Raw genomic sequence first — 70,547 nt, 5'->3', positions numbered from 1 at the left:
ATCTCCTTGGCCTGTCCTGCCTTTCTGGTTTTTAGACATTTTCCGGATGGCTCTTTTCCCCGGGGGGGCGGGGGGGAGTGAGATTTCTTTGTAGTGCCGATTTGCTCTCCCCGGGTGCTTGGTTGGCCAAAAAGGGCGTATGCGTTTTTTCCTGAATATATTCAGGAAAAAACGCATACGCCCTTTTTGGCCAACTGCATCATTGTCCACGTTCTGCCGCTTTTCCTGTGCTGGGAAGGCCATTCCCATCTACCTCCTGAACTCCGTTTCGTGCAATTCTGCCTTGCGTTCAAATCCCCTTCGTGGCCTTACCTCAGTATGTTTTTGGACGAGTGTTATCATTTAGAGCTCGGCAGGTTTGTGAAGTGCAGTGCCCCAGAGCTCCGTTTGGCAGCTCGCTTTGGTGTGAGCTGGCCGCAATAGCGCCAGATTGCTTCAGGCCCTGTTGTGCTTGCGGCGAGGCAGGCCGAGCCTTTGGTGAATTCCTCTTCGTGATGGGAAATTAGAGTGACGTGGGCCTGTCCGAACACCGCCAGCTGGTCTCTGATTGGTTCCCCCTCTGCCAGGTCATCCTTCGGACCACTTGCAGAGACTACGAAAGAGGAGTGTCAAGACGCTGATCCTGCAAGTGGGGGAATTGTTAGTCAAGCGGCTGGAATGGCGGACGCTAGCACCCGGAGGTGAAAAATGAGGTGCGCTTTCGAAAGCTTTCCCGATCACACGGTGTATCATCCCCTGGGATTCCCATGAGTGGTTTGGCTGTAGGAAAGTTGCCTTGAACCTGGAGAGGTGGGACCCATGGAATGGGTAGCACGCAGGATAACTCTAGAGGCTCTGCCTTTGCTCCTCCAACCTCAGCAATCCTCTCAGCCTGAGGAGTATCCAGCCTTATGTCTTCTGCCGCTGTGGGTGTCGATGAGGTCAATCCTGGTTGCATCACAGCCCCTGCACGCTTTTTGGCAGAATTTCCCTCCCTCTCGCCGTGCTTCTTTCTTCTGTGTTTTGGAAATGTATTTTTAGAATGGGCTTTAGCTGATTTTCAGTGCTGTGTTGATGCCGCTTGACACACTTGATTCACTTACAGAGAGATATCAATACTTAGGTTTTCAGATGCTTACGAGTCTGATATATTCTTCTGTGATGAATAGGAGCTGTTGAGTCCTGTTCACTGAACAAGGAGTAGGTGGTGTCTATTATATATTTGCTTTTCCGACCGGTATCTGTGCTCATTTCCAAGTCGTGTTTTATGCATCACGCCACCTCACCTTTCCGCTTAAGCAGGCCTAAGTGTGTTTTCGAAAAGCGTGAGTCTGTTCTCTTTTGTCATTCGGGTCGTGGGTAGCGATTTGTACATTCCCTCTCTAAGTGATATCCCAAGTTTCTTTTTCTGTGGGACAGATTTCACTTAGCATCATCGTACCTCAATCCACTCATTATGCTGGAACCAGCCTTATGACATGGATTCCATGGCTGAGGGATATTCCCTGGTACCTAAGTAGCACAAATTCTTGGTCCATTTCTCTCTTCCCCGGCAGATGAAGGGTGTCCCGAAGTCGAGGTTGTTGTAAAGAGAGAAGCCCTAAACTTTGGGGTGCTTGCGTCTGGTTGATTTTTAGTTTTCCCAAGATATAGGCCCACGTGTGGAGGTGCCCTATGCTCTGTGGTTCTGTTCTGTACGTGTTTTAGGAACGAGCATACGCTTCTCCAGAGTGGCTGTTGGCATTTTGCGTCCCTCCCGGCAACTGAACAAGGCTCCCTTATCTCCTTGGGCTGTCCTGCCTTTCTGGTTTTTAGACATTTTCCGGATGGCTCTTTTGCCCGGGGGGGGAGTGAGATTTCTTTGTAGTGCCGATTTGCTCTCCCCGGGTGCTTGGTTGGCCAAAAAGGGCGTATGCGTTTTTTCCTGAATATATTCAGGAAAAAACGCATACGCCCTTTTTGGCCAACTGCATCATTGTCCACGTTCTGCCGCTTTTCCTGTGCTGGGAAGGCCATTCCCATCTACCTCCTGAACTCCGTTTCGTGCAATTCTGCCTTGCGTTCAAATCCCCTTCGTGGCCTTACCTCAGTATGTTTTTGGACGAGTGTTATCATTTAGAGCTCGGCAGGTTTGTGAAGTGCAGTGCCCCAGAGCTCCGTTTGGCAGCTCGCTTTGGTGTGAGCTGGCCGCAATAGCGCCAGATTGCTTCAGGCCCTGTTGTGCTTGCGGCGAGGCAGGCCGAGCCTTTGGTGAATTCCTCTTCGTGATGGGAAATTAGAGTGACGTGGGCCTGTCCGAACACCGCCAGCTGGTCTCTGATTGGTTCCCCCTCTGCCAGGTCATCCTTCGGACCACTTGCAGAGACTACGAAAGAGGAGTGTCAAGACGCTGATCCTGCAAGTGGGGGAATTGTTAGTCAAGCGGCTGGAATGGCGGACGCTAGCACCCGGAGGTGAAAAATGAGGTGCGCTTTCGAAAGCTTTCCCGATCACACGGTGTACCATCCCCTGGGATTCCCATGAGTGGTTTGGCTGTAGGAAAGTTGCCTTGAACCTGGAGAGGTGGGACCCATGGAATGGGTAGCACGCAGGATAACTCTAGAGGCTCTGCCTTTGCTCCTCCAACCTCAGCAATCCTCTCAGCCTGAGGAGTATCCAGCCTTATGTCTTCTGCCGCTGTGGGTGTAGATGTGGTCAATCCTGGTTGCATCACAGCCCCTGAACGCTTTTTGGCAGAATTTCCCTCCCTCTCGCCGTGCTTCTTTCTTCTGTGTTTTGGAAATGTATTTTTAGAATGGGCTTTAGCTGATTTTCAGTGCTGTGTTGATGCCGCTTGACACACACTTGATTCACTTACAGAGAGATATCAATACTTAGGTTTTCAGATGCTTACGAGTCTGATATATTCTTCTGTGATGAATAGGATCTGTTGAGTCCTGTTCACTGAGCAAGGAGTAGGTGGTGTCTATTATATATTTGCTTTTCCGACCGGTATCTGTGCTCATTTCCAAGTCGTGTTTTATGCATCACGCCACCTCACCTTTCCGCTTAAGCAGGCCTAAGTGTGTTTTCGAAAAGCGTGAGTCTGTTCTCTTTTGTCATTCGGGTCGTGGGTAGCGATTTGTACATTCCCTCTCTAAGTGATATCCCAAGTTTCTTTTTCTGTGGGACAGATTTCACTTAGCATCATCGTACCTCAATCCAGTCATTATGCTGGAACCAGCCTTATGACATAGATTCCATGGCTGAGGGATATTCCCTCGTACCTAAGTAGCACAAATTCTTGGTCCATTTCTCTCTTCTCCGGCATATGAAGGGTGTCCCGAAGTCGAGGTTGTTGTAAAGAGAGAAGCCCTAAACTTTGGGGTGCCTGCGTCTGGTTGATTTTTAGTTTTCCCAAGATATAGGCCCACGTGTGGAGGTGCCCTATGCTCTGTGTTTCTCTTCTGTACGTGTTTTAGGAACGAGCATACGCTTCTCCAGAGTGGCTGTTGGCATTTTGCGTCCCTCCCGGCAACTGAACAAGGCTCCCTTATCTCCTTGGGCTGTCCTGCCTTTCTGGTTTTTAGACATTTTCCGGATGGCTCTTTTGCCCGGGGGGGGAGTGAGATTTCTTTGTAGTGCCGATTTGCTCTCCCCGGGTGCTTGGTTGGCCAAAAAGGGCGTATGCGTTTTTTCCTGAATATATTCAGGAAAAAACGCATACGCCCTTTTTGGCCAACTGCATCATTGTCCACGTTCTGCCGCTTTTCCTGTGCTGGGAAGGCCATTCCCATCTACCTCCTGAACTCCGTTTCGTGCAATTCTGCCTTGCGTTCAAATCCCCTTCGTGGCCTTACCTCAGTATGTTTTTGGACGAGTGTTATCATTTAGAGCTCGGCAGGTTTGTGAAGTGCAGTGCCCCAGAGCTCCGTTTGGCAGCTCGCTTTGGTGTGAGCTGGCCGCAATAGCGCCAGATTGCTTCAGGCCCCGTTGTGCTTGCGGCGAGGCAGGCCGAGCCTTTGGTGAATTCCTCTTCGTGATGGGAAATTAGAGTGACGTGGGCCTGTCCGAACACCGCCAGCTGGTCTCTCATTGGTTCCCCGTCTTCCAGGTCATCCTTCGGACCACTTGCAGAGACTACGAAAGAGGAGTGTCAAGACGCTGATCCTGCAAGTGGGGGAATTGTTAGTCAAGCGGCTGGAATGGCGGACGCTAGCACCCGGAGGTGAAAAATGAGGTGCGCTTTCGAAAGCTTTCCCGATCACACGGTGTACCATCCCCTGGGATTCCCATGAGTGGTTTGGCTGTAGGAAAGTTGCCTTGAACCTGGAGAGGTGGGACCCATGGAATGGGTAGCACGCAGGATAACTCTAGAGGCTCTGCCTTTGCTCCTCCAACCTCAGCAATCCTCTCAGCCTGAGGAGTATCCAGCCTTATGTCTTCTGCCGCTGTGGGTGTAGATGTGGTCAATCCTGGTTCCATCACAGCCCCTGCACGCTTTTTGGCAGAATTTCCCTCCCTCTCGCCGTGCTTCTTTCTTCTGTGTTTTGGAAATGTATTTTTAGAATGGGCTTTAGCTGATTTTCAGTGCTGTGTTGATGCCGCTTGACACACACTTGATTCACTTACAGAGAGATATCAATACTTAGGTTTTCAGATGCTTACGAGTCTGATATATTCTTCTGTGATGAATAGGAGCTGTTGAGTCCTGTTCACTGAGCAAGGAGTAGGTGGTGTCTATGATATATTTGCTTTTCCGACCGGTATCTGTGCTCATTTCCAAGTCGTGTTGTATGCATCACGCCACCTCACCTTTCCGCTTAAGCAACCCTAAGTGTGTTTTCGAAAAGCGTGAGTCTGTTCTCTTTTGTCATTCGGGTCGTGGGTAGCGATTTGTACATTCCCTCTCTAAGTGATATCCCAAGTTTCTTTTTCTGTGGGACAGATTTCACTTAGCATCATCGTACCTCAATCCACTCATTATGCTGGAACCAGCCTTATGACATGGATTCCATGGCTGAGGGATATTCCCTCGTACCTAAGTAGCAGAAATTCTTGGTCCATTTCTCTCTTCTCCGGCATATGAAGGGTGTCCCGAAGTCGAGGTTGTTGTAAAGAGAGAAGCCCTAAACTTTGGGGTGCCTGCGTCTGGTTGATTTTTAGTTTTCCCAAGATATAGGCCCACGTGTGGAGGTGCCCTATGCTCTGTGGTTCTGTTCTGTACGTGTTTTAGGAACGAGCATACGCTTCTCCAGAGTGGCTGTTGGCATTTTGCGTCCCTCCCGGCAACTGAACAAGGCTCCCTTATCTCCTTGGCCTGTCCTGCCTTTCTGGTTTTTAGACATTTTCCGGATGGCTCTTTTGCCCGGGGGGGGGAGTGAGATTTCTTTGTAGTGCCGATTTGCTCTCCCCGGGTGCTTGGTTGGCCAAAAAGGGCGTATGCGTTTTTTCCTGAATATATTCAGGAAAAAACGCATACGCCCTTTTTGGCCAACTGCATCATTGTCCACGTTCTGCCGCTTTTCCTGTGCTGGGAAGGCCATTCCCATCTACCTCCTGAACTCCGTTTCGTGCAATTCTGCCTTGCGTTCAAATCCCCTTCGTGGCCTTACCTCAGTATGTTTTTGGACGAGTGTTATCATTTAGAGCTCGGCAGGTTTGTGAAGTGCAGTGCCCCAGAGCTCCGTTTGGCAGCTCGCTTTGGTGTGAGCTGGCCGCAATAGCGCCAGATTGCTTCAGGCCCTGTTGTGCTTGCGGCGAGGCAGGCCGAGCCTTTGGTGAATTCCTCTTCGTGATGGGAAATTAGAGTGACGTGGGCCTGTCCGAACACCGCCAGCTGGTCTCTGATTGGTTCCCCCTCTGCCAGGTCATCCTTCGGACCACTTGCAGAGACTACGAAAGAGGAGTGTCAAGACGCTGATCCTGCAAGTGGGGGAATTGTTAGTCAAGCGGCTGGAATGGCGGACGCTAGCACCCGGAGGTGAAAAATGAGGTGCGCTTTCGAAAGCTTTCCCGATCACACGGTGTATCATCCCCTGGGATTCCCATGAGTGGTTTGGCTGTAGGAAAGTTGCCTTGAACCTGGAGAGGTGGGACCCATGGAATGGGTAGCACGCAGGATAACTCTAGAGGCTCTGCCTTTGCTCCTCCAACCTCAGCAATCCTCTCAGCCTGAGGAGTATCCAGCCTTATGTCTTCTGCCGCTGTGGGTGTCGATGAGGTCAATCCTGGTTGCATCACAGCCCCTGCACGCTTTTTGGCAGAATTTCCCTCCCTCTCGCCGTGCTTCTTTCTTCTGTGTTTTGGAAATGTATTTTTAGAATGGGCTTTAGCTGATTTTCAGTGCTGTGTTGATGCCGCTTGACACACTTGATTCACTTACAGAGAGATATCAATACTTAGGTTTTCAGATGCTTACGAGTCTGATATATTCTTCTGTGATGAATAGGAGCTGTTGAGTCCTGTTCACTGAACAAGGAGTAGGTGGTGTCTATTATATATTTGCTTTTCCGACCGGTATCTGTGCTCATTTCCAAGTCGTGTTTTATGCATCACGCCACCTCACCTTTCCGCTTAAGCAGGCCTAAGTGTGTTTTCGAAAAGCGTGAGTCTGTTCTCTTTTGTCATTCGGGTCGTGGGTAGCGATTTGTACATTCCCTCTCTAAGTGATATCCCAAGTTTCTTTTTCTGTGGGACAGATTTCACTTAGCATCATCGTACCTCAATCCACTCATTATGCTGGAACCAGCCTTATGACATGGATTCCATGGCTGAGGGATATTCCCTGGTACCTAAGTAGCACAAATTCTTGGTCCATTTCTCTCTTCCCCGGCAGATGAAGGGTGTCCCGAAGTCGAGGTTGTTGTAAAGAGAGAAGCCCTAAACTTTGGGGTGCTTGCGTCTGGTTGATTTTTAGTTTTCCCAAGATATAGGCCCACGTGTGGAGGTGCCCTATGCTCTGTGGTTCTGTTCTGTACGTGTTTTAGGAACGAGCATACGCTTCTCCAGAGTGGCTGTTGGCATTTTGCGTCCCTCCCGGCAACTGAACAAGGCTCCCTTATCTCCTTGGGCTGTCCTGCCTTTCTGGTTTTTAGACATTTTCCGGATGGCTCTTTTGCCCGGGGGGGGAGTGAGATTTCTTTGTAGTGCCGATTTGCTCTCCCCGGGTGCTTGGTTGGCCAAAAAGGGCGTATGCGTTTTTTCCTGAATATATTCAGGAAAAAACGCATACGCCCTTTTTGGCCAACTGCATCATTGTCCACGTTCTGCCGCTTTTCCTGTGCTGGGAAGGCCATTCCCATCTACCTCCTGAACTCCGTTTCGTGCAATTCTGCCTTGCGTTCAAATCCCCTTCGTGGCCTTACCTCAGTATGTTTTTGGACGAGTGTTATCATTTAGAGCTCGGCAGGTTTGTGAAGTGCAGTGCCCCAGAGCTCCGTTTGGCAGCTCGCTTTGGTGTGAGCTGGCCGCAATAGCGCCAGATTGCTTCAGGCCCCGTTGTGCTTGCGGCGAGGCAGGCCGAGCCTTTGGTGAATTCCTCTTCGTGATGGGAAATTAGAGTGACGTGGGCCTGTCCGAACACCGCCAGCTGGTCTCTCATTGGTTCCCCGTCTTCCAGGTCATCCTTCGGACCACTTGCAGAGACTACGAAAGAGGAGTGTCAAGACGCTGATCCTGCAAGTGGGCGAATTGTTAGTCAAGCGGCTGGAATGGCGGACGCTAGCACCCGGAGGTGAAAAATGAGGTGCGCTTTCGAAAGCTTTCCCGATCACACGGTGTACCATCCCCTGGGATTCCCATGAGTGGTTTGGCTGTAGGAAAGTTGCCTTGAACCTGGAGAGGTGGGACCCATGGAATGGGTAGCACGCAGGATAACTCTAGAGGCTCTGCCTTTGCTCCTCCAACCTCATCAATCCTCTCAGCCTGAGGAGTATCCAGCCTTATGTCTTCTGCCGCTGTGGGTGTAGATGTGGTCAATCCTGGTTCCATCACAGCCCCTGCACGCTTTTTGGCAGAATTTCCCTCCCTCTCGCCGTGCTTCTTTCTTCTGTGTTTTGGAAATGTATTTTTAGAATGGGCTTTAGCTGATTTTCAGTGCTGTGTTGATGCCGCTTGACACACACTTGATTCACTTACAGAGAGATATCAATACTTAGGTTTTCAGATGCTTACGAGTCTGATATATTCTTCTGTGATGAATAGGAGCTGTTGAGTCCTGTTCACTGAGCAAGGAGTAGGTGGTGTCTATTATATATTTGCTTTTCCGACCGGTATCTGTGCTCATTTCCAAGTCGTGTTGTATGCATCACGCCACCTCACCTTTCCGCTTAAGCAGGCCTAAGTGTGTTTTCGAAAAGCGTGAGTCTGTTCTCTTTTGTCATTCCGGTCGTGGGTAGCGATTTGTACATTCCCTCTCTAAGTGATATCCCAAGTTTCTTTTTCTGTGGGACAGATTTCACTTAGCATCATCGTACCTCAATCCACTCATTATGCTGGAACCAGCCTTATGACATGGATTCCATGGCTGAGGGATATTCCCTCGTACCTAAGTAGCACAAATTCTTGGTCCATTTCTCTCTTCCCCGGCAGATGAAGGGTGTCCCGAAGTCGAGGTTGTTGTAAAGAGAGAAGCCCTAAACTTTGGGGTGCCTGCGTCTGGTTGATTTTTAGTTTTCCCAAGATATAGGCCCACGTGTGGAGGTGCCCTATGCTCTGTGGTTCTGTTCTGTACGTGTTTTAGGAACGAGCATACGCTTCTCCAGAGTGGCTGTTGGCATTTTGCGTCCCTCCCGGCAACTGAACAAGGCTCCCTTATCTCCTTGGCCTGTCCTGCCTTTCTGGTTTTTAGACATTTTCCGGATGGCTCTTTTGCCCGGGGGGGGGGGAGTGAGATTTCTTTGTAGTGCCGATTTGCTCTCCCCGGGTGCTTGGTTGGCCAAAAAGGGCGTATGCGTTTTTTCCTGAATATATTCAGGAAAAAACGCATACGCCCTTTTTGGCCAACTGCATCATTGTCCACGTTCTGCCGCTTTTCCTGTGCTGGGAAGGCCATTCCCATCTACCTCCTGAACTCCGTTTCGTGCAATTCTGCCTTGCGTTCAAATCCCCTTCGTGGCCTTACCTCAGTATGTTTTTGGACGAGTGTTATCATTTAGAGCTCGGCAGGTTTGTGAAGTGCAGTGCCCCAGAGCTCCGTTTGGCAGCTCGCTTTGGTGTGAGCTGGCCGCAATAGCGCCAGATTGCTTCAGGCCCTGTTGTGCTTGCGGCGAGGCAGGCCGAGCCTTTGGTGAATTCCTCTTCGTGATGGGAAATTAGAGTGACGTGGGCCTGTCCGAACACCGCCAGCTGGTCTCTCATTAGTTGCCCCTCATGCAGTTCATCCTTCGGACCACTTGCAGCGACTACGAAAGAGGAGTGTCAAGACGCTGATCCTGCAAGTGGGGGAATTGTTAGTCAAGCGGCTGGAATGGCGGACGCTAGCACCCGGAGGTGAAAAATGAGGTGCGCTTTCGAAAGCTTTCCCGATCACACGGTGTACCATCCCCTGGGATTCCCATGAGTGGTTTGGCTGTAGGAAAGTTGCCTTGAACCTGGAGAGGTGGGACCCATGGAATGGGTAGCACGCAGTATAACTCTAGAGGCTCTACCTTTGCTCCTCCAACCTCAGCAATCCTCTCAGCCTGAGGAGTATCCAGCCTTATGTCTTCTGCCGCTGTGGGTGTCGATGTGGTCAATCCTGGTTGCATCACAGCCCCTGAACGCATTTTGGCCGAATTTCCCTCCCTCTCGCCGTGCTTCTTTCTTCTGTGTTTTGGAAATGTATTTTTAGAATGGGCTTTAGCTGATTTTCAGTGCTGTGTTGATGCCGCTTGACACACACTTGATTCACTTACAGAGAGATATCAATACTTAGGTTTTCAGATGCTTACGAGTCTGATATATTCTTCTGTGATGAATAGGAGCTGTTGAGTCCTGTTCACTGAGCAAGGAGTAGGTGGTGTCTATTATATATTTGCTTTTCCGACCGGTATCTGTGCTCATTTCCAAGTCGTGTTTTATGCATCACGCCACCTCACCTTTCCGCTTAAGCAGGCCTAAGAGTGTTTTCGAAAAGCGTGAGTCTGTTCTCTTTTGTCATTCGGGTCGTGGGTAGCGATTTGTACATTCCCTCTCTAAGTGATATCCCAAGTTTCTTTTTCTGTGGGACAGATTTCACTTAGCATCATCGTACCTCAATCCAGTCATTATGCTGGAACCAGCCTTATGACATGGATTCCATGGCTGAGGGATATTCCCTGGTACCTAAGTAGCACAAATTCTTGGTCCATTTCTCTCTTCCCCGGCAGATGAAGGGTGTCCCGAAGTCGAGGTTGTTGTAAAGAGAGAAGCCCTAAACTTTGGGGTGCCTGCGTCTGGTTGATTTTTAGTTTTCCCAAGATATAGGCCCACGTGTGGAGGTGCCCTATGCTCTGTGGTTCTGTTCTGTACGTGTTTTAGGAAGGAGCATACGCTTCTCCAGAGTGGCTGTTGGCATTTTGCGTCCCTCCCGGCAACTGAACAAGGCTCCCTTATCTCCTTGGGCTGTCCTGCCTTTCTGGTTTTTAGACATTTTCCGGATGGCTCTTTTGCCCGGGGGGGGAGTGAGATTTCTTTGTAGTGCCGATTTGCTCTCCCCGGGTGCTTGGTTGGCCAAAAAGGGCGTATGCGTTTTTTCCTGAATATATTCAGGAAAAAACGCATACGCCCTTTTTGGCCAACTGCATCATTGTCCACGTTCTGCCGCTTTTCCTGTGCTGGGAAGGCCATTCCCATCTACCTCCTGAACTCCGTTTCGTGCAATTCTGCCTTGCGTTCAAATCCCCTTCGTGGCCTTACCTCAGTATGTTTTTGGACGAGTGTTATCATTTAGAGCTCGGCAGGTTTGTGAAGTGCAGTGCCCCACAGCTCCGTTTGGCAGCTCGCTTTGGTGTGAGCTGGCCGCAATAGCGCCAGATTGCTTCAGGCCCTGTTGTGCTTGCGGCGAGGCAGGCCGAGCCTTTGGTGAATTCCTCTTCGTGATGGGAAATTAGAGTGACGTGGGCCTGTCCGAACACCGCCAGCTGGTCTCTCATTGGTTCCCCGTCTTCCAGGTCATCCTTCGGACCACTTGCAGAGACTACGAAAGAGGAGTGTCAAGACGCTGATCCTGCAAGTGGGGGAATTGTTAGTCAAGCGGCTGGAATGGCGGACGCTAGCAACCGGAGGTGAAAAATGAGGTGCGCTTTCGAAAGCTTTCCCGATCACACGGTGTACCATCCCCTGGGATTCCCATGAGTGGTTTGGCTGTAGGAAAGTTGCCTTGAACCTGGAGAGGTGGGACCCATGGAATGGGTAGCACGCAGTATAACTCTAGAGGCTCTACCTTTGCTCCTCCACCCTCAGCAATCCTCTCAGCCTGAGGAGTATCCAGCCTTATGTCTTCTGCCGCTGTGGGTGTCGATGTGGTCAATCCTGGTTGCATCACAGCCCCTGAACGCATTTTGGCCGAATTTCCCTCCCTCTCGCCGTGCTTCTTTCTTCTGTGTTTTGGAAATGTATTTTTAGAATGGGCTTTAGCTGATTTTCAGTGCTGTGTTGATGCCGCTTGACACACACTTGATTCACTTACAGAGAGATATCAATACTTAGGTTTTCAGATGCTTACGAGTCTGATATATTCTTCTGTGATGAATAGGAGCTGTTGAGTCCTGTTCACTGAGCAAGGAGTAGGTGGTTTCTATTATATATTTGCTTTTCCGACCGGTATCTGTGCTCATTTCCAAGTCGTGTTTTATGCATCACGCCACCTCACCTTTCCGCTTAAGGAGGCCTAAGTGTGTTTTCGAAAAGCGTGAGTCTGTTCTCTTTTGTCATTCGGGTCGTGGGTAGCGATTTGTACATTCCCTCTCTAAGTGATATCCCAAGTTTCTTTTTCTGTGGGACAGATTTCACTTAGCATCATCGTACCTCAATCCAGTCATTATGCTGGAACCAGCCTTATGACATGGATTCCATGGCTGAGGGATATTCCCTGGTACCTAAGTAGCACAAATTCTTGGTCCATTTCTCTCTTCCCCGGCAGATGAAGGGTGTCCCGAAGTCGAGGTTGTTGTAAAGAGAGAAGCCCTAAACTTTGGGGTGCCTGCGTCTGGTTGATTTTTAGTTTTCCCAAGATATAGGCCCACGTGTGGAGGTGCCCTATGCTCTGTGGTTCTGTTCTGTACGTGTTTTAGGAAGGAGCATACGCTTCTCCAGAGTGGCTGTTGGCATTTTGCGTCCCTCCCGGCAACTGAACAAGGCTCCCTTATCTCCTTGGGCTGTCCTGCCTTTCTGGTTTTTAGACATTTTCCGGATGGCTCTTTTGCCCGGGGGGGGGGAGTGAGATTTCTTTGTAGTGCCGATTTGCTCTCCCCGGGTGCTTGGTTGGCCAAAAAGGGCGTATGCGTTTTTTCCTGAATATATTCAGGAAAAAACGCATACGCCCTTTTTGGCCAACTGCATCATTGTCCACGTTCTGCCGCTTTTCCTGTGCTGGGAAGGCCATTCCCATCTACCTCCTGAACTCCGTTTCGTGCAATTCTGCCTTGCGTTCAAATCCCCTTCGTGGCCTTACCTCAGTATGTTTTTGGACGAGTGTTATCATTTAGAGCTCGGCAGGTTTGTGAAGTGCAGTGCCCCAGAGCTCCGTTTGGCAGCTCGCTTTGGTGTGAGCTGGCCGCAATAGCGCCAGATTGCTTCAGGCCCCGTTGTGCTTGCGGCGAGGCAGGCCGAGCCTTTGGTGAATTCCTCTTCGTGATGGGAAATTAGAGTGACGTGGGCCTGTCCGAACACCACCAGCTGGTCTCTCATTGGTTCCCCGTCTTCCAGGTCATCCTTCGGACCACTTGCAGAGACTACGAAAGAGGAGTGTCAAGACGCTGATCCTGCAAGTGGGGGAATTGTTAGTCAAGCGGCTGGAATGGCGGACGCTAGCAACCGGAGGTGAAAAATGAGGTGCGCTTTCGAAAGCTTTCCCGATCACACGGTGTACCATCCCCTGGGATTCCCATGAGTGGTTTGGCTGTAGGAAAGTTGCCTTGAACCTGGAGAGGTGGGACCCATGGAATGGGTAGCACGCAGTATAACTCTAGAGGCTCTACCTTTGCTCCTCCAACCTCAGCAATCCTCTCAGCCTGAGGAGTATCCAGCTTTATGTCTTCTGCCGCTGTGGGTGTCGATGTGGTCAATCCTGGTTGCATCACAGCCCCTGAACGCATTTTGCCCGAATTTCCCTCCCTCTCGCCGTGCTTCTTTCTTCTGTGTTTTGGAAATGTATTTTTAGAATGGGCTTTAGCTGATTTTCAGTGCTGTGTTGATGCCGCTTGACACACACTTGATTCACTTACAGAGAGATATCAATACTTAGGTTTTCAGATGCTTACGAGTCTGATATATTCTTCTGTGATGAATAGGAGCTGTTGAGTCCTGTTCACTGAGCAAGGAGTAGGTGGTGTCTATTATATATTTGCTTTTCCGACCGGTATCTGTGCTCATTTCCAAGTCGTGTTGTATGCATCACGCCACCTCACCTTTCCGCTTAAGCAGGCCTAAGTGTGTTTTCGAAAAGCGTGAGTCTGTTCTCTTTTGTCATTCGGGTCGTGGGTAGCGATTTGTACATTCCCTCTCTAAGTGATATCCCAAGTTTCTTTTTCTGTGGGACAGATTTCACTTAGCATCATCGTACCTCAATCCACTCATTATGCTGGAACCAGCCTTATGACATGGATTCCATGGCTGAGGGATATTCCCTCGTACCTAAGTAGCACAAATTCTTGGTCCATTTCTCTCTTCCCCGGCAGATGAAGGGTGTCCCGAAGTCGAGGTTGTTGTAAAGAGAGAAGCCCTAAACTTTGGGGTGCCTGCGTCTGGTTGATTTTTAGTTTTCCCAAGATATAGGCCCACGTGTGGAGGTGCCCTATGCTCTGTGGTTCTGTTCTGTACGTGTTTTAGGAACGAGCATACGCTTCTCCAGAGTGGCTGTTGGCATTTTGCGTCCCTCCCGGCAACTGAACAAGGCTCCCTTATCTCCTTGGCCTGTCCTGCCTTTCTGGTTTTTAGACATTTTCCGGATGGCTCTTTTGCCCGGGGGGGGGGGAGTGAGATTTCTTTGTAGTGCCGATTTGCTCTCCCCGGGTGCTTGGTTGGCCAAAAAGGGCGTATGCGTTTTTTCCTGAATATATTCAGGAAAAAACGCATACGCCCTTTTTGGCCAACTGCATCATTGTCCACGTTCTGCCGCTTTTCCTGTGCTGGGAAGGCCATTCCCATCTACCTCCTGAACTCCGTTTCGTGCAATTCTGCCTTGCGTTCAAATCCCCTTCGTGGCCTTACCTCAGTATGTTTTTGGACGAGTGTTATCATTTAGAGCTCGGCAGGTTTGTGAAGTGCAGTGCCCCAGAGCTCCGTTTGGCAGCTCGCTTTGGTGTGAGCTGGCCGCAATAGCGCCAGATTGCTTCAGGCCCTGTTGTGCTTGCGGCGAGGCAGGCCGAGCCTTTGGTGAATTCCTCTTCGTGATGGGAAATTAGAGTGACGTGGGCCTGTCCGAACACCGCCAGCTGGTCTCTCATTAGTTGCCCCTCATGCAGTTCATCCTTCGGACCACTTGCAGCGACTACGAAAGAGGAGTGTCAAGACGCTGATCCTGCAAGTGGGGGAATTGTTAGTCAAGCGGCTGGAATGGCGGACGCTAGCACCCGGAGGTGAAAAATGAGGTGCGCTTTCGAAAGCTTTCCCGATCACACGGTGTACCATCCCCTGGGATTCCCATGAGTGGTTTGGCTGTAGGAAAGTTGCCTTGAACCTGGAGAGGTGGGACCCATGGAATGGGTAGCACGCAGTATAACTCTAGAGGCTCTACCTTTGCTCCTCCAACCTCAGCAATCCTCTCAGCCTGAGGAGTATCCAGCCTTATGTCTTCTGCCGCTGTGGGTGTCGATGTGGTCAATCCTGGTTGCATCACAGCCCCTGAACGCATTTTGGCCGAATTTCCCTCCCTCTCGCCGTGCTTCTTTCTTCTGTGTTTTGGAAATGTATTTTTAGAATGGGCTTTAGCTGATTTTCAGTGCTGTGTTGATGCCGCTTGACACACACTTGATTCACTTACAGAGAGATATCAATACTTAGGTTTTCAGATGCTTACGAGTCTGATATATTCTTCTGTGATGAATAGGAGCTGTTGAGTCCTGTTCACTGAGCAAGGAGTAGGTGGTGTCTATTATATATTTGCTTTTCCGACCGGTATCTGTGCTCATTTCCAAGTCGTGTTTTATGCATCACGCCACCTCACCTTTCCGCTTAAGCAGGCCTAAGAGTGTTTTCGAAAAGCGTGAGTCTGTTCTCTTTTGTCATTCGGGTCGTGGGTAGCGATTTGTACATTCCCTCTCTAAGTGATATCCCAAGTTTCTTTTTCTGTGGGACAGATTTCACTTAGCATCATCGTACCTCAATCCAGTCATTATGCTGGAACCAGCCTTATGACATGGATTCCATGGCTGAGGGATATTCCCTGGTACCTAAGTAGCACAAATTCTTGGTCCATTTCTCTCTTCCCCGGCAGATGAAGGGTGTCCCGAAGTCGAGGTTGTTGTAAAGAGAGAAGCCCTAAACTTTGGGGTGCCTGCGTCTGGTTGATTTTTAGTTTTCCCAAGATATAGGCCCACGTGTGGAGGTGCCCTATGCTCTGTGGTTCTGTTCTGTACGTGTTTTAGGAAGGAGCATACGCTTCTCCAGAGTGGCTGTTGGCATTTTGCGTCCCTCCCGGCAACTGAACAAGGCTCCCTTATCTCCTTGGGCTGTCCTGCCTTTCTGGTTTTTAGACATTTTCCGGATGGCTCTTTTGCCCGGGGGGGGAGTGAGATTTCTTTGTAGTGCCGATTTGCTCTCCCCGGGTGCTTGGTTGGCCAAAAAGGGCGTATGCGTTTTTTCCTGAATATATTCAGGAAAAAACGCATACGCCCTTTTTGGCCAACTGCATCATTGTCCACGTTCTGCCGCTTTTCCTGTGCTGGGAAGGCCATTCCCATCTACCTCCTGAACTCCGTTTCGTGCAATTCTGCCTTGCGTTCAAATCCCCTTCGTGGCCTTACCTCAGTATGTTTTTGGACGAGTGTTATCATTTAGAGCTCGGCAGGTTTGTGAAGTGCAGTGCCCCAGAGCTCCGTTTGGCAGCTCGCTTTGGTGTGAGCTGGCCGCAATAGCGCCAGATTGCTTCAGGCCCTGTTGTGCTTGCGGCGAGGCAGGCCGAGCCTTTGGTGAATTCCTCTTCGTGATGGGAAATTAGAGTGACGTGGGCCTGTCCGAACACCGCCAGCTGGTCTCTCATTAGTTGCCCCTCATGCAGTTCATCCTTCGGACCACTTGCAGCGACTACGAAAGAGGAGTGTCAAGACGCTGATCCTGCAAGTGGGGGAATTGTTAGTCACGCGGCTGGAATGGCGGACGCTAGCACCCGGAGGTGAAAAATGAGGTGCGCTTTCGAAAGCTTTCCCGATCACACGGTGTACCATCCCCTGGGATTCCCATGAGTGGTTTGGCTGTAGGAAAGTTGCCTTGAACCTGGAGAGGTGGGACCCATGGAATGGGTAGCACGCAGTATAACTCTAGAGGCTCTACCTTTGCTCCTCCAACCTCAGCAATCCTCTCAGCCTGAGGAGTATCCAGCCTTATGTCTTCTGCCGCTGTGGGTGTCGATGTGGTCAATCCTGGTTGCATCACAGCCCCTGAACGCATTTTGGCCGAATTTCCCTCCCTCTCGCCGTGCTTCTTTCTTCTGTGTTTTGGAAATGTATTTTTAGAATGGGCTTTAGCTGATTTTCAGTGCTGTGTTGATGCCGCTTGACACACACTTGATTCACTTACAGAGAGATATCAATACTTAGGTTTTCAGATGCTTACGAGTCTGATATATTCTTCTGTGATGAATAGGAGCTGTTGAGTCCTGTTCACTGAGCAAGGAGTAGGTGGTGTCTATTATATATTTGCTTTTCCGACCGGTATCTGTGCTCATTTCCAAGTCGTGTTTTATGCATCACGCCACCTCACCTTTCCGCTTAAGCAGGCCTAAGAGTGTTTTCGAAAAGCGTGAGTCTGTTCTCTTTTGTCATTCGGGTCGTGGGTAGCGATTTGTACATTCCCTCTCTAAGTGATATCCCAAGTTTCTTTTTCTGTGGGACAGATTTCACTTAGCATCATCGTACCTCAATCCAGTCATTATGCTGGAACCAGCCTTATGACATGGATTCCATGGCTGAGGGATATTCCCTGGTACCTAAGTAGCACAAATTCTTGGTCCATTTCTCTCTTCCCCGGCAGATGAAGGGTGTCCCGAAGTCGAGGTTGTTGTAAAGAGAGAAGCCCTAAACTTTGGGGTGCCTGCGTCTGGTTGATTTTTAGTTTTCCCAAGATATAGGCCCACGTGTGGAGGTGCCCTATGCTCTGTGGTTCTGTTCTGTACGTGTTTTAGGAAGGAGCATACGCTTCTCCAGAGTGGCTGTTGGCATTTTGCGTCCCTCCCGGCAACTGAACAAGGCTCCCTTATCTCCTTGGCCTGTCCTGCCTTTCTGGTTTTTAGACATTTTCCGGATGGCTCTTTTGCCCGGGGTGGGGGGGGAGTGAGATTTCTTTGTAGTGCCGATTTGCTCTCCCCGGGTGCTTGGTTGGCCAAAAAGGGCGTATGCGTTTTTTCCTGAATATATTCAGGAAAAAACGCATACGCCCTTTTTGGCCAACTGCATCATTGTCCACGTTCTGCCGCTTTTCCTGTGCTGGGAAGGCCATTCCCATCTACCTCCTGAACTCCGTTTCGTGCAATTCTGCCTTGCGTTCAAATCCCCTTCGTGGCCTTACCTCAGTATGTTTTTGGACGAGTGTTATCATTTAGAGCTCGGCAGGTTTGTGAAGTGCAGTGCCCCACAGCTCCGTTTGGCAGCTCGCTTTGGTGTGAGCTGGCCGCAATAGCGCCAGATTGCTTCAGGCCCTGTTGTGCTTGCGGCGAGGCAGGCCGAGCCTTTGGTGAATTCCTCTTCGTGATGGGAAATTAGAGTGACGTGGGCCTGTCCGAACACCGCCAGCTGGTCTCTCATTGGTTCCCCGTCTTCCAGGTCATCCTTCGGACCACTTGCAGAGACTACGAAAGAGGAGTGTCAAGACGCTGATCCTGCAAGTGGGGGAATTGTTAGTCAAGCGGCTGGAATGGCGGACGCTAGCAACCGGAGGTGAAAAATGAGGTGCGCTTTCGAAAGCTTTCCCGATCACACGGTGTACCATCCCCTGGGATTCCCATGAGTGGTTTGGCTGTAGGAAAGTTGCCTTGAACCTGGAGAGGTGGGACCCATGGAATGGGTAGCACGCAGTATAACTCTAGAGGCTCTACCTTTGCTCCTCCAACCTCAGCAATCCTCTCAGCCTGAGGAGTATCCAGCCTTATGTCTTATGCCGCTGTGGGTGTCGATGTGGTCAATCCTGGTTGCATCACAGCCCCTGAACGCATTTTGGCCGAATTTCCCTCCCTCTCGCCGTGCTTCTTTCTTCTGTGTTTTGGAAATGTATTTTTAGAATGGGCTTTAGCTGATTTTCAGTGCTGTGTTGATGCCGCTTGACACACACTTGATTCACTTACAGAGAGATATCAATACTTAGGTTTTCAGATGCTTACGAGTCTGATATATTCTTCTGTGATGAATAGGAGCTGTTGAGTCCTGTTCACTGAGCAAGGAGTAGGTGGTTTCTATTATATATTTGCTTTTCCGACCGGTATCTGTGCTCATTTCCAAGTCGTGTTTTATGCATCACGCCACCTCACCTTTCCGCTTAAGGAGGCCTAAGTGTGTTTTCGAAAAGCGTGAGTCTGTTCTCTTTTGTCATTCGGGTCGTGGGTAGCGATTTGTACATTCCCTCTCTAAGTGATATCCCAAGTTTCTTTTTCTGTGGGACAGATTTCACTTAGCATCATCGTACCTCAATCCAGTCATTATGCTGGAACCAGCCTTATGACATGGATTCCATGGCTGAGGGATATTCCCTCGTACCTAAGTAGCACAAATTCTTGGTCCATTTCTCTCTTCCCCGGCAGATGAAGGGTGTCCCGAAGTCGAGGTTGTTGTAAAGAGAGAAGCCCTAAACTTTGGGGTGCCTGCGTCTGGTTGATTTTTAGTTTTCCCAAGATATAGGCCCACGTGTGGAGGTGCCCTATGCTCTGTGGTTCTGTTCTGTACGTGTTTTAGGAACGAGCATACGCTTCTCCAGAGTGGCTGTTGGCATTTTGCGTCCCTCCCGGCAACTGAACAAGGCTCCCTTATCTCCTTGGCCTGTCCTGCCTTTCTGGTTTTTAGACATTTTCCGGATGGCTCTTTTGCCCGGGGTGGGGGGGGAGTGAGATTTCTTTGTAGTGCCGATTTGCTCTCCCCGGGTGCTTGGTTGGCCAAAAAGGGCGTATGCGTTTTTTCCTGAATATATTCAGGAAAAAACGCATACGCCCTTTTTGGCCAACTGCATCATTGTCCACGTTCTGCCGCTTTTCCTGTGCTGGGAAGGCCATTCCCATCTACCTCCTGAACTCCGTTTCGTGCAATTCTGCCTTGCGTTCAAATCCCCTTTGTGGCCTTACCTCAGTATGTTTTTGGACGAGGGTTATCATTTAGAGCTCGGCAGGTTTGTGAAGTGCAGTGCCCCAGAGCTCCGTTTGGCAGCTCGCTTTGGTGTGAGCTGGCCGCAATAGCGCAAGATTGCTTCAGGCCCTGTTGTGCTTGCGGCGAGGCAGGCCGAGCCTTTGGTGAATTCCTCTTCGTGATGGGAAATTAGAGTGACGTGGGCCTGTCCGAACACCGCCAGCTGGTCTCTCATTAGTTGCCCCTCATCCAGTTCATCCTTCGGACCACTTGCAGCGACTACGAAAGAGGAGTGTCAAGACGCTGATCCTGCAAGTGGGGGAATTGTTAGTCAAGTGGCTGGAATGGCGGACGCTAGCACCCGGAGGTGAAAAATGAGGTGCGCTTTCGAAAGCTTTCCCGATCACACGGTGTACCATCCCCTGGGATTCCCATGAGTGGTTTGGCTGTAGGAAAGTTGCCTTGAACCTGGAGAGGTGGGACCCATGGAATGGGTAGCACGCAGTATAACTCTAGAGGCTCTACCTTTGCTCCTCCAACCTCAGCAATCCTGTCAGCCTGAGGAGTATCCAGCCTTATGTCTTCTGCCGCTGTGGGTGTAGATGTGGTCAATCCTGTTTGCATCACAGCCCCTGAACACATTTTGGCAGAATTTCCCTCCCTCTCGCCGTGCTTCTTTCTTCTGTGTTTTGGAAATGTATTTTTAGAATGGGCTTTAGCTGATTTTCAGTGCTGTGTTGATGCCGCTTGACACACACTTGATTCACTTACAGAGAGATATCAATACTTAGGTTTTCAGATGCTTACGAGTCTGATATATTCTTCTGTGATGAATAGGAGCTGTTGAGTCCTGTTCACTGAGCAAGGAGTAGGTGGTGTCTATTATATATTTGCTTTTCCGACCGGTATCTGTGCTCATTTCCAAGTCGTGTTTTATGCATCACGCCACCTCACCTTTCCGCTTAAGCAGGCCTAAGAGTGTTTTCGAAAAGCGTGAGTCTGTTCTCTTTTGTCATTCGGGTCGTGGGTAGCGATTTGTACATTCCCTCTCTAAGTGATATCCCAAGTTTCTTTTTCTGTGGGACAGATTTCACTTAGCATCATCGTACCTCAATCCAGTCATTATGCTGGAACCAGCCTTATGACATGGATTCCATGGCTGAGGGATATTCCCTGGTACCTAAGTAGCACAAATTCTTGGTCCATTTCTCTCTTCCCCGGCAGATGAAGGGTGTCCCGAAGTCGAGGTTGTTGTAAAGAGAGAAGCCCTAAAGTTTGGGGTGCCTGCGTCTGGTTGATTTTTAGTTTTCCCAAGATATAGGCCCACGTGTGGAGGTGCCCTATGCTCTGTGGTTCTGTTCTGTACGTGTTTTAGGAAGGAGCATACGCTTCTCCAGAGTGGCTGTTGGCATTTTGCGTCCCTCCCGGCAACTGAACAAGGCTCCCTTATCTCCTTGGCCTGTCCTGCCTTTCTGGTTTTTAGACATTTTCCGGATGGCTCTTTTGCCCGGGGTGGGGGGGGAGTGAGATTTCTTTGTAGTGCCGATTTGCTCTCCCCGGGTGCTTGGTTGGCCAAAAAGGGCGTATGCGTTTTTTCCTGAATATATTCAGGAAAAAACGCATACGCCCTTTTTGGCCAACTGCATCATTGTCCACGTTCTGCCGCTTTTCCTGTGCTGGGAAGGCCATTCCCATCTACCTCCTGAACTCCGTTTCGTGCAATTCTGCCTTGCGTTCAAATCCCCTTCGTGGCCTTACCTCAGTATGTTTTTGGACGAGTGTTATCATTTAGAGCTCGGCAGGTTTGTGAAGTGCAGTGCCCCACAGCTCCGTTTGGCAGCTCGCTTTGGTGTGAGCTGGCCGCAATAGCGCCAGATTGCTTCAGGCCCTGTTGTGCTTGCGGCGAGGCAGGCCGAGCCTTTGGTGAATTCCTCTTCGTGATGGGAAATTAGAGTGACGTGGGCCTGTCCGAACACCGCCAGCTGGTCTCTCATTGGTTCCCCGTCTTCCAGGTCATCCTTCGGACCACTTGCAGAGACTACGAAAGAGGAGTGTCAAGACGCTGATCCTGCAAGTGGGGGAATTGTTAGTCAAGCGGCTGGAATGGCGGACGCTAGCAACCGGAGGTGAAAAATGAGGTGCGCTTTCGAAAGCTTTCCCGATCACACGGTGTACCATCCCCTGGGATTCCCATGAGTGGTTTGGCTGTAGGAAAGTTGCCTTGAACCTGGAGAGGTGGGACCCATGGAATGGGTAGCACGCAGTATAACTCTAGAGGCTCTACCTTTGCTCCTCCAACCTCAGCAATCCTCTCAGCCTGAGGAGTATCCAGCCTTATGTCTTATGCCGCTGTGGGTGTCGATGTGGTCAATCCTGGTTGCATCACAGCCCCTGAACGCATTTTGGCCGAATTTCCCTCCCTCTCGCCGTGCTTCTTTCTTCTGTGTTTTGGAAATGTATTTTTAGAATGGGCTTTAGCTGATTTTCAGTGCTGTGTTGATGCCGCTTGACACACACTTGATTCACTTACAGAGAGATATCAATACTTAGGTTTTCAGATGCTTACGAGTCTGATATATTCTTCTGTGATGAATAGGAGCTGTTGAGTCCTGTTCACTGAGCAAGGAGTAGGTGGTTTCTATTATATATTTGCTTTTCCGACCGGTATCTGTGCTCATTTCCAAGTCGTGTTTTATGCATCACGCCACCTCACCTTTCCGCTTAAGGAGGCCTAAGTGTGTTTTCGAAAAGCGTGAGTCTGTTCTCTTTTGTCATTCGGGTCGTGGGTAGCGATTTGTACATTCCCTCTCTAAGTGATATCCCAAGTTTCTTTTTCTGTGGGACAGATTTCACTTAGCATCATCGTACCTCAATCCAGTCATTATGCTGGAACCAGCCTTATGACATGGATTCCATGGCTGAGGGATATTCCCTCGTACCTAAGTAGCACAAATTCTTGGTCCATTTCTCTCTTCCCCGGCAGATGAAGGGTGTCCCGAAGTCGAGGTTGTTGTAAAGAGAGAAGCCCTAAACTTTGGGGTGCCTGCGTCTGGTTGATTTTTAGTTTTCCCAAGATATAGGCCCACGTGTGGAGGTGCCCTATGCTCTGTGGTTCTGTTCTGTACGTGTTTTAGGAACGAGCATACGCTTCTCCAGAGTGGCTGTTGGCATTTTGCGTCCCTCCCGGCAACTGAACAAGGCTCCCTTATCTCCTTGGCCTGTCCTGCCTTTCTGGTTTTTAGACATTTTCCGGATGGCTCTTTTGCCCGGGGTGGGGGGGGAGTGAGATTTCTTTGTAGTGCCGATTTGCTCTCCCCGGGTGCTTGGTTGGCCAAAAAGGGCGTATGCGTTTTTTCCTGAATATATTCAGGAAAAAACGCATACGCCCTTTTTGGCCAACTGCATCATTGTCCACGTTCTGCCGCTTTTCCTGTGCTGGGAAGGCCATTCCCATCTACCTCCTGAACTCCGTTTCGTGCAATTCTGCCTTGCGTTCAAATCCCCTTTGTGGCCTTACCTCAGTATGTTTTTGGACGAGGGTTATCATTTAGAGCTCGGCAGGTTTGTGAAGTGCAGTGCCCCAGAGCTCCGTTTGGCAGCTCGCTTTGGTGTGAGCTGGCCGCAATAGCGCAAGATTGCTTCAGGCCCTGTTGTGCTTGCGGCGAGGCAGGCCGAGCCTTTGGTGAATTCCTCTTCGTGATGGGAAATTAGAGTGACGTGGGCCTGTCCGAACACCGCCAGCTGGTCTCTCATTAGTTGCCCCTCATCCAGTTCATCCTTCGGACCACTTGCAGCGACTACGAAAGAGGAGTGTCAAGACGCTGATCCTGCAAGTGGGGGAATTGTTAGTCAAGTGGCTGGAATGGCGGACGCTAGCACCCGGAGGTGAAAAATGAGGTGCGCTTTCGAAAGCTTTCCCGATCACACGGTGTACCATCCCCTGGGATTCCCATGAGTGGTTTGGCTGTAGGAAAGTTGCCTTGAACCTGGAGAGGTGGGACCCATGGAATGGGTAGCACGCAGTATAACTCTAGAGGCTCTACCTTTGCTCCTCCAACCTCAGCAATCCGGTCAGCCTGAGGAGTATCCAGCCTTATGTCTTCTGCCGCTGTGGGTGTAGATGTGGTCAATCCTGTTTGCATCACAGCCCCTGAACACATTTTGGCAGAATTTCCCTCCCTCTCGCCGTGCTTCTTTCTTCTGTGTTTTGGAAATGTATTTTTAGAATGGGCTTTAGCTGATTTTCAGTGCTGTGTTGATGCCGCTTGACACACACTTGATTCACTTACAGAGAGATATCAATACTTAGGTTTTCAGATGCTTACGAGTCTGATATATTCTTCTGTGATGAATAGGAGCTGTTGAGTCCTGTTCACTGAGCAAGGAGTAGGTGGTTTCTATTATATATTTGCTTTTCCGACCGGTATCTGTGCTCATTTCCAAGTCGTGTTTTATGCATCACGCCACCTCACCTTTCCGCTTAAGGAGGCCTAAGTGTGTTTTCGAAAAGCGTGAGTCTGTTCTCTTTTGTCATTCGGGTGGTGGGTAGCGATTTGTACATTCCCTCTCTAAGTGATATCCCAAGTTTCTTTTTCTGTGGGACAGATTTCACTTAGCATCATCGTACCTCAATCCAGTCATTATGCTGGAACCAGCCTTATAACATGGATTCCATGGCTGAGGGATATTCCCTGGTACCTAAGTAGCACAAATTCTTGGTCCATTTCTCTCTTCCCCGGCAGATGAAGGGTGTCCCGAAGTCGAGGTTGTTGTAAAGAGAGAAGCCCTAAACTTTGGGGTGCCTGCGTCTGGTTGATTTTTAGTTTTCCCAAGATATAGGCCCACGTGTGGAGGTGCCCTATGCTCTGTGGTTCTGTTCTGTACGTGTTTTAGGAACGAGCATACGCTTCTCCAGAGTGGCTGTTGGCATTTTGCGTCCCTCCCGGCAACTGAACAAGGCTCCCTTATCTCCTTGGCCTGTCCTGCCTTTCTGGTTTTTAGACATTTTCCGGATGGCTCTTTTGCCCGGGGGGGGGAGTGAGATTTCTTTGTAGTGCCGATTTGCTCTCCCCGGGTGCTTGGTTGGCCAAAAAGGGCGTATGCGTTTTTTCCTGAATATATTCAGGAAAAAACGCATACGCCCTTTTTGGCCAACTGCATCATTGTCCACGTTCTGCCGCTTTTCCTGTGCTGGGAAGGCCATTCCCATCTACCTCCTGAACTCCGTTTCGTGCAATTCTGCCTTGCGTTCAAATCCCCTTCGTGGCCTTACCTCAGTATGTTTTTGGACGAGGGTTATCATTTAGAGCTCGGCAGGTTTGTGAAGTGCAGTGCCCCAGAGCTCCGTTTGGCAGCTCGCTTTGGTGTGAGCTGGCCGCAATAGCGCCAGATTGCTTCAGGCCCTGTTGTGCTTGCGGCGAGGCAGGCCGAGCCTTTGGTGAATTCCTCTTCGTGATGGGAAATTAGAGTGACGTGGGCCTGTCCGAACACCGCCAGCTGGTCTCTCATTAGTTGCCCCTCATCCAGTTCATCCTTCGGACCACTTGCAGCGACTACGAAAGAGGAGTGTCAAGACGCTGATCCTGCAAGTGGGGGAATTGTTAGTCAAGCGGCTGGAATGGCGGACGCTAGCACCCGGAGGTGAAAAATGAGGTGCGCTTTCGAAAGCTTTCCCGATCACACGGTGTACCATCCCCTGGGATTCCCATGAGTGGTTTGGCTGTAGGAAAGTTGCCTTGAACCTGGAGAGGTGGGACCCATGGAATGGGTAGCACGCAGTATAACTCTAGAGGCTCTACCTTTGCTCCTCCAACCTCAGCAATCCTCTCAGCCTGAGGAGTATCCAGCCTTATGTCTTCTGCCGCTGTGGGTGTCGATGTGGTCAATCCTGGTTGCATCACAGCCCCTGAACGCATTTTGGCCGAATTTCCCTCCCTCTCGCCGTGCTTCTTTCTTCTGTGTTTTGGAAATGTATTTTTAGAATGGGCTTTAGCTGATTTTCAGTGCTGTGTTGATGCCGCTTGACACACAGTTGATTCACTTACAGAGAGATATCAATACTTAGGTTTTCAGATGCTTACGAGTCTGATATATTCTTCTGTGATGAATAGGAGCTGTTGAGTCCTGTTCACTGAGCAAGGAGTAGGTGGTGTCTATTATATATTTGCTTTTCCGACCGGTATCTGTGCTCATTTCCAAGTCGTGTTTTATGCATCACGCCACCTCACCTTTCCGCTTAAGCAGGCCTAAGAGTGTTTTCGAAAAGCGTGAGTCTGTTCTCTTTTGTCATTCGGGTCGTGGGTAGCGATTTGTACATTCCCTCTCTAAGTGATATCCCAAGTTTCTTTTTCTGTGGGACAGATTTCACTTAGCATCATCGTACCTCAATCCAGTCATTATGCTGGAACCAGCCTTATGACATGGATTCCATGGCTGAGGGATATTCCCTGGTACCTAAGTAGCACAAATTCTTGGTCCATTTCTCTCTTCCCCGGCAGATGAAGGGTGTCCCGAAGTCGAGGTTGTTGTAAAGAGAGAAGCCCTAAACTTTGGGGTGCCTGCGTCTGGTTGATTTTTAGTTTTCCCAAGATATAGGCCCACGTGTGGAGGTGCCCTATGCTCTGTGGTTCTGTTCTGTACGTGTTTTAGGAAGGAGCATACGCTTCTCCAGAGTGGCTGTTGGCATTTTGCGTCCCTCCCGGCAACTGAACAAGGCTCCCTTATCTCCTTGGGCTGTCCTGCCTTTCTGGTTTTTAGACATTTTCCGGATGGCTCTTTTGCCCGGGGGGGGAGTGAGATTTCTTTGTAGTGCCGATTTGCTCTCCCCGGGTGCTTGGTTGGCCAAAAAGGGCGTATGCGTTTTTTCCTGAATATATTCAGGAAAAAACGCATACGCCCTTTTTGGCCAACTGCATCATTGTCCACGTTCTGCCGCTTTTCCTGTGCTGGGAAGGCCATTCCCATCTACCTCCTGAACTCCGTTTCGTGCAATTCTGCCTTGCGTTCAAATCCCCTTCGTGGCCTTACCTCAGTATGTTTTTGGACGAGTGTTATCATTTAGAGCTCGGCAGGTTTGTGAAGTGCAGTGCCCCAGAGCTCCGTTTGGCAGCTCGCTTTGGTGTGAGCTGGCCGCAATAGCGCCAGATTGCTTCAGGCCCTGTTGTGCTTGCGGCGAGGCAGGCCGAGCCTTTGGTGAATTCCTCTTCGTGATGGGAAATTAGAGTGACGTGGGCCTGTCCGAACACCGCCAGCTGGTCTCTCATTGGTTCCCCGTCTTCCAGGTCATCCTTCGGACCACTTGCAGAGACTACGAAAGAGGAGTGTCAAGACGCTGATCCTGCAAGTGGGGGAATTGTTAGTCAAGCGGCTGGAATGGCGGACGCTAGCAACCGGAGGTGAAAAATGAGGTGCGCTTTCGAAAGCTTTCCCGATCACACGGTGTACCATCCCCTGGGATTCCCATGAGTGGTTTGGCTGTAGGAAAGTTGCCTTGAACCTGGAGAGGTGGGACCCATGGAATGGGTAGCACGCAGTATAACTCTAGAGGCTCTACCTTTGCTCCTCCAACCTCAGCAATCCTCTCAGCCTGAGGAGTATCCAGCCTTATGTCTTATGCCGCTGTGGGTGTCGATGTGGTCAATCCTGGTTGCATCACAGCCCCTGAACGCATTTTGGCCGAATTTCCCTCCCTCTCGCCGTGCTTCTTTCTTCTGTGTTTTGGAAATGTATTTTTAGAATGGGCTTTAGCTGATTTTCAGTGCTGTGTTGATGCCGCTTGACACACACTTGATTCACTTACAGAGAGATATCAATACTTAGGTTTTCAGATGCTTACGAGTCTGATATATTCTTCTGTGATGAATAGGAGCTGTTGAGTCCTGTTCACTGAGCAAGGAGTAGGTGGTTTCTATTATATATTTGCTTTTCCGACCGGTATCTGTGCTCATTTCCAAGTCGTGTTTTATGCATCACGCCACCTCACCTTTCCGCTTAAGGAGGCCTAAGTGTGTTTTCGAAAAGCGTGAGTCTGTTCTCTTTTGTCATTCGGGTGGTGGGTAGCGATTTGTACATTCCCTCTCTAAGTGATATCCCAAGTTTCTTTTTCTGTGGGACAGATTTCACTTAGCATCATCGTACCTCAATCCAGTCATTATGCTGGAACCAGCCTTATGACATGGATTCCATGGCTGAGGGATATTCCCTCGTACCTAAGTAGCACAAATTCTTGGTCCATTTCTCTCTTCCCCGGCAGATGAAGGGTGTCCCGAAGTCGAGGTTGTTGTAAAGAGAGAAGCCCTAAACTTTGGGGTGCCTGCGTCTGGTTGATTTTTACTTTTCCCAAGATATAGGCCCACGTGTGGAGGTGCCCTATGCTCTGTGGTTCTGTTCTGTACGTGTTTTAGGAACGAGCATACGCTTCTCCAGAGTGGCTGTTGGCATTTTGCGTCCCTCCCGGCAACTGAACAAGGCTCCCTTATCTCCTTGGCCTGTCCTGCCTTTCTGGTTTTTAGACATTTTCCGGATGGCTCTTTTGCCCGGGGTGGGGGGGGAGTGAGATTTCTTTGTAGTGCCGATTTGCTCTCCCCGGGTGCTTGGTTGGCCAAAAAGGGCGTATGCGTTTTTTCCTGAATATATTCAGGAAAAAACGCATACGCCCTTTTTGGCCAACTGCATCATTGTCCACGTTCTGCCGCTTTTCCTGTGCTGGGAAGGCCATTCCCATCTACCTCCTGAACTCCGTTTCGTGCAATTCTGCCTTGCGTTCAAATCCCCTTTGTGGCCTTACCTCAGTATGTTTTTGGACGAGGGTTATCATTTAGAGCTCGGCAGGTTTGTGAAGTGCAGTGCCCCAGAGCTCCGTTTGGCAGCTCGCTTTGGTGTGAGCTGGCCGCAATAGCGCAAGATTGCTTCAGGCCCTGTTGTGCTTGCGGCGAGGCAGGCCGAGCCTTTGGTGAATTCCTCTTCGTGATGGGAAATTAGAGTGACGTGGGCCTGTCCGAACACCGCCAGCTGGTCTCTCATTAGTTGCCCCTCATCCAGTTCATCCTTCGGACCACTTGCAGCGACTACGAAAGAGGAGTGTCAAGACGCTGATCCTGCAAGTGGGGGAATTGTTAGTCAAGTGGCTGGAATGGCGGACGCTAGCACCCGGAGGTGAAAAATGAGGTGCGCTTTCGAAAGCTTTCCCGATCACACGGTGTACCATCCCCTGGGATTCCCATGAGTGGTTTGGCTGTAGGAAAGTTGCCTTGAACCTGGAGAGGTGGGACCCATGGAATGGGTAGCACGCAGTATAACTCTAGAGGCTCTACCTTTGCTCCTCCAACCTCAGCAATCCTGTCAGCCTGAGGAGTATCCAGCCTTATGTCTTCTGCCGCTGTGGGTGTAGATGTGGTCAATCCTGTTTGCATCACAGCCCCTGAACGCATTTTGGCAGAATTTCCCTCCCTCTCGCCGTGCTTCTTTCTTCTGTGTTTTGGAAATGTATTTTTAGAATGGGCTTTAGCTGATTTTCAGTGCTGTGTTGATGCCGCTTGACACACACTTGATTCACTTACAGAGAGATATCAATACTTAGGTTTTCAGATGCTTACGAGTCTGATATATTCTTCTGTGATGAATAGGAGCTGTTGAGTCCTGTTCACTGAGCAAGGAGTAGGTGGTTTCTATTATATATTTGCTTTTCCGACCGGTATCTGTGCTCATTTCCAAGTCGTGTTTTATGCATCACGCCACCTCACCTTTCCGCTTAAGGAGGCCTAAGTGTGTTTTCGAAAAGCGTGAGTCTGTTCTCTTTTGTCATTCGGGTGGTGGGTAGCGATTTGTACATTCCCTCTCTAAGTGATATCCCAAGTTTCTTTTTCTGTGGGACAGATTTCACTTAGCATCATCGTACCTCAATCCAGTCATTATGCTGGAACCAGCCTTATAACATGGATTCCATGGCTGAGGGATATTCCCTGGTACCTAAGTAGCACAAATTCTTGGTCCATTTCTCTCTTCCCCGGCAGATGAAGGGTGTCCCGAAGTCGAGGTTGTTGTAAAGAGAGAAGCCCTAAACTTTGGGGTGCCTGCGTCTGGTTGATTTTTAGTTTTCCCAAGATATAGGCCCACGTGTGGAGGTGGCCTATGCTCTGTGGTTCTGTTCTGTACGTGTTTTAGGAACGAGCATACGCTTCTCCAGAGTGGCTGTTGGCATTTTGCGTCCCTCCCGGCAACTGAACAAGGCTCCCTTATCTCCTTGGCCTGTCCTGCCTTTCTGGTTTTTAGACATTTTCCGGATGGCTCTTTTGCCCGGGGGGGGGAGTGAGATTTCTTTGTAGTGCCGATTTGCTCTCCCCGGGTGCTTGGTTGGCCAAAAAGGGCGTATGCGTTTTTTCCTGAATATATTCAGGAAAAAACGCATACGCCCTTTTTGGCCAACTGCATCATTGTCCACGTTCTGCCGCTTTTCCTGTGCTGGGAAGGCCATTCCCATCTACCTCCTGAACTCCGTTTCGTGCAATTCTGCCTTGCGTTCAAATCCCCTTTGTGGCCTTACCTCAGTATGTTTTTGGACGAGGGTTATCATTTAGAGCTCGGCAGGTTTGTGAAGTGCAGTGCCCCAGAGCTCCGTTTGGCAGCTCGCTTTGGTGTGAGCTGGCCGCAATAGCGCAAGATTGCTTCAGGCCCTGTTGTGCTTGCGGCGAGGCAGGCCGAGCCTTTGGTGAATTCCTCTTCGTGATGGGAAATTAGAGTGACGTGGGCCTGTCCGAACACCGCCAGCTGGTCTCTCATTAGTTGCCCCTCATCCAGTTCATCCTTCGGACCACTTGCAGCGACTACGAAAGAGGAGTGTCAAGACGCTGATCCTGCAAGTGGGGGAATTGTTAGTCAAGCGGCTGGAATGGCGGACGCTAGCACCCGGAGGTGAAAAATGAGGTGCGCTTTCGAAAGCTTTCCCGATCACACGGTGTACCATCCCCTGGGATTCCCATGAGTGGTTTGGCTGTAGGAAAGTTGCCTTGAACCTGGAGAGGTGGGACCCATGGAATGGGTAGCACGCAGTATAACTCTAGAGGCTCTACCTTTGCTCCTCCAACGTCAGCAATCCTGTCAGCCTGAGGAGTATCCAGCCTTATGTCTTCTGCCGCTGTGGGTGTAGATGTGGTCAATCCTGTTTGCATCACAGCCCCTGAACGCATTTTGGCAGAATTTCCCTCCCTCTCGCCGTGCTTCTTTCTTCTGTGTTTTGGAAATGTATTTTTAGAATGGGCTTTAGCTGATTTTCAGTGCTGTGTTGATGCCGCTTGACACACACTTGATTCACTTACAGAGAGATATCAATACTTAGGTTTTCAGATGCTTACGAGTCTGATATATTCTTCTGTGATGAATAGGAGCTGTTGAGTCCTGTTCACTGAGCAAGGAGTAGGTGGTGTCTATTATATATTTGCTTTTCCAACCGGTATCTGTGCTCATTTCCAAGTCGTGATTTATGCATCACGCCACCTCACCTTTCTGCTTAAGCAGGCCTAAGTGTGTTTTCGAAAAGCGTGAGTCTGTTCTCCTTTGTCATTCGGGTCGTGGGTAGCGATTTGTACATTCCCTCTCTAAGTGATATCCCAAGTTTCTTTTTCTGTGGGACAGATTTCACTTAGCATCATCGTACCTCAATCCAGTCATTATGCTGGAACCAGCCTTATGACATGGATTCCATGGCTGAGGGATATTCCCTGGTACCTAAGTAGCACAAATTCTTGGTCCATTTCTCTCTTCCCCGGCAGATGAAGGGTGTCCCGAAGTCGAGGTTGTTGTAAAGAGAGAAGCCCTAAACTTTGGGGTGCCTGCGTCTGGTTGATTTTTAGTTTTCCCAAGATATAGGCCCACGTGTGGAGGTGCCCTATGCTCTGTGTTTCTCTTCTGTACGTGTTTTAGGAACGAGCATACGCTTCTCCAGAGTGGCTTTTGGCATTTTGCGTCCCTCCCGGCAACTGAACAAGGCTCCCTTATCTCCTTGGGCTGTCCTGCCTTTCTGGTTTTTAGACATTTTCCGGATGGCTCTTTTGCCCGGGGGGGGAGTGAGATTTCTTTGTAGTGCCGATTTGCTCTCCCCGGGTGCTTGGTTGGCCAAAAAGGGCGTATGCGTTTTTTGCTGAATATATTCAGGAAAAAACGCATACGCCCTTTTTGGCCAACTGCATCATTGTCCACGTTCTGCCGCTTTTCCTGTGCTGGGAAGGCCATTCCCATCTACCTCCTGAACTCCGTTTCGTGCAATTCTGCCTTGCGTTCAAATCCCCTTCGTGGCCTTACCTCAGTATGTTTTTGGACGAGTGTTATCATTTAGAGCTCGGCAGGTTTGTGAAGTGCAGTGCCCCAGAGCTCCGTTTGGCAGCTCGCTTTGGTGTGAGCTGGCCGCAATAGCGCCAGATTGCTTCAGGCCCCGTTGTGCTTGCGGCGAGGCAGGCCGAGCCTTTGGTGAATTCCTCTTCGTGATGGGAAATTAGAGTGACGTGGGCCTGTCCGAACACCGCCAGCTGGTCTCTCATTGGTTCCCCGTCTTCCAGGTCATCCTTCGGACCACTTGCAGAGACTACGAAAGAGGAGTGTCAAGACGCTGATCCTGCAAGTGGGGGAATTGTTAGTCAAGCGGCTGGAATGGCGGACGCTAGCACCCGGAGGTGAAAAATGAGGTGCGCTTTCGAAAGCTTTCCCGATCACACGGTGTACCATCCCCTGGGATTCCCATGAGTGGTTTGGCTGTAGGAAAGTTGCCTTGAACCTGGAGAGGTGGGACCCATGGAATGGGTAGCACGCAGGATAACTCTAGAGGCTCTGCCTTTGCTCCTCCAACCTCAGCAATCCTCTCAGCCTGAGGAGTATCCAGCCTTATGTCTTCTGCCGCTGTGGGTGTAGATGTGGTCAATCCTGTTTGCATCACAGCCCCTGAACACATTTTGGCAGAATTTCCCTCCCTCTCGCCGTGCTTCTTTCTTCTGTGTTTTGGAAATGTATTTTTAGAATGGGCTTTAGCTGATTTTCAGTGCTGTGTTGATGCCGCTTGACACACACTTGATTCACTTACAGAGAGATATCAATACTTAGGTTTTCAGATGCTTACGAGTCTGATATATTCTTCTGTGATGAATAGGAGCTGTTGAGTCCTGTTCACTGAGCAAGGAGTAGGTGGTTTCTATTATATATTTGCTTTTCCGACCGGTATCTGTGCTCATTTCCAAGTCGTGTTTTATGCATCACGCCACCTCACCTTTCCGCTTAAGGAGGCCTAAGTGTGTTTTCGAAAAGCGTGAGTCTGTTCTCTTTTGTCATTCGGGTGGTGGGTAGCGATTTGTACATTCCCTCTCTAAGTGATATCCCAAGTTTCTTTTTCTGTGGGACAGATTTCACTTAGCATCATCGTACCTCAATCCAGTCATTATGCTGGAACCAGCCTTATAACATGGATTCCATGGCTGAGGGATATTCCCTGGTACCTAAGTAGCACAAATTCTTGGTCCATTTCTCTCTTCCCCGGCAGATGAAGGGTGTCCCGAAGTCGAGGTTGTTGTAAAGAGAGAAGCCCTAAACTTTGGGGTGCCTGCGTCTGGTTGATTTTTAGTTTTCCCAAGATATAGGCCCACGTGTGGAGGTGCCCTATGCTCTGTGGTTCTGTTCTGTACGTGTTTTAGGAACGAGCATACGCTTCTCCAGAGTGGCTGTTGGCATTTTGCGTCCCTCCCGGCAACTGAACAAGGCTCCCTTATCTCCTTGGCCTGTCCTGCCTTTCTGGTTTTTAGACATTTTCCGGATGGCTCTTTTGCCCGGGGGGGGGAGTGAGATTTCTTTGTAGTGCCGATTTGCTCTCCCCGGGTGCTTGGTTGGCCAAAAAGGGCGTATGCGTTTTTTCCTGAATATATTCAGGAAAAAACGCATACGCCCTTTTTGGCCAACTGCATCATTGTCCACGTTCTGCCGCTTTTCCTGTGCTGGGAAGGCCATTCCCATCTACCTCCTGAACTCCGTTTCGTGCAATTCTGCCTTGCGTTCAAATCCCCTTCGTGGCCTTACCTCAGTATGTTTTTGGACGAGGGTTATCATTTAGAGCTCGGCAGGTTTGTGAAGTGCAGTGCCCCAGAGCTCCGTTTGGCAGCTCGCTTTGGTGTGAGCTGGCCGCAATAGCGCCAGATTGCTTCAGGCCCTGTTGTGCTTGCGGCGAGGCAGGCCGAGCCTTTGGTGAATTCCTCTTCGTGATGGGAAATTAGAGTGACGTGGGCCTGTCCGAACACCGCCAGCTGGTCTCTCATTAGTTGCCCCTCATCCAGTTCATCCTTCGGACCACTTGCAGCGACTACGAAAGAGGAGTGTCAAGACGCTGATCCTGCAAGTGGGGGAATTGTTAGTCAAGCGGCTGGAATGGCGGACGCTAGCACCCGGAGGTGAAAAATGAGGTGCGCTTTCGAAAGCTTTCCCGATCACACGGTGTACCATCCCCTGGGATTCCCATGAGTGGTTTGGCTGTAGGAAAGTTGCCTTGAACCTGGAGAGGTGGGACCCATGGAATGGGTAGCACGCAGTATAACTCTAGAGGCTCTACCTTTGCTCCTCCAACCTCAGCAATCCTCTCAGCCTGAGGAGTATCCAGCCTTATGTCTTCTGCCGCTGTGGGTGTCGATGTGGTCAATCCTGGTTGCATCACAGCCCCTGAACGCATTTTGGCCGAATTTCCCTCCCTCTCGCCGTGCTTCTTTCTTCTGTGTTTTGGAAATGTATTTTTAGAATGGGCTTTAGCTGATTTTCAGTGCTGTGTTGATGCCGCTTGACACACACTTGATTCACTTACAGAGAGATATCAATACTTAGGTTTTCAGATGCTTACGAGTCTGATATATTCTTCTGTGATGAATAGGAGCTGTTGAGTCCTGTTCACTGAGCAAGGAGTAGGTGGTGTCTATTATATATTTGCTTTTCCGACCGGTATCTGTGCTCATTTCCAAGTCGTGTTTTATGCATCACGCCACCTCACCTTTCCGCTTAAGCAGGCCTAAGAGTGTTTTCGAAAAGCGTGAGTCTGTTCTCTTTTGTCATTCGGGTCGTGGGTAGCGATTTGTACATTCCCTCTCTAAGTGATATCCCAAGTTTCTTTTTCTGTGGGACAGATTTCACTTAGCATCATCGTACCTCAATCCAGTCATTATGCTGGAACCAGCCTTATGACATGGATTCCATGGCTGAGGGATATTCCCTCGTACCTAAGTAGCACAAATTCTTGGTCCATTTCTCTCTTCCCCGGCAGATGAAGGGTGTCCCGAAGTCGAGGTTGTTGTAAAGAGAGAAGCCCTAAACTTTGGGGTGCCTGCGTCTGGTTGATTTTTAGTTTTCCCAAGATATAGGCCCACGTGTGGAGGTGCCCTATGCTCTGTGGTTCTGTTCTGTACGTGTTTTAGGAAGGAGCATACGCTTCTCCAGAGTGGCTGTTGGCATTTTGCGTCCCTCCCGGCAACTGAACAAGGCTCCCTTATCTCCTTGGGCTGTCCTGCCTTTCTGGTTTTTAGACATTTTCCGGATGGCTCTTTTGCCCGGGGGGGGAGTGAGATTTCTTTGTAGTGCCGATTTGCTCTCCCCGGGTGCTTGGTTGGCCAAAAAGGGCGTATGCGTTTTTTCCTGAATATATTCAGGAAAAAACGCATACGCCCTTTTTGGCCAACTGCATCATTGTCCACGTTCTGCCGCTTTTCCTGTGCTGGGAAGGCCATTCCCATCTACCTCCTGAACTCCGTTTCGTGCAATTCTGCCTTGCGTTCAAATCCCCTTCGTGGCCTTACCTCAGTATGTTTTTGGACGAGTGTTATCATTTAGAGCTCGGCAGGTTTGTGAAGTGCAGTGCCCCACAGCTCCGTTTGGCAGCTCGCTTTGGTGTGAGCTGGCCGCAATAGCGCCAGATTGCTTCAGGCCCTGTTGTGCTTGCGGCGAGGCAGGCCGAGCCTTTGGTGAATTCCTCTTCGTGATGGGAAATTAGAGTGACGTGGGCCTGTCCGAACACCGCCAGCTGGTCTCTCATTGGTTCCCCGTCTTCCAGGTCATCCTTCGGACCACTTGCAGAGACTACGAAAGAGGAGTGTCAAGACGCTGATCCTGCAAGTGGGGGAATTGTTAGTCAAGCGGCTGGAATGGCGGACGCTAGCAACCGGAGGTGAAAAATGAGGTGCGCTTTCGAAAGCTTTCCCGATCACACGGTGTACCATCCCCTGGGATTCCCATGAGTGGTTTGGCTGTAGGAAAGTTGCCTTGAACCTGGAGAGGTGGGACCCATGGAATGGGTAGCACGCAGTATAACTCTAGAGGCTCTACCTTTGCTCCTCCAACCTCAGCAATCCTCTCAGCCTGAGGAGTATCCAGCCTTATGTCTTCTGCCGCTGTGGGTGTAGATGTGGTCAATCCTGTTTGCATCACAGCCCCTGAACGCATTTTGGCAGAATTTCCCTCCCTCTCGCCGTGCTTCTTTCTTCTGTGTTTTGGAAATGTATTTTTAGAATGGGCTTTAGCTGATTTTCAGTGCTGTGTTGATGCCGCTTGACACACACTTGATTCACTTACAGAGAGATATCAATACTTAGGTTTTCAGATGCTTACAAGTCTGATATATTCTTCTGTGATGAATAGGAGCTGTTGAGTCCTGTTCACTGAGCAAGGAGTAGGTGGTTTCTATTATATATTTGCTTTTCCGACCGGTATCTGTGCTCATTTCCAAGTCGTGTTTTATGCATCACGCCACCTCACCTTTCCGCTTAAGGAGGCCTAAGTGTGTTTTCGAAAAGCGTGAGTCTGTTCTCTTTTGTCATTCGGGTGGTGGGTAGCGATTTGTACATTCCCTCTCTAAGTGATATCCCAAGTTTCTTTTTCTGTGGGACAGATTTCACTTAGCATCATCGTACCTCAATCCAGTCATTATGCTGGAACCAGCCTTATGACATGGATTCCATGGCTGAGGGATATTCCCTCGTACCTAAGTAGCACAAATTCTTGGTCCATTTCTCTCTTCCCCGGCAGATGAAGGGTGTCCCGAAGTCGAGGTTGTTGTAAAGAGAGAAGCCCTAAACTTTGGGGTGCCTGCGTCTGGTTGATTTTTAGTTTTTCCAAGATATAGGCCCACGTGTGGAGGTGCCCTATGCTCTGTGGTTCTGTTCTGTACGTGTTTTAGGAACGAGCATACGCTTCTCCAGAGTGGCTGTTGGCATTTTGCGTCCCTCCCGGCAACTGAACAAGGCTCCCTTATCTCCTTGGCCTGTCCTGCCTTTCTGGTTTTTAGACATTTTCCGGATGGCTCTTTTGCCCGGGGGGGGGGAGTGAGATTTCTTTGTAGTGCCGATTTGCTCTCCCCGGGTGCTTGGTTGGCCAAAAAGGGCGTATGCGTTTTTTCCTGAATATATTCAGGAAAAAACGCATACGCCCTTTTTGGCCAACTGCATCATTGTCCACGTTCTGCCGCTTTTCCTGTGCTGGGAAGGCCATTCCCATCTACCTCCTGAACTCCGTTTCGTGCAATTCTGCCTTGCGTTCAAATCCCCTTTGAGGCCTTACCTCAGTATGTTTTTGGACGAGGGTTATCATTTAGAGCTCGGCAGGTTTGTGAAGTGCAGTGCCCCAGAGCTCCGTTTGGCAGCTCGCTTTGGTGTGAGCTGGCCGCAATAGCGCAAGATTGCTTCAGGCCCTGTTGTGCTTGCGGCGAGGCAGGCCGAGCCTTTGGTGAATTCCTCTTCGTGATGGGAAATTAGAGTGACGTGGGCCTGTCCGAACACCGCCAGCTGGTCTCTCATTAGTTGCCCCTCATCCAGTTCATCCTTCGGACCACTTGCAGCGACTACGAAAGAGGAGTGTCAAGACGCTGATCCTGCAAGTGGGGGAATTGTTAGTCAAGCGGCTGGAATGGCGGACGCTAGCACCCGGAGGTGAAAAATGAGGTGCGCTTTCGAAAGCTTTCCCGATCACACGGTGTACCATCCCCTGGGATTCCCATGAGTGGTTTGGCTGTAGGAAAGTTGCCTTGAACCTGGAGAGGTGGGACCCATGGAATGGGTAGCACGCAGTATAACTCTAGAGGCTCTACCTTTGCTCCTCCAACGTCAGCAATCCTGTCAGCCTGAGGAGTATCCAGCCTTATGTCTTCTGCCGCTGTGGGTGTAGATGTGGTCAATCCTGTTTGCATCACAGCCCCTGAACGCATTTTGGCAGAATTTCCCTCCCTCTCGCCGTGCTTCTTTCTTCTGTGTTTTGGAAATGTATTTTTAGAATGGGCTTTAGCTGATTTTCAGTGCTGTGTTGATGCCGCTTGACACACACTTGATTCACTTACAGAGAGATATCAATACTTAGGTTTTCAGATGCTTACGAGTCTGATATATTCTTCTGTGATGAATAGGAGCTGTTGAGTCCTGTTCACTGAGCAAGGAGTAGGTGGTGTCTATTATATATTTGCTTTTCCAACCGGTATCTGTGCTCATTTCCAAGTCGTGATTTATGCATCACGCCACCTCACCTTTCTGCTTAAGCAGGCCTAAGTGTGTTTTCGAAAAGCGTGAGTCTGTTCTCCTTTGTCATTCGGGTCGTGGGTAGCGATTTGTACATTCCCTCTCTAAGTGATATCCCAAGTTTCTTTTTCTGTGGGACAGATTTCACTTAGCATCATCGTACCTCAATCCAGTCATTATGCTGGAACCAGCCTTATGACATGGATTCCATGGCTGAGGGATATTCCCTGGTACCTAAGTAGCACAAATTCTTGGTCCATTTCTCTCTTCCCCGGCAGATGAAGGGTGTCCCGAAGTCGAGGTTGTTGTAAAGAGAGAAGCCCTAAACTTTGGGGTGCCTGCGTCTGGTTGATTTTTAGTTTTCCCAAGATATAGGCCCACGTGTGGAGGTGCCCTATGCTCTGTGTTTCTCTTCTGTACGTGTTTTAGGAACGAGCATTCGCTTCTCCAGAGTGGCTTTTGGCATTTTGCGTCCCTCCCGGCAACTGAACAAGGCTCCCTTATCTCCTTGGGCTGTCCTGCCTTTCTGGTTTTTAGACATTTTCCGGATGGCTCTTTTGCCCGGGGGGGGAGTGAGATTTCTTTGTAGTGCCGATTTGCTCTCCCCGGGTGCTTGGTTGGCCAAAAAGGGCGTATGCGTTTTTTGCTGAATATATTCAGGAAAAAACGCATACGCCCTTTTTGGCCAACTGCATCATTGTCCACGTTCTGCCGCTTTTCCTGTGCTGGGAAGGCCATTCCCATCTACCTCCTGAACTCCGTTTCGTGCAATTCTGCCTTGCGTTCAAATCCCCTTCGTGGCCTTACCTCAGTATGTTTTTGGACGAGTGTTATCATTTAGAGCTCGGCAGGTTTGTGAAGTGCAGTGCCCCAGAGCTCCGTTTGGCAGCTCGCTTTGGTGTGAGCTGGCCGCAATAGCGCCAGATTGCTTCAGGCCCCGTTGTGCTTGCGGCGAGGCAGGCCGAGCCTTTGGTGAATTCCTCTTCGTGATGGGAAATTAGAGTGACGTGGGCCTGTCCGAACACCGCCAGCTGGTCTCTCATTGGTTCCCCGTCTTCCAGGTCATCCTTCGGACCACTTGCAGAGACTACGAAAGAGGAGTGTCAAGACGCTGATCCTGCAAGTGGGGGAATTGTTAGTCAAGCGGCTGGAATGGCGGACGCTAGCACCCGGAGGTGAAAAATGAGGTGCGCTTTCGAAAGCTTTCCCGATCACACGGTGTACCATCCCCTGGGATTCCCATGAGTGGTTTGGCTGTAGGAAAGTTGCCTTGAACCTGGAGAGGTGGGACCCATGGAATGGGTAGCACGCAGGATAACTCTAGAGGCTCTGCCTTTGCTCCTCCAACCTCAGCAATCCTCTCAGCCTGAGGAGTATCCAGCCTTATGTCTTCTGCCGCTGTGGGTGTAGATGTGGTCAATCCTGGTTGCATCACAGCCCCTGCACGCTTTTTGGCAGAATTTCCCTCCCTCTCGCCGTGCTTCTTTCTTCTGTGTTTTGGAAATGTATTTTTAGAATGGGCTTTAGCTGATTTTCAGTGCTGTGTTGATGCCGCTTGACACACACTTGATTCACTTACAGAGAGATATCAATACTTAGGTTTTCAGATGCTTACGAGTCTGATATATTCTTCTGTGATGAATAGGAGCTGTTGAGTCCTGTTCACTGAGCAAGGAGTAGGTGGTGTCTATGATATATTTGCTTTTCCGACCGGTATCTGTGCTCATTTCCAAGTCGTGTTGTATGCATCACGCCACCTCACCTTTCCGCTTAAGCAGGCCTAAGTGTGTTTTCGAAAAGCGTGAGTCTGTTCTCTTTTGTCATTCGGGTCGTGGGTAGCGATTTGTACATTCCCTCTCTAAGTGATATCCCAAGTTTCTTTTTCTGTGGGACAGATTTCACTTAGCATCATCGTACCTCAATCCAGTCATTATGCTGGAACCAGCCTTATGACATGGATTCCATGGCTGAGGGATATTCCCTCGTACCTAAGTAGCACAAATTCTTGGTCCATTTCTCTCTTCCCCGGAAGATGAAGGGTGCCCCGAAGTCGAGGTTGTTGTAAAGAGAGAAGCCCTAAACTTTGGGGTGCCTGCGTCTGGTTGATTTTTAGTTTTCCCAAGATATAGGCCCACGTGTGGAGGTGCCCTATGCTCTGTGGTTCTGTTCTATACGTGTTTTAGGAACGAGCATACGCTTCTCCAGAGTGGCTGTTGGCATTTTGCGTCCCTCCCGGCAACTGAACAAGGCTCCCTTATCTCCTTGGGCTGTCCTGCCTTTCTGGCTTTTAGACATTTTCCGGATGGCTCTTTTGCCCGGGGGGGGGGAGTGAGATTTCTTTGTAGTGCCGATTTGCTCTCCCCGGGTGCTTGGTTGGCCAAAAAGGGCGTATGCGTTTTTTCCTGAATATATTCAGGAAAAAACGCATACGCCCTTTTTGGCCAACTGCATCATTGTCCACGTTCTGCCGCTTTTCCTGTGCTGGGAAGGCCATTCCCATCTACCTCCTGAACTCCGTTTCGTGCAATTCTGCCTTGCGTTCAAATCCCCTTCGTGGCCTTACCTCAGTATGTTTTTGGACGAGTGTTATCATTTAGAGCTCGGCAGGTTTGTGAAGTGCAGTGCCCCAGAGCTCCGTTTGGCAGCTCGCTTTGGTGTGAGCTGGCCGCAATAGCGCCAGATTGCTTCAGGCCCTGTTGTGCTTGCGGCGAGGCAGGCCGAGCCTTTGGTGAATTCCTCTTCGTGATGGGAAATTAGAGTGACGTGGGCCTGTCGGAACACCGCCAGCTGGTCTCTCATTGGTTCCCCGTCTTCCAGGTCATCCTTCGGACCACTTGCAGAGACTACGAAAGAGGAGTGTCAAGACGCTGATCCTGCAAGTGGGGGAATTGTTAGTCAAGCGGCTGGAATGGCGGACGCTAGCACCCGGAGGTGAAAAATGAGGTGCGCTTTCGAAAGCTTTCCCGATCACACGGTGTACCATCCCCTGGGATTCCCATGAGTGGTTTGGCTGTAGGAACGTTGCCTTGAACCTGGAGATGTGGGACCCATGGAATGGGTAGCACGCAGTATAACTCTAGAGGCTCTGCCTTTGCTCCTCCAACCTCAGCAATCCTCTCAGCCTGAGGGGTATCCAGCCTTATGTCTTCTGCCGCTGTGGGTGTCGATGTGGTCAATCCTGGTTGCATCACAGCCCCTGCACGCTTTTTGGCAGAATTTCCCTCCCTCTCGCCGTGCTTCTTTCTTCTGTGTTTTGGAAATGTATTTTTAGAATGGGCTTTAGCTGATTTTCAGTGCTGTGTTGATGCCGCTTGACACACACTTGATTCACTTACAGAGAGATTTCAATACTTAGGTTTTCAGATGCTTACGAGTCTGATATATTCTTCTGTGATGAATAGGAGCTGTTGAGTCCTGTTCACTGAGCAAGGAGTAGGTGGTGTCTATTATATATTTGCTTTTCCGACCGGTATCTGTGCTCATTTCCAAGTCGTGTTGTATGCATCACGCCACCTCACCTTTCCGCTTAAGCAGGCCTAAGTGTGTTTTCGAAAAGCGTGAGTCTGTTCTCTTTTGTCATTCGGGTCGTGGGTAGCGATTTGTACATTCCCTCTCTAAGTGATATCCCAAGTTTCTTTTTCTGTGGGACAGATTTCACTTAGCATCATCGTACCTCAATCCAGTCATTATGCTGGAACCAGCCTTATGACATGGATTCCATGGCTGAGGGATATTCCCTCGTACCTAAGTAGCACAAATTCTTGGTCCATTTCTCTCTTCCCCGGCAGATGAAGGGTGTCCCGAAGTCGAGGTTGTTGTAAAGAGAGAAGCCCTAAACTTTGGGGTGCCTGCGTCTGGTTGATTTTTAGTTTTCCCAAGATATAGGCCCACGTGTGGAGGTGCCCTATGCTCTGTGGGTCTGTTCTGTACGTGTTTTAGGAACGAGCATACGCTTCTCCAGAGTGGCTGTTGGCATTTTGCGTCCCTCCCGGCAACTGATCAAGGCTCCCTTATCTCCTTGGCCTGTCCTGCCTTTCTGGTTTTTAGACATTTTCCGGATGGCTCTTTTGCCCGGGGGGGGAGTGAGATTTCTTTGTAGTGCCGATTTGCTCTCCCCGGGTGCTTGGTTGGCCAAAAAGGGCGTATGCGTTTTTTCCTGAATATATTCAGCAAAAAACGCATACGCCCTTTTTAGCCAACTGCATCATTGTCCACGTTCTGCCGCTTTTCCTGTGCTGGGAAGGCCATTCCCATCTACCTCCTGAACTCCGTTTCGTGCAATTCTGCCTTGCGTTCAAATCCCCTTCGTGGCCTTACCTCAGTATGTTTTTGGACGAGTGTTATCATTTAGAGCTCGGCAGGTTTGTGAAGTGCAGTGCCCCAGAGCTCCGTTTGGCAGCTCGCTTTGGTGTGAGCTGGCCGCAATAGCGCCAGATTGCTTCAGGCCCTGTTGTGCTTGCGGCGAGGCAGGCCGAGCCTTTGGTGAATTCCTCTTCGTGATGGGAAATTAGAGTGACGTGGGCCTGTCCGAACACCGCCAGCTGGTCTCTCATTGGTTCCCCCTCTGCCAGGTCATCCTTCGGACCACTTGCAGAGACTACGAAAGAGGAGTGTCAAGACGCTGATCCTGCAAGTGGGCGAATTGTTACTCAAGCGGCTGGAATGGCGGACGCTAGCACCCGGAGGTGAAAAATGAGGTGCGCTTTCGAAAGCTTTCCCGATCACACGGTGTACCATCCCCTGGGATTCCCATGAGTGGTTTGGCTGTAGGAAAGTTGCCTTGAACCTGGAGAGGTGGGACCCATGGAATGGGTAGCACGCAGGATAACTCTAGATGCTGTGCCTTTGCTCCTCCAACCTCAGCAATCCTCTCAGCCTGAGGAGTATCCAGCCTTATGTCTTCTGCCGCTGTGGGTGTAGATGTGGTCAATCCTGGTTGCATCACAGCCCCTGAACGCTTTTTGGCAGAATTTCCCTCCCTCTCGCCGTGCTTCTTTCTTCTGTGTTTTGGAAATGTATTTTTAGAATGGGCTTTAGCTGATTTTCAGTGCTGTGTTGATGCCGCTTGACACACACTTGATTCACTTACAGAGAGATATCAATACTTAGGTTTTCAGATGCTTACGAGTCTGATATGTTCTTCTGTGATGAATAGGAGCTGTTGAGTCCTGTTCACTGAGCAAGGAGTAGGTGGTGTCTATTATATATTTGCTTTTCCGACCGGTATCTGTGCTCATTTCCAAGTCGTGTTTTATGCATCACGCCACCTCACCTTTCCGCTTAAGCAGGCCTAAGTGTGTTTTCGAAAAGCGTGAGTCTGTTCTCTTTTGTCATTCGGGTCGTGGGTAGCGATTTGTACATTCCCTCTCTAAGTGATATCCCAAGTTTCTTTTTCTGTGGGACAGATTTCACTTAGCATCATCGTACCTCAATCCAGTCATTATGCTGGAACCAGCCTTATGACATGGATTGCATGGCTGAGGGATATTCCCTCGTACCTAAGTAGCACAAATTCTTGGTCCATTTCTCTCTTCCCCGGCAGATGAAGGGTGTCCCGAAGTCGAGGTTGTTGTAAAGAGAGAAGCCCTAAACTTTGGGGTGCCTGCGTCTGGTTGATTTTTAGTTTTCCCAAGATATAGGCCCACGTGTGGAGGTGCCCTATGCTCTGTGGGTCTGTTCTGTACGTGTTTTAGGAACGAGCATACGCTTCTCCAGAGTGGCTGTTGGCATTTTGCGTCCCTCCCGGCAACTGAACAAGGCTCCCTTATCTCCTTGGCCTGTCCTGCCTTTCTGGTTTTTAGACATTTTCCGGATGGCTCTTTTGCCCGGGGGGGGGGGGGGAGTGAGATTTCTTTGTAGTGCCGATTTGCTCTCCCCGGGTGCTTGGTTGGCCAAAAAGGGCGTATGCGTTTTTTCCTGAATATATTCAGGAAAAAACGCATACGCCCTTTTTGGCCAACTGCATCATTGTCCACGTTCTGCCGCTTTTCCTGTGCTGGGAAGGCCATTCCCATCTACCTCCTGAACTCCGTTTCGTGCAATTCTGCCTTGCGTTGAAATCCCCTTCGTGGCCTTACCTCAGTATGTTTTTGGACGAGTGTTATCATTTAGAGCTCGGCAGGTTTGTGAAGTGCAGTGCCCCAGAGCTCCATTTGGCAGCTCGCTTTGGTGTGAGCTGGCCGCAATAGCGCCAGATTGCTTCAGGCCCTGTTGTGCTTGCGGCGAGGCAGGCCGAGCCTTTGGTGAATTCCTCTTCGTGATGGGAAATTAGAGTGACGTGGGCCTGTCCGAACACCGCCAGCTGGTCTCCCATTGGTTGCCCGTCTTCCAGGTCATCCTTCGGACCACTTGCAGAGACTACGAAAGAGGAGTGTCAAGACGCTGATCCTGCAAGTGGGGGAATTGTTAGTCAAGCGGCTGGAATGGCGGACGCTAGCACCCGGAGGTGAAAAATGAGGTGCGCTTTCGAAAGCTTTCCCGATCACACGGTGTACCATCCCCTGGGATTCCCATGCGTGGTTTGGCTGTAGGAAAGTTGCCTTGAACCTGGAGAGGTGGGACCCATGGAATGGGTAGCACGCAGTATAACTCTAGAGGCTCTACCTTTGCTCCTCCAACCTCAGCAATCCTCTCAGCCTGAGGAGTATCCAGCCTTATGTCTTATGCCGCTGTGGGTGTCGATGTGGTCAATCCTGGTTGCATCACAGCCCCTGAACGCATTTTGGCCGAATTTCCCTCCCTCTCGCCGTGCTTCTTTCTTCTGTGTTTTGGAAATGTATTTTTAGAATGGGCTTTAGCTGATTTTCAGTGCTGTGTTGATGCCGCTTGACACACACTTGATTCACTTACAGAGAGATATCAATACTTAGGTTTTCAGATGCTTACGAGTCTGATATATTCTTCTGTGATGAATAGGAGCTGTTGAGTCCTGTTCACTGAGCAAGGAGTAGGTGGTGTCTATTATATATTTGCTTTTCCGACCGGTATCTGTGCTCATTTCCAAGTCGTGTTTTATGCATCACGCCACCTCACCTTTCCGCTTAAGGAGGCCTAAGTGTGTTTTCGAAAAGCGTGAGTCTGTTCTCTTTTGTCATTCGGGTCGTGGGTAGCGATTTGTACATTCCCTCTCTAAGTGATATCCCAAGTTTCTTTTTCTGTGGGACAGATTTCACTTAGCATCATCGTACCTCAATCCACTCATTATGCTGGAACCAGCCTTATGACATGGATTCCATGGCTGAGGGATATTCCCTCGTACCTAAGTAGCACAAATTCTTGGTCCATTTCTCTCTTCCCCGGCAGATGAAGGGTGTCCCGAAGTCGAGGTTGTTGTAAAGAGAGAAGCCCTAAACTTTGGGGTGCCTGCGTCTGGTTGATTTTTACTTTTCCCAAGATATAGGCCCACGTGTGGAGGTGCCCTATGCTCTGTGGTTCTGTTCTGTACGTGTTTTAGGAACGAGCATACGCTTCTCCAGAGTGGCTGTTGGCATTTTGCGTCCCTCCCGGCAACTGAACAAGGCTCCCTTATCTCCTTGGCCTGTCCTGCCTTTCTGGTTTTTAGACATTTTCCGGATGGCTCTTTTGCCCGGGGGGGGAGTGAGATTTCTTTGTAGTGCCGATTTGCTCTCCCCGGGTGCTTGGTTGGCCAAAAAGGGCGTATGCGTTTTTTCCTGAATATATTCAGGAAAAAACGCATACGCCCTTTTTGGCCAACTGCATCATTGTCCACGTTCTGCCGCTTTTCCTGTGCTGGGAAGGCCATTCCCATCTACCTCCTGAACTCCGTTTCGTGCAATTCTGCCTTGCGTTCAAATCCCCTTCGTGGCCTTACCTCAGTATGTTTTTGGACGAGTGTTATCATTTAGAGCTCGGCAGGTTTGTGAAGTGCAGTGCCCCAGAGCTCCGTTTGGCAGCTCGCTTTGGTGTGAGCTGGCCGCAATAGCGCCAGATTGCTTCAGGCCCTGTTGTGCTTGCGGCGAGGCAGGCCGAGCCTTTGGTGAATTCCTCTTCGTGATGGGAAATTAGAGTGACGTGGGCCTGTCCGAACACCGCCAGCTGGTCTCTGATTGGTTCCCCCTCTGCCAGGTCATCCTTCGGACCACTTGCAGAGACTACGAAAGAGGAGTGTCAAGACGCTGATCCTGCAAGTGGGGGAATTGTTAGTCAAGCGGCTGGAATGGCGGACGCTAGCACCCGGAGGTGAAAAATGAGGTGCGCTTTCGAAAGCTTTCCCGATCACACGGTGTACCATCCCCTGGGATTCCCATGAGTGGTTTGGCTGTAGGAAAGTTGCCTTGAACCTGGAGAGGTGGGACCCATGGAATGGGTAGCACGCAGGATAACTCTAGAGGCTCTGCCTTTGCTCCTCCAACCTCAGCAATCCTCTCAGCCTGAGGAGTATCCAGCCTTATGTGTCATGCCGCTGTGGGTGTCGATGTGGTCAATCCTGGTTGCATCACAGCCCCTGAACGCTTTTTGGCAGAATTTCCCTCCCTCTCGCCGTGCTTCTTTCTTCTGTGTTTTGGAAATGTATTTTTAGAATGGGATTTAGCTGATTTTCAGTGCTGTGTTGATGCCGCTTGACACACACTTGATTCACTTACAGAGAGATATCAATACTTAGGTTTTCAGATGCTTACGAGTCTGATATATTCTTCTGTGATGAATAGGAGCTGTTGAGTCCTGTTCACTGAGCAAGGAGTAGGTGGTGTCTATTATATATTTGCTTTTCCGACCGGTATCTGTGCTCATTTCCAAGTCGTGTTGTATGCATCACGCCACCTCACCTTTCCGCTTAAGCAGGCCTAAGTGTGTTTTCGAAAAGCGTGAGTCTGTTCTCTTTTGTCATTCGGGTCGTGGGTAGCGATTTGTACATTCCCTCTCTAAGTGATATCCCAAGTTTCTTTTTCTGTGGGACAGATTTCACTTAGCATCATCGTACCTCAATCCACTCATTATGCTGGAACCAGCCTTATGACATGGATTCCATGGCTGAGGGATATTCCCTCGTACCTAAGTAGCACAAATTCTTGGTCCATTTCTCTCTTCCCCGGCAGATGAAGGGTGTCCCGAAGTCGAGGTTGTTGTAAAGAGAGAAGCCCTAAACTTTGGGGTGCCTGCGTCTGGTTGATTTTTAGTTTTCCCAAGATATAGGCCCACGTGTGGAGGTGCCCTATGCTCTGTGGTTCTGTTCTGTCAGTGTTTTAGGAACGAGCATACGCTTCTCCAGAGTGGCTCTTGGCATTTTGCGTCCCTCCCGGCAACTGAACAAGGCTCCCTTATCTCCTTGGGCTGTCCTGCCTTTCTGGTTTTTAGACATTTTCCGGATGGCTCTTTTGCCCGGGGGGGGAGTGAGATTTCTTTGTAGTGCCGATTTGCTCTCCCCGGGTGCTTGGTTGGCCAAAAAGGGCGTATGCGTTTTTTGCTGAATATATTCAGGAAAAAACGCATACGCCCTTTTTGGCCAACTGCATCATTGTCCACGTTCTGCCGCTTTTCCTGTGCTGGGAAGGCCATTCCCATCTACCTCCTGAACTCCGTTTCGTGCAATTCTGCCTTGCGTTCAAATCCCCTTCGTGGCCTTACCTCAGTATGTTTTTGGACGAGTGTTATCATTTAGAGCTCGGCAGGTTTGTGAAGTGCAGTGCCCCAGAGCTCCGTTTGGCAGCTCGCTTTGGTGTGAGCTGGCCGCAATAGCGCCAGATTGCTTCAGGCCCCGTTGTGCTTGCGGCGAGGCAGGCCGAGCCTTTGGTGAATTCCTCTTCGTGATGGGAAATTAGAGTGACGTGGGCCTGTCCGAACACCGCCAGCTGGTCTCTCATTGGTTCCCCGTCTTCCAGGTCATCCTTCGGACCACTTGCAGAGACTACGAAAGAGGAGTGTCAAGACGCTGATCCTGCAAGTGGGGGAATTGTTAGTCAAGCGGCTGGAATGGCGGACGCTAGCACCCGGAGGTGAAAAATGAGGTGCGCTTTCGAAAGCTTTCCCGATCACACGGTGTACCATCCCCTGGGATTCCCATGAGTGGTTTGGCTGTAGGAAAGTTGCCTTGAACCTGGAGAGGTGGGACCCATGGAATGGGTAGCACGCAGGATAACTCTAGAGGCTCTGCCTTTGCTCCTCCAACCTCAGCAATCCTCTCAGCCTGAGGAGTATCCAGCCTTATGTCTTCTGCCGCTGTGGGTGTAGATGTGGTCAATCCTGGTTCCATCACAGCCCCTGCACGCTTTTTGGCAGAATTTCCCTCCCTCTCGCCGTGCTTCTTTCTTCTGTGTTTTGGAAATGTATTTTTAGAATGGGCTTTAGCTGATTTTCAGTGCTGTGTTGATGCCGCTTGACACACACTTGATTCACTTACAGAGAGATATCAATACTTAGGTTTTCAGATGCTTACGAGTCTGATATATTCTTCTGTGATGAATAGGAGCTGTTGAGTCCTGTTCACTGAGCAAGGAGTAGGTGGTGTCTATTATATATTTGCTTTTCCAACCGGTATCTGTGCTCATTTCCAAGTCGTGATTTATGCATCACGCCACCTCACCTTTCTGCTTAAGCAGGCCTAAGTGTGTTTTCGAAAAGCGTGAGTCTGTTCTCCTTTGTCATTCGGGTCGTGGGTAGCGATTTGTACATTCCCTCTCTAAGTGATATCCCAAGTTTCTTTTTCTGTGGGACAGATTTCACTTAGCATCATCGTACCTCAATCCAGTCATTATGCTGGAACCAGCCTTATGACATGGATTCCATGGCTGAGGGATATTCCCTGGTACCTAAGTAGCACAAATTCTTGGTCCATTTCTCTCTTCCCCGGCAGATGAAGGGTGTCCCGAAGTCGAGGTTGTTGTAAAGAGAGAAGCCCTAAACTTTGGGGTGCCTGCGTCTGGTTGATTTTTAGTTTTCCCAAGATATAGGCCCACGTGTGGAGGTGCCCTATGCTCTGTGTTTCTCTTCTGTACGTGTTTTAGGAACGAGCATTCGCTTCTCCAGAGTGGCTTTTGGCATTTTGCGTCCCTCCCGGCAACTGAACAAGGCTCCCTTATCTCCTTGGGCTGTCCTGCCTTTCTGGTTTTTAGACATTTTCCGGATGGCTCTTTTGCCCGGGGGGGGAGTGAGATTTCTTTGTAGTGCCGATTTGCTCTCCCCGGGTGCTTGGTTGGCCAAAAAGGGCGTATGCGTTTTTTGCTGAATATATTCAGGAAAAAACGCATACGCCCTTTTTGGCCAACTGCATCATTGTCCACGTTCTGCCGCTTTTCCTGTGCTGGGAAGGCCATTCCCATCTACCTCCTGAACTCCGTTTCGTGCAATTCTGCCTTGCGTTCAAATCCCCTTCGTGGCCTTACCTCAGTATGTTTTTGGACGAGTGTTATCATTTAGAGCTCGGCAGGTTTGTGAAGTGCAGTGCCCCAGAGCTCCGTTTGGCAGCTCGCTTTGGTGTGAGCTGGCCGCAATAGCGCCAGATTGCTTCAGGCCCCGTTGTGCTTGCGGCGAGGCAGGCCGAGCCTTTGGTGAATTCCTCTTCGTGATGGGAAATTAGAGTGACGTGGGCCTGTCCGAACACCGCCAGCTGGTCTCTCATTGGTTCCCCGTCTTCCAGGTCATCCTTCGGACCACTTGCAGAGACTACGAAAGAGGAGTGTCAAGACGCTGATCCTGCAAGTGGGGGAATTGTTAGTCAAGCGGCTGGAATGGCGGACGCTAGCACCCGGAGGTGAAAAATGAGGTGCGCTTTCGAAAGCTTTCCCGATCACACGGTGTACCATCCCCTGGGATTCCCATGAGTGGTTTGGCTGTAGGAAAGTTGCCTTGAACCTGGAGAGGTGGGACCCATGGAATGGGTAGCACGCAGGATAACTCTAGAGGCTCTGCCTTTGCTCCTCCAACCTCAGCAATCCTCTCAGCCTGAGGAGTATCCAGCCTTATGTCTTCTGCCGCTGTGGGTGTAGATGTGGTCAATCCTGGTTGCATCACAGCCCCTGCACGCTTTTTGGCAGAATTTCCCTCCCTCTCGCCGTGCTTCTTTCTTCTGTGTTTTGGAAATGTATTTTTAGAATGGGCTTTAGCTGATTTTCAGTGCTGTGTTGATGCCGCTTGACACACACTTGATTCACTTACAGAGAGATATCAATACTTAGGTTTTCAGATGCTTACGAGTCTGATATATTCTTCTGTGATGAATAGGAGCTGTTGAGTCCTGTTCACTGAGCAAGGAGTAGGTGGTGTCTATGATATATTTGCTTTTCCGACCGGTATCTGTGCTCATTTCCAAGTCGTGTTGTATGCATCACGCCACCTCACCTTTCCGCTTAAGCAGGCCTAAGTGTGTTTTCGAAAAGCGTGAGTCTGTTCTCTTTTGTCATTCGGGTCGTGGGTAGCGATTTGTACATTCCCTCTCTAAGTGATATCCCAAGTTTCTTTTTCTGTGGGACAGATTTCACTTAGCATCATCGTACCTCAATCCAGTCATTATGCTGGAACCAGCCTTATGACATGGATTCCATGGCTGAGGGATATTCCCTCGTACCTAAGTAGCACAAATTCTTGGTCCATTTCTCTCTTCCCCGGAAGATGAAGGGTGCCCCGAAGTCGAGGTTGTTGTAAAGAGAGAAGCCCTAAACTTTGGGGTGCCTGCGTCTGGTTGATTTTTAGTTTTCCCAAGATATAGGCCCACGTGTGGAGGTGCCCTATGCTCTGTGGTTCTGTTCTATACGTGTTTTAGGAACGAGCATACGCTTCTCCAGAGTGGCTGTTGGCATTTTGCGTCCCTCCCGGCAACTGAACAAGGCTCCCTTATCTCCTTGGGCTGTCCTGCCTTTCTGGCTTTTAGACATTTTCCGGATGGCTCTTTTGCCCGGGGGGGGGAGTGAGATTTCTTTGTAGTGCCGATTTGCTCTCCCCGGGTGCTTGGTTGGCCAAAAAGGGCGTATGCGTTTTTTCCTGAATATATTCAGGAAAAAACGCATACGCCCTTTTTGGCCAACTGCATCATTGTCCACGTTCTGCCGCTTTTCCTGTGCTGGGAAGGCCATTCCCATCTACCTCCTGAACTCCGTTTCGTGCAATTCTGCCTTGCGTTCAAATCCCCTTCGTGGCCTTACCTCAGTATGTTTTTGGACGAGTGTTATCATTTAGAGCTCGGCAGGTTTGTGAAGTGCAGTGCCCCAGAGCTCCGTTTGGCAGCTCGCTTTGGTGTGAGCTGGCCGCAATAGCGCCAGATTGCTTCAGGCCCTGTTGTGCTTGCGGCGAGGCAGGCCGAGCCTTTGGTGAATTCCTCTTCGTGATGGGAAATTAGAGTGACGTGGGCCTGTCGGAACACCGCCAGCTGGTCTCTCATTGGTTCCCCGTCTTCCAGGTCATCCTTCGGACCACTTGCAGAGACTACGAAAGAGGAGTGTCAAGACGCTGATCCTGCAAGTGGGGGAATTGTTAGTCAAGCGGCTGGAATGGCGGACGCTAGCACCCGGAGGTGAAAAATGAGGTGCGCTTTCGAAAGCTTTCCCGATCACACGGTGTACCATCCCCTGGGATTCCCATGAGTGGTTTGGCTGTAGGAACGTTGCCTTGAACCTGGAGAGGTGGGACCCATGGAATGGGTAGCACGCAGTATAACTCTAGAGGCTCTGCCTTTGCTCCTCCAACCTCAGCAATCCTCTCAGCCTGAGGGGTATCCAGCCTTATGTCTTCTGCCGCTGTGGGTGTCGATGTGGTCAATCCTGGTTGCATCACAGCCCCTGCACGCTTTTTGGCAGAATTTCCCTCCCTCTCGCCGTGCTTCTTTCTTCTGTGTTTTGGAAATGTATTTTTAGAATGGGCTTTAGCTGATTTTCAGTGCTGTGTTGATGCCGCTTGACACACACTTGATTCACTTACAGAGAGATTTCAATACTTAGGTTTTCAGATGCTTACGAGTCTGATATATTCTTCTGTGATGAATAGGAGCTGTTGAGTCCTGTTCACTGAGCAAGGAGTAGGTGGTGTCTATTATATATTTGCTTTTCCGACCGGTATCTGTGCTCATTTCCAAGTCGTGTTGTATGCATCACGCCACCTCACCTTTCCGCTTAAGCAGGCCTAAGTGTGTTTTCGAAAAGCGTGAGTCTGTTCTCTTTTGTCATTCGGGTCGTGGGTAGCGATTTGTACATTCCCTCTCTAAGTGATATCCCAAGTTTCTTTTTCTGTGGGACAGATTTCACTTAGCATCATCGTACCTCAATCCAGTCATTATGCTGGAACCAGCCTTATGACATGGATTCCATGGCTGAGGGATATTCCCTCGTACCTAAGTAGCACAAATTCTTGGTCCATTTCTCTCTTCCCCGGCAGATGAAGGGTGTCCCGAAGTCGAGGTTGTTGTAAAGAGAGAAGCCCTAAACTTTGGGGTGCCTGCGTCTGGTTGATTTTTAGTTTTCCCAAGATATAGGCCCACGTGTGGAGGTGCCCTATGCTCTGTGGGTCTGTTCTGTACGTGTTTTAGGAACGAGCATACGCTTCTCCAGAGTGGCTGTTGGCATTTTGCGTCCCTCCCGGCAACTGATCAAGGCTCCCTTATCTCCTTGGCCTGTCCTGCCTTTCTGGTTTTTAGACATTTTCCGGATGGCTCTTTTGCCCGGGGGGGGAGTGAGATTTCTTTGTAGTGCCGATTTGCTCTCCCCGGGTGCTTGGTTGGCCAAAAAGGGCGTATGCGTTTTTTCCTGAATATATTCAGCAAAAAACGCATACGCCCTTTTTAGCCAACTGCATCATTGTCCACGTTCTGCCGCTTTTCCTGTGCTGGGAAGGCCATTCCCATCTACCTCCTGAACTCCGTTTCGTGCAATTCTGCCTTGCGTTGAAATCCCCTTCGTGGCCTTACCTCAGTATGTTTTTGGACGAGTGTTATCATTTAGAGCTCGGCAGGTTTGTGAAGTGCAGTGCCCCAGAGCTCCATTTGGCAGCTCGCTTTGGTGTGAGCTGGCCGCAATAGCGCCAGATTGCTTCAGGCCCTGTTGTGCTTGCGGCGAGGCAGGCCGAGCCTTTGGTGAATTCCTCTTCGTGATGGGAAATTAGAGTGACGTGGGCCTGTCCGAACACCGCCAGCTGGTCTCCCATTGGTTGCCCGTCTTCCAGGTCATCCTTCGGACCACTTGCAGAGACTACGAAAGAGGAGTGTCAAGACGCTGATCCTGCAAGTGGGGGAATTGTTAGTCAAGCGGCTGGAATGGCGGACGCTAGCACCCGGAGGTGAAAAATGAGGTGCGCTTTCGAAAGCTTTCCCGATCACACGGTGTACCATCCCCTGGGATTCCCATGCGTGGTTTGGCTGTAGGAAAGTTGCCTTGAACCTGGAGAGGTGGGACCCATGGAATGGGTAGCACGCAGTATAACTCTAGAGGCTCTACCTTTGCTCCTCCAACCTCAGCAATCCTCTCAGCCTGAGGGGTATCCAGCCTTATGTCTTATGCCGCTGTGGGTGTCGATGTGGTCAATCCTGGTTGCATCACAGCCCCTGAACGCATTTTGGCCGAATTTCCCTCCCTCTCGCCGTGCTTCTTTCTTCTGTGTTTTGGAAATGTATTTTTAGAATGGGCTTTAGCTGATTTTCAGTGCTGTGTTGATGCCGCTTGACACACACTTGATTCACTTACAGAGAGATATCAATACTTAGGTTTTCAGATGCTTACGAGTCTGATATATTCTTCTGTGATGAATAGGAGCTGTTGAGTCCTGTTCACTGAGCAAGGAGTAGGTGGTGTCTATTATATATTTGCTTTTCCGACCGGTATCTGTGCTCATTTCCAAGTCGTGTTTTATGCATCACGCCACCTCACCTTTCCGCTTAAGGAGGCCTAAGTGTGTTTTCGAAAAGCGTGAGTCTGTTCTCTTTTGTCATTCGGGTCGTGGGTAGCGATTTGTACATTCCCTCTCTAAGTGATATCCCAAGTTTCTTTTTCTGTGGGACAGATTTCACTTAGCATCATCGTACCTCAATCCAGTCATTATGCTGGAACCAGCCTTATGACATGGATTCCATGGCTGAGGGATATTCCCTCGTACCTAAGTAGCACAAATTCTTGGTCCATTTCTCTCTTCCCCGGCAGATGAAGGGTGTCCCGAAGTCGAGGTTGTTGTAAAGAGAGAAGCCCTAAACTTTGGGGTGCCTGCGTCTGGTTGATTTTTACTTTTCCCAAGATATAGGCCCACGTGTGGAGGTGCCCTATGCTCTGTGGTTCTGTTCTGTACGTGTTTTAGGAACGAGCATACGCTTCTCCAGAGTGGCTGTTGGCATTTTGCGTCCCTCCCGGCAACTGAACAAGGCTCCCTTATCTCCTTGGCCTGTCCTGCCTTTCTGGTTTTTAGACATTTTCCGGATGGCTCTTTTGCCCGGGGGGGGAGTGAGATTTCTTTGTAGTGCCGATTTGCTCTCCCCGGGTGCTTGGTTGGCCAAAAAGGGCGTATGCGTTTTTTCCTGAATATATTCAGGAAAAAACGCATACGCCCTTTTTGGCCAACTGCATCATTGTCCACGTTCTGCCGCTTTTCCTGTGCTGGGAAGGCCATTCCCATCTACCTCCTGAACTCCGTTTCGTGCAATTCTGCCTTGCGTTCAAATCCCCTTCGTGGCCTTACCTCAGTATGTTTTTGGACGAGTGTTATCATTTAGAGCTCGGCAGGTTTGTGAAGTGCAGTGCCCCAGAGCTCCGTTTGGCAGCTCGCTTTGGTGTGAGCTGGCCGCAATAGCGCCAGATTGCTTCAGGCCCTGTTGTGCTTGCGGCGAGGCAGGCCGAGCCTTTGGTGAATTCCTCTTCGTGATGGGAAATTAGAGTGACGTGGGCCTGTCCGAACACCGCCAGCTGGTCTCTGATTGGTTCCCCCTCTGCCAGGTCATCCTTCGGACCACTTGCAGAGACTACGAAAGAGGAGTGTCAAGACGCTGATCCTGCAAGTGGGGGAATTGTTAGTCAAGCGGCTGGAATGGCGGACGCTAGCACCCGGAGGTGAAAAATGAGGTGCGCTTTCGAAAGCTTTCCCGATCACACGGTGTACCATCCCCTGGGATTCCCATGAGTGGTTTGGCTGTAGGAAAGTTGCCTTGAACCTGGAGAGGTGGGACCCATGGAATGGGTAGCACGCAGGATAACTCTAGAGGCTCTGCCTTTGCTCCTCCAACCTCAGCAATCCTCTCAGCCTGAGGAGTATCCAGCCTTATGTGTCATGCCGCTGTGGGTGTCGATGTGGTCAATCCTGGTTGCATCACAGCCCCTGAACGCTTTTTGGCAGAATTTCCCTCCCTCTCGCCGTGCTTCTTTCTTCTGTGTTTTGGAAATGTATTTTTAGAATGGGATTTAGCTGATTTTCAGTGCTGTGTTGATGCCGCTTGACACACACTTGATTCACTTACAGAGAGATATCAATACTTAGGTTTTCAGATGCTTACGAGTCTGATATATTCTTCTGTGATGAATAGGAGCTGTTGAGTCCTGTTCACTGAGCAAGGAGTAGGTGGTGTCTATTATATATTTGCTTTTCCGACCGGTATCTGTGCTCATTTCCAAGTCGTGTTGTATGCATCACGCCACCTCACCTTTCCGCTTAAGCAGGCCTAAGTGTGTTTTCGAAAAGCGTGAGTCTGTTCTCTTTTGTCATTCGGGTCGTGGGTAGCGATTTGTACATTCCCTCTCTAAGTGATATCCCAAGTTTCTTTTTCTGTGGGACAGATTTCACTTAGCATCATCGTACCTCAATCCACTCATTATGCTGGAACCAGCCTTATGACATGGATTCCATGGCTGAGGGATATTCCCTCGTACCTAAGTAGCACAAATTCTTGGTCCATTTCTCTCTTCCCCGGCAGATGAAGGGTGTCCCGAAGTCGAGGTTGTTGTAAAGAGAGAAGCCCTAAACTTTGGGGTGCCTGCGTCTGGTTGATTTTTAGTTTTCCCAAGATATAGGCCCACGTGTGGAGGTGCCCTATGCTCTGTGGTTCTGTTCTGTCCGTGTTTTAGGAACGAGCATACGCTTCTCCAGAGTGGCTCTTGGCATTTTGCGTCCCTCCCGGCAACTGAACAAGGCTCCCTTATCTCCTTGGGCTGTCCTGCCTTTCTGGTTTTTAGACATTTTCCGGATGGCTCTTTTGCCCGGGGGGGGAGTGAGATTTCTTTGTAGTGCCGATTTGCTCTCCCCGGGTGCTTGGTTGGCCAAAAAGGGCGTATGCGTTTTTTGCTGAATATATTCAGGAAAAAACGCATACGCCCTTTTTGGCCAACTGCATCATTGTCCACGTTCTGCCGCTTTTCCTGTGCTGGGAAGGCCATTCCCATCTACCTCCTGAACTCCGTTTCGTGCAATTCTGCCTTGCGTTCAAATCCCCTTCGTGGCCTTACCTCAGTATGTTTTTGGACGAGTGTTATCATTTAGAGCTCGGCAGGTTTGTGAAGTGCAGTGCCCCAGAGCTCCGTTTGGCAGCTCGCTTTGGTGTGAGCTGGCCGCAATAGCGCCAGATTGCTTCAGGCCCCGTTGTGCTTGCGGCGAGGCAGGCCGAGCCTTTGGTGAATTCCTCTTCGTGATGGGAAATTAGAGTGACGTGGGCCTGTCCGAACACCGCCAGCTGGTCTCTCATTGGTTCCCCGTCTTCCAGGTCATCCTTCGGACCACTTGCAGAGACTACGAAAGAGGAGTGTCAAGACGCTGATCCTGCAAGTGGGGGAATTGTTAGTCAAGCGGCTGGAATGGCGGACGCTAGCACCCGGAGGTGAAAAATGAGGTGCGCTTTCGAAAGCTTTCCCGATCACACGGTGTACCATCCCCTGGGATTCCCATGAGTGGTTTGGCTGTAGGAAAGTTGCCTTGAACCTGGAGAGGTGGGACCCATGGAATGGGTAGCACGCAGGATAACTCTAGAGGCTCTGCCTTTGCTCCTCCAACCTCAGCAATCCTCTCAGCCTGAGGAGTATCCAGCCTTATGTCTTCTGCCGCTGTGGGTGTAGATGTGGTCAATCCTGGTTCCATCACAGCCCCTGCACGCTTTTTGGCAGAATTTCCCTCCCTCTCGCCGTGCTTCTTTCTTCTGTGTTTTGGAAATGTATTTTTAGAATGGGCTTTAGCTGATTTTCAGTGCTGTGTTGATGCCGCTTGACACACACTTGATTCACTTACAGAGAGATATCAATACTTAGGTTTTCAGATGCTTACGAGTCTGATATATTCTTCTGTGATGAATAGGAGCTGTTGAGTCCTGTTCACTGAGCAAGGAGTAGGTGGTGTCTATGATATATTTGCTTTTCCGACCGGTATCTGTGCTCATTTCCAAGTCGTGTTGTATGCATCACGCCACCTCACCTTTCCGCTTAAGCAGGCCTAAGTGTGTTTTCGAAAAGCGTGAGTCTGTTCTCTTTTGTCATTCGGGTCGTGGGTAGCGATTTGTACATTCCCTCTCTAAGTGATATCCCAAGTTTCTTTTTCTGTGGGACAGATTTCACTTAGCATCATCGTACCTCAATCCACTCATTATGCTGGAACCAGCCTTATGACATGGATTCCATGGCTGAGGGATATTCCCTCGTACCTAAGTAGCACAAATTCTTGGTACATTTCTCTCTTCTCCGGCATATGAAGGGTGTCCCGAAGTCGAGGTTGTTGTAAAGAGAGAAGCCCTAAACTTTGGGGTGCCTGCGTCTGGTTGATTTTTAGTTTTCCCAAGATATAGGCCCACGTGTGGAGGTGCCCTATGCTCTGTGGTTCTGTTCTGTACGTGTTTTAGGAACGAGCATACGCTTCTCCAGAGTGGCTGTTGGCATTTTGAGTCCCTCCCGGCAACTGAACAAGGCTCCCTTATCTCCTTGGCCTGTCCTGCCTTTCTGGTTTTTAGACATTTTCCGGATGGCTCTTTTGCCCGGGGGGGGGAGTGAGATTTCTTTGTAGTGCCGATTTGCTCTCCCCGGGTGCTTGGTTGGCCAAAAAGGGCGTATGCGTTTTTTCCTGAATATATTCAGGAAAAAACGCATACGCCCTTTTTGGCCAACTGCATCATTGTCCACGTTCTGCCGCTTTTCCTGTGCTGGGAAGGCCATTCCCATCTACCTCCTGAACTCCGTTTCGTGCAATTCTGCCTTGCGTTCAAATCCCCTTCGTGGCCTTACCTCAGTATGTTTTTGGACGAGTGTTATCATTTAGAGCTCGGCAGGTTTGTGAAGTGCAGTGCCCCAGAGCTCCGTTTGGCAGCTCGCTTTGGTGTGAGCTGGCCGCAATAGCGCCAGATTGCTTCAGGCCCTGTTGTGCTTGCGGCGAGGCAGGCCGAGCCTTTGGTGAATTCCTCTTCGTGATGGGAAATTAGAGTGACGTGGGCCTGTCCGAACACCGCCAGCTGGTCTCTGATTGGTTCCCCCTCTGCCAGGTCATCCTTCGGACCACTTGCAGAGACTACGAAAGAGGAGTGTCAAGACGCTGATCCTGCAAGTGGGGGAATTGTTAGTCAAGCGGCTGGAATGGCGGACGCTAGCACCCGGAGGTGAAAAATGAGGTGCGCTTTCGAAAGCTTTCCCGATCACACGGTGTACCATCCCCTGGGATTCCCATGAGTGGTTTGGCTGTAGGAAAGTTGCCTTGAACCTAGAGAGGTGGGACCCATGGAATGGGTAGCACGCAGGATAACTCTAGAGGCTCTGCCTTTGCTCCTCCAACCTCAGCAATCCTCTCAGCCTGAGGAGTATCCAGCCTTATATCTTCTGCCGCTGTGGGTGTAGATGTGGTCAATCCTGGTTGCATCACAGCCCCTGCACGCTTTTTGGCAGAATTTCCCTCCCTCTCGCCGTGCTTCTTTCTTCTGTGTTTTGGAAATGTATTTTTAGAATGGGCTTTAGCTGATTTTCAGTGCTGTGTTGATGTCGCTTGACACACTTGATTCACTTACAGAGAGATATCAATACTTAGGTTTTCAGATGCTTACGAGTCTGATATATTCTTCTGTGATGAATAGGAGCTGTTGAGTCCTGTTCACTGAGCAAGGAGTAGGTGGTGTCTATTATATATTTGCTTTTCCGACCGGTATCTGTGCTCATTTCCAAGTCGTGTTTTATGCATCACGCCACCTCACATTTCCGCTTAAGCAGGCCTAAGTGTGTTTTCGAAAAGCGTGAGTCTGTTCTCTTTTGTCATTCGGGTCGTGGGTAGCGATTTGTACATTCCCTCTCTAAGTGATATCCCAAGTTTCTTTTTCTGTGGGACAGATTTCACTTAGCATCATCGTACCTCAATCCAGTCATTATGCTGGAACCAGCCTTATGACATGGATTCCATGGCTGAGGGATATTCCCTCGTACCTAAGTAGCACAAATTCTTGGTCCATTTCTCTCTTCCCCGGCAGATGAAGGGTGTCCCGAAGTCGAGGTTGTTGTAAAGAGAGAAGCCCTAAACTTTGGGGTGCCTGCGTCTGGTTGATTTTTAGTTTTCCCAAGATATAGGCCCACGTGTGGAGGTGCCCTATGCTCTGTGGTTCTGTTCTGTACGTGTTTTAGGAACGAGCATACGCTTCTCCAGAGTGGCTGTTGGCATTTTGCGTCCCTCCCGGCAACTGAACAAGGCTCCCTTATCTCCTTGGCCTGTCCTGCCTTTCTGGTTTTTAGACATTTTCCGGATGGCTCTTTTGCCCCGGGGGGGAGTGAGATTTCTTTGTAGTGCCGATTTGCTCTCCCCGGGTGCTTGGTTGGCCAAAAAGGGCGTATGCGTTTTTTCCTGAATATATTCAGGAAAAAACGCATACGCCCTTTTTGGCCAACTGCATCATTGTCCACGTTCTGCCGCTTTTCCTGTGCTGGGAAGGCCATTCCCATCTACCTCCTGAACTCCGTTTCGTGCAATTCTCCCTTGCGTTCAAATCCCCTTCGTGGCCTTACCTCAGTATGTTTTTGGACGAGTGTTATCATTTAGAGCTCGGCAGGTTTGTGAAGTGCAGTGCCCCAGAGCTCCGTTTGGCAGCTCGCTTTGGTGTGAGCTGGCCGCAATAGCGCCAGATTGCTTCAGGCCCTGTTGTGCTTGCGGCGAGGCAGGCCGAGCCTTTGGTGAATTCCTCTTCGTGATGGGAAATTAGAGTGACGTGGGCCTGTCCGAACACCGCCAGCTGGTCTCTGATTGGTTCCCCCTCTGCCAGGTCATCCTTCGGACCACTTGCAGAGCCTACGAAAGAGGAGTGTCAAGACGCTGATCCTGCAAGTGGGGGAATTGTTAGTCAAGCGGCTGGAATGGCGGACGCTAGCACCCGGAGGTGAAAAATGAGGTGCGCTTTCGAAAGCATTCCCGATCACACGGTGTACCATCCCCTGGGATTCCCATGAGTGGTTTGGCTGTAGGAAAGTTGCCTTGAACCTGGAGAGGTGGGACCCATGGAATGGGTAGCACGCAGGATAACTCTAGAGGCTCTGCCTTTGCTCCTCCAACCTCAGCAATCCTCTCAGCCTGAGGAGTATCCAGCCTTATGTCTTCTGCCGCTGTGGGTGTCGATGTGGTCAATCCTGGTTGCATCACAGCCCCTGCACGCTTTTTGGCCGAATTTCCCTCCCTCTCGCCGTGCTTCTTTCTTCTGTGTTTTGGAAATGTATTTTTAGAATGGGCTTTAGCTGATTTTCAGTGCTGTGTTGATGCCGCTTGACACACACTTGATTCACTTACAGAGAGATATCAATACTTAGGTTTTCAGATGCTTACGAGTCTGATATATTCTTCTGTGATGAATAGGAGCTGTTGAGTCCTGTTCACTGAGCAAGGAGTAGGTGGTGTCTATTATATATTTGCTTTTCCGACCGGTATCTGTGCTCATTTCCAAGTCGTGTTGTATGCATCACGCCACCTCACCTTTCCGCTTAAGCAGGCCTAAGTGTGTTTTCGAAAAGCGTGAGTCTGTTCTCTTTTGTCATTCGGGTCGTGGGTAGCGATTTGTACATTCCCTCTCTAAGTGATATCCCAAGTTTCTTTTTCTGTGGGACAGATTTCACTTAGCATCATCGTACCTCAATCCACTCATTATGCTGGAACCAGCCTTATGACATGGATTCCATGGCTGAGGGATATTCCCTCGTACCTAAGTAGCACAAATTCTTGGTCCATTTCTCTCTTCCCCGGCAGATGAAGGGTGTCCCGAAGTCGAGGTTGTTGTAAAGAGAGAAGCCCTAAACTTTGGGGTGCCTGCGTCTGGTTGATTTTTAGTTTTCCCAAGATATAGGCCCACGTGTGGAGGTGCCCTATGCTCTGTGGTTCTGTTCTGTACGTGTTTTAGGAACGAGCATACGCTTCTCCAGAGTGGCTGTTGGCATTTTGCGTCCCTCCCGGCAACTGAACAAGGCTCCCTTATCTCCTTGGCCTGTCCTGCCTTTCTGGTTTTTAGACATTTTCCGGATGGCTCTTTTGCCCGGGGGGGGGGGGAGTGAGATTTCTTTGTAGTGCCGATTTGCTCTCCCCGGGTGCTTGGTTGGCCAAAAAGGGCGTATGCGTTTTTTCCTGAATATATTCAGGAAAAAACGCATACGCCCTTTTTGGCCAACTGCATCATTGTCCACGTTCTGCCGCTTTTCCTGTGCTGGGAAGGCCATTCCCATCTACCTCCTGAACTCCGTTTCGTGCAATTCTGCCTTGCGTTCAAATCCCCTTCGTGGCCTTACCTCAGTATGTTTTTGGACGAGTGTTATCATTTAGAGCTCGGCAGGTTTGTGAAGTGCAGTGCCCCAGAGCTCCGTTTGGCAGCTCGCTTTGGTGTGAGCTGGCCGCAATAGCGCCAGATTGCTTCAGGCCCTGTTGTGCTTGCGGCGAGGCAGGCCGAGCCTTTGGTGAATTCCTCTTCGTGATGGGAAATTAGAGTGACGTGGGCCTGTCCGAACACCGCCAGCTGGTCTCTCATTGGTTCCCCGTCTTCCAGGTCATCCTTCGGACCACTTGCAGAGCCTACGAAAGAGGAGTGTCAAGACGCTGATCCTGCAAGTGGGGGAATTGTTAGTCAAGCGGCTGGAATGGCGGACGCTAGCACCCGGAGGTGAAAAATGAGGTGCGCTTTCGAAAGCTTTCCCGATCACACGGTGTACCATCCCCTGGGATTCCCATGAGTGGTTTGGCTGTAGGAAAGTTGCCTTGAACCTGGAGAGGTGGGACCCATGGAATGGGTAGCACGCAGGATAACTCTAGAGGCTCTGCCTTTGCTCCTCCAACCTCAGCAATCCTCTCAGCCTGAGGAGTATCCAGCCTTATGTCTTCTGCCGCTTTGGGTGTCGATGTGGTCAATCCTGGTTGCATCACAGCCCCTGAACGCATTTTGGCCGAATTTCCCTCCCTCTCGCCGTGCTTCTTTCTTCTGTGTTTTGGAAATGTATTTTTAGAATGGGCTTTAGCTGATTTTCAGTGCTGTGTTGATGCCGCTTGACACACACTTGATTCACTTACAGAGAGATATCAATACTTAGGTTTTCAGATGCTTACGAGTCTGATATATTCTTCTGTGATGAATAGGAGCTGTTGAGTCCTGTTCACTGAGCAAGGAGTAGGTGGTGTCTATTATATATTTGCTTTTCCGACCGGTATCTGTGCTCATTTCCAAGTCGTGTTTTATGCATCACGCCACCTCACCTTTCCGCTTAAGCAGGCCTAAGTGTGTTTTCGAAAAGCGTGAGTCTGTTCTCTTTTGTCATTCGGGTCGTGGGTAGCGATTTGTACATTCCCTCTCTAAGTGATATCCCAAGTTTCTTTTTCTGTGGGACAGATTTCACTTAGCATCATCGTACCTCAATCCACTCATTATGCTGGAACCAGCCTTATGACATGGATTCCATGGCTGAGGGATATTCCCTCGTACCTAAGTAGCACAAATTCTTGGTCCATTTCTCTCTTCTCCGGCATATGAAGGGTGTCCCGAAGTCGAGGTTGTTGTAAAGAGAGAAGCCCTAAACTTTGGGGTGCCTGCGTCTGGTTGATTTTTAGTTTTCCCAAGATATAGGCCCACGTGTGGAGGTGCCCTTTGCTCTGTGGTTCTGTTCTGTACGTGTTTTAGGAACGAGCATTCGCTTCTCCAGAGTGGCTGTTGGCATTTTGCGTCCCTCCCGGCAACTGAACAAGGCTCCCTTATCTCCTTGGGCTGTCCTGCCTTTCTGGTTTTTAGACATTTTCCGGATGGCTCTTTTGCCCGGGGGGGGAGTGAGATTTCTTTGTAGTGCCGATTTGCTCTCCCCGGGTGCTTGGTTGGCCAAAAAGGGCGTATGCGTTTTTTCCTGAATATATTCAGGAAAAAACGCATACGCCCTTTTTGGCCAACTGCATCATTGTCCACGTTCTGCCGCTTTTCCTGTGCTGGGAAGGCCATTCCCATCTACCTCCTGAACTCCGTTCCGTGCAATTCTGCCTTGCGTTCAAATCCCCTTCGTGGCCTTACCTCAGTATGTTTTTGGACGAGTGTTATCATTTAGAGCTCGGCAGGTTTGTGAAGTGCAGTGCCCCAGAGCTCCGTTTGGCAGCTCGCTTTGGTGTGAGCTGGCCGCAATAGCGCCAGATTGCTTCAGGCCCTGTTGTGCTTGCGGCGAGGCAGGCCGAGCCTTTGGTGAATTCCTCTTCGTGATGGGAAATTAGAGTGACGTGGGCCTGTCCGAACACCGCCAGCTGGTCTCTCATTGGTTCCCCGTCTTCCAGGTCATCGTTCGGACCACTTGCAGCGACTACGAAAGAGGAGTGTCAAGACGCTGATCCTGCAAGTGGGGGAATTGTTAGTCAAGCGGCTGGAATGGCGGACGCTAGCACCCGGAGGTGAAAAATGAGGTGCGCTTTCGAAAGCTTTCCCGATCACACGGTGTACCATCCCGTGGGATTCCCATGAGTGCTTTGGCTGTAGGAAAGTTGCCTTGAACCTGGAGAGGTGGGACCCATGGAATGGGTAGCACGCAGGATAACTCTAGAGGCTCTGCCTTTGCTCCTCCAACCTCAGCAATCCTCTCAGCCTGAGGAGTATCCAGCCTTATGTCTTCTGCCGCTGTGGGTGTAGATGTGGTCAATCCTGGTTGCATCACAGCCCCTGAACGCATTTTGGCAGAATTTCCCTCCCTCTCGCCGTGCTTCTTTCTTCTGTGTTTTGGAAATGTATTTTTAGAATGGGCTTTAGCTGATTTTCAGTGCTGTGTTGATGCCGCTTGACACACACTTGATTCACTTACAGAGAGATATCAATACTTAGGTTTTCAGATGCTTACGAGTCTGATATATTCTTCTGTGATGAATAGGGGCTGTTGAGTCCTGTTCACTGAGCAAGGAGTAGGTGGTGTCTATTATATATTTGCTTTTCCGACCGGTATCTGTGCTCATTTCCAAGTCGTGTTTTATGCATCACGCCACCTCACCTTTCCGCTTAAGCAGGCCTAAGTGTGTTTTCGAAAAGCGTGAGTCTGTTCTCTTTTGTCATTCGGGTCGTGGGTAGCGATTTGTACATTCCCTCTCTAAGTGATATCCCAAGTTTCTTTTTCTGTGGGACAGATTTCACTTAGCATCATCGTACCTCAATCCACTCATTATGCTGGAACCAGCCTTATGACATGGATTCCATGGCTGAGGGATATTCCATCGTACCTAAGTAGCACAAATTCTTGGTCCATTTCTCTCTTCTCCGGCATATGAAGGGTGTCCCGAAGTCGAGGTTGTTGTAAAGAGAGAAGCCCTAACCTTTGGGGTGCCTGCGTCTGGTTGATTTTTAGTTTTCCCAAGATATAGGCCCACGTGTGGAGGTGCCCTTTGCTCTGTGGTTCTGTTCTGTACGTGTTTTAGGAACGAGCATTCGCTTCTCCAGAGTGGCTGTTGGCATTTTGCGTCCCTCCCGGCAACTGAACAAGGCTCCCTTATCTCCTTGGCCTGTCCTGCCTTTCTGGTTTTTAGACATTTTCCGGATGGCTCTTTTGCCCGGGGGGGGGGAGTGAGATTTCTTTGTAGTGCCGATTTGCTCTCCCCGGGTGCTTGGTTGGCCAAAAAGGGCGTATGCGTTTTCTCCTGAATATATTCAGCAAAAAACGCATACGCCCTTTTTAGCCAACTGCATCATTGTCCACGTTCTGCCGCTTTTCCTGTGCTGGGAAGGCCATTCCCATCTACCTCCTGAACTCCGTTTCGTGCAATTCTGCCTTGCGTTCAAATCCCCTTCGTGGCCTTACCTCAGTATGTTTTTGGACGAGTGTTATCATTTAGAGATCAGCAGGTTTGTGAAGTGCAGTGCCCCAGAGCTCCGTTTGGCAGCTCGCTTTGGTGTGAGCTGGCCGCAATAGTGCCAGATTGCTTCAGGCCCTGTTGTGCTTGCGGCGAGGCAGGCCGAGCCTTTGGTGAATTCCTCTTCGTGATGGGAAATTAGAGTGACGTGGGCCTGTCCGAACACCGCCAGCTGGTCTCTCATTGGTTCCCCGTCTTCCAGGTCATCCTTCGGACCACTTGCAGAGACTACGAAAGAGGAGTGTCAAGACGCTGATCCTGCAAGTGGGGGAATTGTTAGTCAAGCGGCTGGAATGGCGGACGCTAGCACCCGGAGGTGAAAAATGAGGTGCGCTTTCGAAAGCTTTCCCGATCACACGGTGTACCATCCCCTGGGATTCCCATGAGTGGTTTGGCTGTAGGAAAGTTGCCTTGAACCTGGAGAGGTGGGACCCATGGAATGGGTAGCACGCAGGATAACTCTAGAGGCTCTGCCTTTGCTCCTCCAACCTCAGCAATCCTCTCAGCCTGAGGAGTATCCAGCCTTATGTCTTCTGCCGCTGTGGGTGTCGATGTGGTCAATCCTGGTTGCATCACAGCCCCTGAACGCATTTTGGCCGAATTTCCCTCCCTCTCGCCGTGCTTCTTTCTTCTGTGTTTTGGAAATGTATTTTTAGAATGGGCTTTAGCTGATTTTCAGTGCTGTGTTGATGCCGCTTGACACACACTTGATTCACTTACAGAGAGATATCAATACTTAGGTTTTCAGATGCTTACGAGTCTGATATATTCTTCTGTGATGAATAGGAGCTGTTGAGTCCTGTTCACTGAGCAAGGAGTAGGTGGTGTCTATTATATATTTGCTTTTCCGACCGGTATCTGTGCTCATTTCCAAGTCGTGTTTTATGCATCACGCCACCTCACCTTTCCGCTTAAGCAGGCCTAAGTGTGTTTTCGAAAAGCGTGAGTCTGTTCTCTTTTGTCATTCGGGTCGTGGGTAGCGATTTGTACATTCCCTCTCTAAGTGATATCCCAAGTTTCTTTTTCTGTGGGACAGATTTCACTTAGCATCATCGTACCTCAATCCACTCATTATGCTGGAACCAGCCTTATGACATGGATTCCATGGCTGAGGGATATTCCCTCGTACCTAAGTAGCACAAATTCTTGGTCCATTTCTCTCTTCTCCGGCATATGAAGGGTGTCCCGAAGTCGAGGTTGTTGTAAAGAGAGAAGCCCTAAACTTTGGGGTGCCTGCGTCTGGTTGATTTTTAGTTTTCCCAAGATATAGGCCCACGTGTGGAGGTGCCCTTTGCTCTGTGGTTCTGTTCTGTACGTGTTTTAGGAACGAGCATTCGCTTCTCCAGAGTGGCTGTTGGCATTTTGCGTCCCTCCCGGCAACTGAACAAGGCTCCCTTATCTCCTTGGGCTGTCCTGCCTTTCTGGTTTTTAGACATTTTCCGGATGGCTCTTTTGCCCGGGGGGGGAGTGAGATTTCTTTGTAGTGCCGATTTGCTCTCCCCGGGTGCTTGGTTGGCCAAAAAGGGCGTATGCGTTTTTTCCTGAATATATTCAGGAAAAAACGCATACGCCCTTTTTGGCCAACTGCATCATTGTCCACGTTCTGCCGCTTTTCCTGTGCTGGGAAGGCCATTCCCATCTACCTCCTGAACTCCGTTCCGTGCAATTCTGCCTTGCGTTCAAATCCCCTTCGTGGCCTTACCTCAGTATGTTTTTGGACGAGTGTTATCATTTAGAGCTCGGCAGGTTTGTGAAGTGCAGTGCCCCACAGCTCCGTTTGGCAGCTCGCTTTGGTGTGAGCTGGCCGCAATAGCGCCAGATTGCTTCAGGCCCTGTTGTGCTTGCGGCGAGGCAGGCCGAGCCTTTGGTGAATTCCTCTTCGTAATGGGAAATTAGAGTGACGTGGGCCTGTCCGAACACCGCCAGCTGGTCTCTCATTGGTTCCCCGTCTTCCAGGTCATCGTTCGGACCACTTGCAGCGACTACGAAAGAGGAGTGTCAAGACGCTGATCCTGCAAGTGGGGGAATTGTTAGTCAAGCGGCTGGAATGGCGGACGCTAGCACCCGGAGGTGAAAAATGAGGTGCGCTTTCGAAAGCTTTCCCGATCACACGGTATACCATCCCGTGGGATTCCCATGAGTGCTTTGGCTGTAGGAAAGTTGCCTTGAACCTGGAGAGGTGGGACCCATGGAATGGGTAGCACGCAGGATAACTCTAGAGGCTCTGCCTTTGCTCCTCCAACCTCAGCAATCCTCTCAGCCTGAGGAGTATCCAGCCTTATGTCTTCTGCCGCTGTGGGTGTAGATGTGGTCAATCCTGGTTGCATCACAGCCCCTGAACGCATTTTGGCAGAATTTCCCTCCCTCTCGCCGTGCTTCTTTCTTCTGTGTTTTGGAAATGTATTTTTAGAATGGGCTTTAGCTGATTTTCAGTGCTGTGTTGATGCCGCTTGACACACACTTGATTCACTTACAGAGAGATATCAATACTTAGGTTTTCAGATGCTTACGAGTCTGATATATTCTTCTGTGATGAATAGGGGCTGTTGAGTCCTGTTCACTGAGCAAGGAGTAGGTGGTGTCTATTATATATTTGCTTTTCCGACCGGTATCTGTGCTCATTTCCAAGTCGTGTTTTATGCATCACGCCACCTCACCTTTCCGCTTAAGCAGGCCTAAGTGTGTTTTCGAAAAGCGTGAGTCTGTTCTCTTTTGTCATTCGGGTCGTGGGTAGCGATTTGTACATTCCCTCTCTAAGTGATATCCCAAGTTTCTTTTTCTGTGGGACAGATTTCACTTAGCATCATCGTACCTCAATCCACTCATTATGCTGGAACCAGCCTTATGACATGGATTCCATGGCTGAGGGATATTCCATCGTACCTAAGTAGCACAAATTCTTGGTCCATTTCTCTCTTCTCCGGCATATGAAGGGTGTCCCGAAGTCGAGGTTGTTGTAAAGAGAGAAGCCCTAACCTTTGGGGTGCCTGCGTCTGGTTGATTTTTAGTTTTCCCAAGATATAGGCCCACGTGTGGAGGTGCCCTTTGCTCTGTGGTTCTGTTCTGTACGTGTTTTAGGAACGAGCATTCGCTTCTCCAGAGTGGCTGTTGGCATTTTGCGTCCCTCCCGGCAACTGAACAAGGCTCCCTTATCTCCTTGGCCTGTCCTGCCTTTCTGGTTTTTAGACATTTTCCGGATGGCTCATTTGCCCGGGGGGGGGGAGTGAGATTTCTTTGAAGTGCCGATTTGCTCTCCCCGGGTGCTTGGTTGGCCAAAAAGGGCGTATGCGTTTTCTCCTGAATATATTCAGCAAAAAACGCATACGCCCTTTTTGGCCAACTGCATCATTGTCCACGTTCTGCCGCTTTTCCTGTGCTGGGAAGGCCATTCCCATCTACCTCCTGAACTCCGTTTCGTGCAATTCTGCCTTGCGTTCAAATCCCCTTCGTGGCCTTACCTCAGTATGTTTTTGGACGAGTGTTATCATTTAGAGCTCGGCAGGTTTGTGAAGTGCAGTGCCCCAGAGCTCCGTTTGGCAGCTCGCTTTGGTGTGAGCTGGCCGCAATAGCGCCAGATTGCTTCAGGCCCTGTTGTGCTTGCGGCGAGGCAGGCCGAGCCTTTGGTGAATTCCTCTTCGTGATGGGAAATTAGAGTGACGTGGGCCTGTCCGAACACCGCCAGCTGGTCTCTCATTGGTTCCCCCTCTGCCAGGTCATCCTTCGGACCACTTGCAGAGACTACGAAAGAGGAGTGTCAAGACGCTGATCCTGCAAGTGGGGGAATTGTTAGTCAAGCGGCTGGAATGGCGGACGCTAGCACCCGGAGGTGAAAAATGAGGTGCGCTTTCGAAAGCTTTCCCGATCACACGGTGTACCATCCCCTGGGATTCCCATGAGTGGTTTGGCTGTAGGAAAGTTGCCTTGAACCTGGAGAGGTGGGACCCATGGAATGGGTAGCACGCAGTATAACTCTAGAGGCTCTGCCTTTGCTCCTCCAACCTCAGCAATCCTCTCAGCCTGAGGAGTATCCAGCCTTATGTCTTATGCCGCTGTGGGTGTAGATGTGGTCAATCCTGGTTGCATCACAGCCCCTGAACGCATTTTGGCAGAATTTCCCTCCCCCTCGCCGTGCTTCTTTCTTCTGTGTTTTGGAAATGTATTTTTAGAATGGGCTTTAGCTGATTTTCAGTGCTGTGTTGATGCCGCTTGACACACACTTGATTCACTTACAGAGAGATATCAATACTTAGGTTTTCAGATGCTTACGAGTCTGATATATTCTTCTGTGATGAATAGGAGCTGTTGAGTCCTGTTCACTGAGCAAGGAGTAGGTAGTGTCTATTATATATTTGCTTTTCCGACCGGTATCTGTGCTCATTTCCAAGTCGTGTTGTATGCATCACGCCACCTCACCTTTCCGCTTAAGCAGACCTAAGTGTGTTTTCGAAAAGCGTGAGTCTGTTCTCTTTTGTCATTCGGGTCGTGGGTAGCGATTTGTACATTCCCTCTCTAAGTGATATCCCAAGTTTCTTTTTCTGTGGGACAGATTTCACTTAGCATCATCGTACCTCAATCCACTCATTATGCTGGAACCAGCCTTATGACATGGATTCCATGGCTGAGGGATAGTCCCTCGTACCTAAGTAGCACAAATTCTTGGTCCATTTCTCTCTTCCCCGGCAGATGAAGGGTGTCCCGAAGTCGAGGTTGTTGTAAAGAGAGAAGCCCTAAACTTTGGGGTGCCTGCGTCTGGTTGACTTTTAATTTTCCCAAGATATAGGCCCACGTGTGGAGGTGCCCTTTGCTCTGTGGTTCTGTTCTGTACGTGTTTTAGGAACGAGCATTCGCTTCTCCAGAGTGGCTGTTGGCATTTTGCGTCCCTCCCGGCAACTGAACAAGGCTCCCTTATCTCCTTGGCCTGTCCTGCCTTTCTGGTTTTTAGACATTTTCCGGATGGCTCTTTTGCCCGGGGGGGGGGAGTGAGATTTCTTTGTAGTGCCGATTTGCTCTCCCCGGGTGCTTGGTTGGCCAAAAAGGGCGTATGCGTTTTCTCCTGAATATATTCAGCAAAAAACGCATACGCCCTTTTTAGCCAACTGCATCATTGTCCACGTTCTGCCGCTTTTCCTGTGCTGGGAAGGCCATTCCCATCTACCTCCTGAACTCCGTTTCGTGCAATTCTGCCTTGCGTTCAAATCCCCTTCGTGGCCTTACCTCAGTATGTTTTTGGACGAGT

Source organism: Kogia breviceps, chromosome 9, assembly GCF_026419965.1.
Source record: "Kogia breviceps isolate mKogBre1 chromosome 9, mKogBre1 haplotype 1, whole genome shotgun sequence".
Taxonomy (NCBI): Eukaryota; Metazoa; Chordata; class Mammalia; order Artiodactyla; family Physeteridae; genus Kogia; species Kogia breviceps.
This window is presented reverse-complemented; position numbering follows the sequence as displayed.